General features: G+C 43.7%; 2 protein-coding genes and 1 long non-coding RNA gene across 3 annotated transcripts; 2 read left to right on the forward strand and 1 right to left on the reverse strand.

Annotated features, from left to right (window-relative positions):
- The first annotated feature begins 4,161 nt into the window (after positions 1–4,161).
- IYD (iodotyrosine deiodinase) lies at positions 4,162–33,912 on the forward strand. The gene is made up of 5 exons (XM_005909054.2): positions 4,162–4,394; positions 21,668–21,859; positions 24,845–25,004; positions 30,710–30,866; positions 33,382–33,912. The coding sequence occupies exons 1-5, from the start codon at positions 4,223–4,225 to the stop codon at positions 33,562–33,564; spliced, it is 864 nt and encodes a 287-aa protein (XP_005909116.1). The 5' UTR covers positions 4,162–4,222; the 3' UTR covers positions 33,565–33,912.
- Positions 4,345–36,537, reverse strand: LOC138989235 (uncharacterized). Its single transcript, XR_011465480.1, has 4 exons — positions 36,433–36,537; positions 19,883–19,971; positions 15,603–15,685; positions 4,345–4,466 (listed from the first exon to the last, which is right to left on the reverse strand). It is a non-coding gene; the product is annotated as an uncharacterized lncRNA (long non-coding RNA).
- A 28,055-nt stretch (positions 36,538–64,592) lies between these two features.
- RAET1E (retinoic acid early transcript 1E) lies at positions 64,593–69,181 on the forward strand. Its single transcript, XM_070376856.1, has 6 exons — positions 64,593–64,958; positions 65,804–65,984; positions 66,762–67,025; positions 67,266–67,547; positions 68,388–68,527; positions 68,929–69,181. Exons 1-5 carry the CDS (start codon positions 64,875–64,877, stop codon positions 68,495–68,497), a joined length of 921 nt encoding a protein of 306 aa, XP_070232957.1. The 5' UTR covers positions 64,593–64,874; the 3' UTR covers positions 68,498–68,527; positions 68,929–69,181.
- The last annotated feature ends 2,500 nt before the right edge of the window (positions 69,182–71,681 follow it).

Below are 71,681 nucleotides of genomic sequence, written 5' to 3' on the forward strand. Positions count from 1 at the left end.
ACTGTGGTGTTGGAGAAGACTCTTGAGAGTCCCTTGGATTGCAAGGAGATCCAACCAGTCAATACTAAAGGAAATCAGTCCTGAATATTCATTGGAAGGACTGATGCTGAACCTGAAACTCCAATACTTTGGCCATCTGATGGGAAGAGCTGACTCATTGGAAAAGACCCTGGTACTGTGAAAGATTGAAGGCAGGAGGAGAAGGGGATGACAGAGGATGAGATGGCTGGATGGTATCACTGACTCAATGAACACGAGTTTGAGTAAGCTCCAGGAGTTGGTGATAGACAGGGAAGCCTGGTGTGCCTGTGTCCACGGGATACAAAGAGTTGAACATGACTGAGTGAGTGAATTGAACTGAACTGATGGTGGCTCAGTGGTAAAGAATAGGTCTGCCAAGCAGACCAAACAGGAGATGTGGGTTGGATCCCTGGATCTGGAAGATGCCCTGGAGAAGGAAATGGCAACCCACTCTAGTATTCTTGCCTGAAGAATTCCATGGACACAGGACCCTGAAGGGCTACAGTTCATGGGGTCACAAAAGAGCCAGACATGACTGAGCAACTAAACAACAACAACAAGGGAATATGAGGAGAGAGCCTTTCTTGAGTCCAGTGGTTCTCAGACCTCAACAAGTGTCGGCACCACCACCTGGAGTGCTTCTTGAAAGCGAGTGCTGGTCCCACCTCCAGAGTTTCTGATTCAGTGCATCTGAAGTAGGGCCCGAGAGTTTTTATTTCTAACAAATCTTCTGGGGATGTGGATGATGGGGATCTAGGGCTACACTTTAAGGACCTTGCTTCCACTCATTCATGGTGCTTTAGGCACTGTTGTACAAGCTCTTCATTTTTCCTTCAGGGCAGAGATTTTTTTTTTATTAAAATATTTTTGGTACAATATATACAACATTCAGGGCTTTTCTGGTGGCTCAGATGATAAAGAATCGGCCTGCAATGCGGGAGACCTGGATTCCATCTGGGGTCAGGAAGATCCCCTGGAAGAGGGCATGGCAACCCACTCCAGTCTTCTTGCCTGGAGAATCCCCATGGAAGAGGAGCCTGGTGGGCAACAGTCCATGGGGTCATGCAGAGTCAGACACGACTGAGTGACTAAGCACAGCACAGCACACAACATTAAATGTACCATCTTTGCTTTTTTTCAGTGTACTGTTCAACAGTATAAGTCCATTCTCTCTGTTGTGTAACCATCACCACTATCTACCACAATCCAGAACTCTTTTGGTCTTGCAAAACTGGAATTCTGCACACATTAGATAATAACTCTCCTTTTCCCCTCCCCCAGCCACAGTGAACAATCAGTTTATTTTCTATCTTTATGAATTTGGCTACATTAGATCTCATACATGTGATTTATACAAGGTTTATCTTTTTGTGACTGGATGTTTTTCCACTTAGCAGATGTCTTCAAAATTCATTGATGCTGCACCATGGGTCAGAATTTCCCTCTTTTTTAGGGTTGAATAATATTGTAGTGTCTCTACTATATTGTTTATCCATTCATCTGTCCATGGACACTTGGGTTGCTCCCATCTCTTGGCTATGGTGAAAAATAGTACTGTGAATATAAATGTGCAAATATCTCTTTGAGACCTTGCTTTCAATTCTTGTATGTAGTGGAATGGCTAGAGCAATGGAGTTTCTTATCAAGTGACTCATCCTGTGGATTATATGGGATAATGCAGATAAAGAATCAACATAGTGATCACACACAGAAATATAAACTTCTGCATCACACAGTCCTCTGGTCATTAGATCTATATAAACTAAATATCCTTTGATGGTGTTAAAGTTATTTGTGAGTATGGACTGTGTATAGGTGAGGTCAGTTAGGTTTAAAAGCATTCTGAATTTTTTCCTCTAACTTCACACTTGAACTGAGATAAGATTTTGGTGCAGACATAGGCACACCCTATTGTTTTTGGTTTTTTAGCCATAAGGTTCTTCTTTAAAAAAAAAAAAAACTTTTTATTTTGTGTTGGAGTATAGCTGATTAACAATGTTATAACAATTTCAGGTGGGCAGCAAAGGGACTCAGTGTGTACATGTCCATCCCAAACTTTCTAACTATCCCTTCCCCCACTCCTCTCCATCCTTCCTCCTGGCACCCACAAGTTCATTCTCTAAATCTGTGAGTCTGTTTATCTTTTGGCCACAACACGTGGCATGTGGGATCTTAGTTTCCCAACCAGGGGTTGAACATTTCCCTGGTAGTGGAAGTGCAGAGCTGTAACCAGTGTATCACCAGGGAAGTCCCAAGCACGTCCTATTTTAAGCCTTTAGTGTGAATACTTGATATAACACTTGTTAAATAAGTACTTAATAGAAATGCTTGATGACAGGTTGTTTGTGTGAATCATTAGAAATGGTGTTGCCTCACTCAATGCCGGGAAGTCTCTTTCCTGGAAAGTTCTCTTTCACCTCATTTCACTTACCCTGCAAATACACTTGCAGAATGTTACTAAAGCAGAAGGATTCAAGGACAGGGATAATTAGATTCACCACCAGCACTGGAAGTAAAGACTCGTATGTGTGTCTTGGGAAAATATGTTCTCTAAAGTAAGGATGTTCCCAGTGCGGTTTGCAGACTGACCAATCCATCCACTCTTGATCACCAGTCATGAAGTGAGGCATGAGCACACAGCAGAATGGAAATCCAGGCAAAGCAACCATGTCACTACACAACACACTGCCTAGGTCAGCTGACTTTTTTTTTTTTTTTGCAGTAAGAGTTTCTCAAGGGAGAGTGTATAGATTAGATTCTGGCGCAAGCTCCCTCAATTGCACTGTCCCAGGTCACACTGAGTTTGTTGAGACAGTAGAAGCTATGTCCTCTGTGGGGTCTTTCCTGTCTCAGATGGAATAAGGGACCAGGCATACTTGTCTAGTATAGCACTTATTGCACTGTATTGTAATGGTCTTCTTGTAAATGTAACATTTATTTAGTGTCTATTTTTTAAGTATAAAAATACATGTGCTGTGCCGAGTGCTCAGTTGTGTCTGACTCTTTGCGACCCCATAGACTGTAGCCATCCAGGCTCCGCTGTCCATGGGATTTTTCAGGCAAGGATGATGGCATGGATTACCATTTCCTTCTCCAGAGGATCTTCCTGATCCAGGGATCAAACCTGCATCTGCTGCACTGCAAGCAGACTTGTTACCTGCTGAGCCATTGGGGAAGCCCCCATAAAAATATATAGTATGAGCTAGCGATTCATGGGGTCGAAAAGAGTCGGACACGACTGAGCGACTGAACCATCAAAAAGAACGACATTCTGATCTGTATTAAAACATGGATGAATCTTGAAGACTTTCAGCTAAGTGAAACAAGCCATTCACAAAAAGACAAATACTGTATGAGTCCACTTACAGAAGGCTCCTAGGACAGTCAGAATCATAATGTAGGAAGTGGGTTTGAGGTTACCAGGGCCTGTGGCAAGAGAAAGTAGGGAATTACTGCTTCACGGTTAGAGGGTTCCTGTTTGGGATGATGAAGCAGTTTTTAGAAGAGTGGTGGTGGGTTTACAACACTGTGAATGTACTTAATGTCATTGAACTGGAGCCTTAAAAAGAGCTAGGATAGTAAATTTTATATTATTATATCTTATCACACAAAAAAAGTAGAAATAGTAAAAACTAGTACATGCTGGTTGAAAAGAATTGAAATAATATAGATATATATAAGGCAAAATGTGCACGAGAGGCCTGAGATAGCCAATCCTTTGCCCAGTCTCTAAAACTGCAGGAAAACATCCCAGATTTGGGAACCGCTCAAAACAGGCATGGAGGTTGGTTCGAAGGGGCCAACACTAAGTGACTCCTAGCATCAGGCCAGTCGAGGACACACTGCTCTCAGAGAAAATCTACAGGAGAAAGATGAAATACCACCATGGCTGGCAAGATCTAGTGCTTTAAAGTATATCCTCAAATCCTGGCAATGATTGTCTAAGAATATATTGACTGAGCACACAGTTTAAGAAAGTGCACTCACCCATGCATTGCCAGACCCGCAGCATACCCTGACGCACACAGCTGCGATCTTTGCTCCTTGGCAAAGTCCTCGTGGAGTCAGCAGGTTCACTGTCCCTTCCCCAGCAAACCCCTCCCTCTCTTCACTCATCTCCCAGCATTCCCCACACCTGTCCCTGTTTGTTTAAACCCCAGCCTGGGAAGTATGGACACCCTTCAGGATCAGTCTCACCACCATGTTTCTTCTGACTCCAGTCTTGGTAGCCGTCATCTGCATTTTGATGGTGTGGATCTTTAAAAATGCTGATGGAAGCACTGAGAGAAGGAAGGGGGAGCCTGGGGCTGAGGCTCATCCCTGGGTGGATGAAGACTTGAAAGACAGCACCGATGTCCACCAGGAGGAAGCAGGTAAAGACACTGGCTCTGCTGCTCGGTTCCCACCTTCTGTATTTTTACGATGAGGGCAAGTGGCTGGGGGGACTCATGGAGAGAAATAAGTGCAGGCAGGTCAGTTTCATCATCAACTTCTATCATGCAAACAAATTAGTGTGTGACAGAGACATCATTTATCTTGGGTGTCAGCTTGTCATTTACTGTGACCAAGTAAAAAGCTGGATCATCAGTAAAAAACTGTTGAAGGGCTGGCTTTCCCCAGCTCCTGTCCTGACTGGCTGCTAAAATCTTTCTGCAGGGGGCACATCACAGGCTGGTGCGGCCATGAGTTAAGTAGTCAGGTTTTGATCAAAATTTTGAAATAAAAAAGGGCAGCTGTGTAGGAGCTCACTACTACTCATTATAGCAGCCCTGTGGGTTACAGACAGGAGTGGCTGTGGCCCTCAAAGCCGAGTGTCTGATTCAATAGACAAGGCAATGAATGGACAACTGAAAGAGAGTAAAAAAAGAGACAGGCGGAACTGATTATAAGGTGTTTTGAGAAGGCTCAGGACCTTGGCAAGGCAGTTACAGAAGGCTGAACCAGGCCTGGTGGATTACTAGGATATGAATAGTAAGGGTGAGGAGGTTAAGAGGAACAGAAGGAGCCTGAATACAGAACCGCTAGGAAAGATGCTAAGAAGATGGAAGGACTATGCTGACCAGGGAAGGGGCAAAGATGAAGTTGAGGATGGGTGGGGGCATGGTTGACCTGAGAAAGACAAGGTGATGAAGGAGGCAGGCAGGCAGGGAGAGGTTTTTGGGAGCTCTGAGTGATCTGTGTTTGGGGTGGGTCTGAGGAGGTTCTGTGGGCTGGATTTGACTTGGAAGAGGCTCAGTGACTCTCAGCTGGGGTACTAATGGCCCCAGTTCAGTTCAGTCACTCAGTCGTGTCTGACTCTTTGTGACCCCATGGACTGCAGCAGGCCAGGCCTCCCTGTCCATCACCTACTCCCAGAGTTTACTCAAACTCATGTCCCTTGAGTCGGTGATGCCATCCAACCATCTCATCCTCTGTTGTCCCCTTCTCCTCCTGCCTTCAATCTTTCCCAGCATCTGAGTCTTTTCAAATGAGTCAGTTCTTCGCATCAGGTGGCCAAAGTATTGGCATTTCAGCTTCAACATCAATCCTTCCAATGAATATTCAGGACTGATTTCCTTTAGGATGGACTGGTTGGATCTCCTTGCTGTCCAAGGGACTCTCAAGAGTCTTCTCCAACACCACAGTTCAAAAGCATCAATTCTTTGGTGTACAGCTTTCTTTAAAATCAACTCTGACATCAATACATGACTACTGGAAAAACCAAAGCTTTGACTAGATGGACCTTTGTTGGCAAAGTAAAGTTTCTGCTTTTTAATATGCTGTCTAGGTTGGTCATAACTTTTCTTCCAAGGAGCAAGTATCTTTTCATTTCATGGCTGAAGTTACCATCTGCAGTGATTTTGGAGCCCCCCCCCCCACCAAAAAAAAATAAAGCTCCACCTTCCCTCCAAAAGAGGCCACCTGGAAGTATATGTGTGCATGTGTGTGGAAGGGTGTGTGTGTGTTCTGAGTTGTCCTAACCTTAGGATTTGGGAGTGGGGTACACAGCTGGCACTCCATGCTGGAAGCCATGTATCACTGGCTATGCCATGTACACTGAATATACCACAAAGGGTCCAAGCCCAGGCAGCCTCCTAGCCGGGCTGTCTCTTACTCTCCTCCCTGGATGCCAACTATGCCAGCGGAGAAGCACTTCCATGAATGAGGGGAGATCCACTCTGAAGCTGGGTAAGGATCTGCTCCGGTAACAATGGGCGGGGCAGTGGGGATAGCACAATGCAAGAGAAGAGGTGGATCCAAGGGACAGACAAGGAAGAACAATGGGCTCTGGCAATAAGTTAGATGTTGGGAGAGGAAGAAGAGGGCAACAATTTGCAGACTGGAAGAATCAGAACAACACTGTCATACGCAGGTGAGGGGAGGGGACCCGGTTTAAAAGGGATGCTGTTGAGTGTAGTGCAGGGCATCTAGGGCTTGAATAAACAGTGGCACATTGAAGCAGAAAGATAGGGAGCTTTCTAGGTGAGAGATCCAGGCCACAGACACTGACTGGAGAGTCACCAGCTTAAGGTGATGCTTGGAACTTGGGAAACAAATGAACTCACTAGGTGTATTGCTAAAGAGAAGGCTGAGGAGAGAACCTGGTGGGGAGCACATTCAGATGAGAGGAACTGCCTGGGAGGAATGGACTTGGAAGAACAGGTGTAGGGAATAAGGGCAGGTTAGTAACAAGCCCTTCCAGGTATTTTCTATATCCAAGGTCATTTTTATGTAGGGTGAATCATAACAATACAGGGAGCAGGCACTATTACCATCCCTATATTACAGATAAGGAAGCTGAGCTCAGATCATCTAAATCATCTGTCCAAGCAGCTAGTGGTGGAGCCAGGACCCAGCGGGGGCTGGTTCCTGAGTTCCAGGTCTACAAAGAAGGCTTTTCCAGGCTTTTCCAAAGAATGACCCATAACAGAGAGGGCAGGAGATGGCCCACAGAGTTAAACATTTCCTGAGAGATCAGAAGTAGTGTGTGCATTGAGAAAAGCCCACTGGCTTTGAAGACCCAAGGGTTGAAGGGATACAGAGGGATCGATGTGGCTGGTGGGGAACCAGGGACCTGGGATCAGGGACCTGTGCCCGATGGTTGGGACCAGATACGAGAGCTATGTGGCCCCGTTCTGCTTCTCTGCCTGTTGATTCACTTCTCATTCTCTATTCTTTACAAGGAGGAATAAAGTGAACATGTAGCATCCCCTCCCCAGCAACCATGAGCAAATTTTCCCCGAGTGTAGAGTTCACAGTCTCTTGTTGGGATTTTCCTTGTCTACATAAGAGATACTTACTGAGGTCACACGGGCACACAGGTGGTAGGTAGGGCTAATGTTTAAACTCTGGCACCCAAGTCCCTGCTCTTAACCACTGGGTGGGTGGACACAGTCTAAGAGAGGATACACTGCCAGTACTGCGGCTCCGATGGAGGTATAATTGGAGAGGAGAAAGCTACCATTGCCAAGCAAACACGAGATGGCTTTGATAACAGCCAATAGAGACTAGGGGCAAGCCATTTTGAAAATTAACAGAGACAAAACAGTAAAATAAGTATTGTAGGCCATTCTAGTGTGAGTTGAGGGAAATATGAGCACCGATCCAACCTCTGCCAGCTCTGACTCACAAGATTCCTGTTCCACATTCACAGGTCGGGGAATCAGCCTGTGTGGGGTGGAGGGCGAGGGGAGGAGAGGTGGGGGCAGGACATAGACAGGACATGCTGACTAGATGTCAGACACAGACTTTGTCTGGGGACCAGTCACACATGGTGTCTGATGAGGATTTCCTGTTCCCTCTTTATCTGTGGCAGAGGTCTGAGGAAGAGAAATGACCCATATTTAATCTCAAACAGGAAACTTCAGATTGTTTCCCCAAAATGAACTGAAAATACCGCACAAAAGTCCTCTAGTCAGTCCCAGATTCATGAAAGCTCATGGAACTGGAAATAGGAGAAAAAGACAGGAAACACATTAAGATGTGTCCATTTTAACATTAGTGGGGATTTTCTTTATTTGGCTTTGCCAGCCATCCAAAAGCTAGTATTCTAACTGAATTTTCATTGTCCCAGTCACTGCTAATACAGGCTTTGCCAAAATTTGTATCTAATGTGCTCAACACCTGAGAATAAAAATGTTCCTCAGACTTAGGAACAGATAGATTTTTATGTACCCATATGCAGCTGTTTCAAACCTGTTCATTGGATCAATGACAGCTCATTTCAGTAAAAGCTTAACAAGTCAGCCAATTAGAGATGGATTCATTCCAGTTCCAGCTCCTCTGCATGCCAACTAATCAACAACAGTCTCAACCAAGTAACACTGTTCCTACAGATGATATTAACCCTCTTACATGCCTGGAAGCCAACCAATGCCTGAACTCCATGTTTTCCAACCAAGTGGTGTGCAAGAACTAGCCTGAGGAGATCTTAGAGGTTCTGAAATTTTATGGGCCATTTGTTCACTTGCTAGTAGCTTGAAGTCAGGCCATGATAGGAGTGCTGACTCTATATTATAGCACTGGAAATTGGCCAGGGCTATAATTCAGTGCTCTTTTTCTCCCTACTCTCAGAGGGCTGGTTTGCCAGCACACCACTGACAAAAACGCTATATAAGAGCAGCACTCAAGACCTGCCTAGCTTTCCTCTGCTATAAGAAGCAAGGAATTCAGCTTCATCTTTGCATTTCATCATCTTTTGACACCCATGCATACTTCTGCATGACTAATTTTAAAAGGCTGGTTTACCAGGACTCCTGTAAGACATTATGGTCCTAGGACAAAGGAGAGGTAAGTTTGAATTCAGATGAGAGAAGATTGGGGACAGGAAAGGATTTGATGGAGATGTCATCCTTGGGATCAAATCTGGGTGGGTACTGCTGGGGAGAGTAAAGGTCAGCACAGGACACTGGGGACCCCAGAAGAGGTGGAGGGGCTCAGAAAACAAGTTCTGTCCACTTCACCTGGGATAGCATTGCTCTATTCCAGATCTTTCCAGCTGAACACCCCAGACTCCCCAACCCCCACCCACCCTTGTTGCTAGTGAGTCAGTTTACACTGCAACAAATGGCTGAGAGGCCCACACAGAAAGGAAAGCGATGGCTGAGGAAGTGGGAAGGAAAAGTTCTCTGTGCCAATGTTGAGCCCCAGAGTTGTTCCCATTGTCAACTGCAAGAGCTGTGTCACCCAGAGCCTAATTAACATGGTTGCTCAAGGCTCCTCCAAAATTGCAGGGAGGGAACAAGGATGATACGACACAAATTGGCCTTAGCGGTTTCATAGCCGGAAAACATTTGGCCCGTTTGCCAAGATTTGGAAGTGGAACTGCAAAAACACAAAAGCAGTTCACATAGAGATGCAGCCAGAAAAAATGCCTCCAAGTTAAACATTAAAGGATAGACATGACCTAGAATTACTTGGCCATTAAACCTAATTAGGGAGCAATTTGGCTCCTTGGCATTCAAGCCACGATACAAGGCAAGTTGGTTTTGGTGTCAATAGCAAACTCCATGTGTGATAGCACAGGACTTCTGTTAAACGCAGACCACAGTGGTGTGCATTTATTTTTGAATATGTGGGCTCTACCACTTAAATGAATCTGCCAGAGTGGTTTGGCTGGTCTGGGCTGGTGGCAGAAAAGCCACAGAACAGAGGCTCTTCCCTCTCCTTTGGTAAGCCCACATTCCCTGGAGGGGATGGTTAGGAGTTCAAGAGGAAGGAGAGAGCCGTGCCTTTTGTATCGGTTCACTGCCCTGCAGTCCCTCAGAGCTTCTCTCCATCTGGCTCAGCTGATCCCTTTCCCCAGGTCGAGTGTAGACTTTCTGTCCTGGGAGAGGCTCCAGGAACAGCAGCTCCCCCTGTGCTCTGCTCAGAAAGCCCTTCAGGACAATCCAACCCAGCGGTGGTTGGGGCCGAGTGTCTGCCCCCCTCAGAGACAAGGCTGCCCTGATAAGGCTTGAGAGGCAGCCCCTTCATTCTGCCAGAGTAGGAATGCCTACCCTGGACTTCAGTGGCTGCAGAAACTGCTGAGTCATGCCCCTCTACTGCCTTTAGTTTCTGCAAATGGTGGACGGACCTAAAGTTAAGGAGGCCTTTTATGCATTCTCTCATTTACCACTGACTGACTAAACAGGTTGCTGGACTTTGTGACACATGGGTGGGGAGTAGCATGGTGTCGAAAGTCTTTGCTGATGCATTTGATAAAGTTGACCTGATGACATCTGGGTTTGGTTCAGGGTGGAATGCTGGAAAGCTGGTAGGTGTTAGTGGCCACTCCCCCATCACATCTAGTGCCTTTTGATTTAGTAACTGGGCCATCTCATTAAATGTGTACCATGTGGGCTCCCACTGCCCCTGGCTAGTGAAGTGTAAGAAGTTGCTCATTACTAGCAATGAGCTACCATGATCCCTACTAGTACTGTAGGTGAGTTCTGAGTCTCCCCCAAATCCCCTGTTCTCCCTCTTGCCTTCTTCTCCCCATCCGCAGATATCCAGGAGTGAAATGTGTGGGTGCTCCCAGGGGCAGAGGACTCTGTCCTACCTGAATTCCACCTGGAATGCCCCAGATCCTCAGGGCCAGGCCCTGGATCTTCTTGCTCTCTTCCCTCTGTTTCGATTGTCATTCTTATCTTTATCTGAGGGCTCCCTAAGTGACATCTCACCTCCTGGACATTGACTGCAGTCCCCCCTAATCCTGAGGGGAAACCATCCAAGACCCCAAGTGGATACCTGAAACCACAGATAGTACTGAACCCTACATATCCTAAGCTTTTCCTATACATACATGCTTATGGTAAAGTTTAAATTAGACACAGTAAGAGAATATCTGAATTGCCAGCATCATTACTCATGTGCTTTGAGGTCATTATTAAGTAAAATCAGGGTTACCTGAGGACAACCAATACCTCATCAGTTGACCTGATAACTGTGCTGTGCTTAGTCGCTCAGTAGTGTCCATCTCTTTGCAACTCCACGGACTGGGGTGCACCAGGCTCCTCTCTCAGGGGCCCACCAGGCTCCTCTTTCAGGGGTCCATCAGGCTCCTCTGTCCATGGGGATCCTCCAGGCAAAAATGCTGGAGTGGGTTTCCACACCTTCCTCCAGGGGATCTTCCCAACCTAGGGATCAAACTCAGGTCTCCCGCACTGCAGGTAGATTCTTTACCAATTGAGCCACCAAGCCCTAAAAGGCTACTAAGTGTCTAATTAGGTGGATACGTGGACAAAAGGATGATTCATGTAGGTAGGGGGACGGAGCAGAACAGGCATGAAATTTCATCATCTTGCTCAGAATGGTGCATAATTTAAAACTTCAGTTCAGTTCAGTCGCTCAGTCGTCTCCGACTCTTTGCGACCCCATGGACTACAGCATGCCAGGCTTCCCTGTCCAACACCAACTCCCAGAGATTACTCAAACTCATGTCCATCGAGTTGGTGATGCCATCCAACCATCTCATTCTCTGTCATCCCCTTCTCCTTCCGCCTTCAATCTTTCCCAGCATCAAGGTCTTTTCCAATGAGTCAATTCTTTGCATCAGGTGGCCAAAGTATTGGAGTTTCAGGGTCAGCATCAGTCCTTGCAATGAATATTCAGGACTGATTTCCTTTAGGATGGACTGGGTGGATCTCCTTGCAGTCCAAAGGACTCTCAAGAGTCTTCCCCAACACCACAGTTCAAAAGCATAAATTCTTTGACATTCAGCCTTCTTTATAGTTCAACTCTCACATCCATACATGACTACTGGTATAAATTGCTTATTTCTTGAATTTTCCACTTAATATATTCAGAACACAGTTGACCCTGGGTAACTGAAACCTGCCTCAGAAAGCAAAACCTCTGTACTTGAGGGGCAGGAAGGGAGGAACACTGATTTAGGAGTTAAGAAACCTAAGCTATAGTTCTGGCTCCATGAAGGATTACTGCATGTTTAGGACAAATTAACTATATCCATTCATTCCATCTCCTACTTTTGCTCCACCTTCCCCAGATGGTTCATCTCTCACCCTTCTGTCTCACTTAAGAGACTGTGAAATGTCTTAACAGTTGTGTTCAGTTGATCTACCCTTGGGGTTTTTTGCACAATTCATTTCTATGGCTTTCTTATTAAAACAAAACACACACACAAATCCCTTAATTGTGAAACGTAAGGTAGCGGTTGGTTTAGTCACTAAGTCATGTTGAACTCTTTGCAACCTCATGGACACAGGGTTCGAACCTGCATCTGCTGCATTGCAGGTGGATTCTTTATACTGAGCCACCAGAGAAGTCTGTGATATGTAATATAATGGCTGGGAAAGCGTATAAAACATAGATGAATGGCTTAACAAATAATTTGAAAGCAAAAATCCATATAATTATCACTTAGATCAAGAAGTATAAATTTCCAGTACTCCATAAATCCATATATTCCTAGTCACACCTCTTCATCCCACAGACATAACTACTATTTTTAATTTTATGGGAATTACTTCTGTGCTTTTCTTTATAGATGTATCACCTCAATATGCATTCCTAAACACTTTCATGCATTGGAGAAGGAAATGGCAACCCACTCCAGTGTTCTTGCTTGGAGAATCCCAGGGACAGAGGAGCCTAGTGGGCTGCCGTCTATGGGGTCACACGGAGTCGGACACGACTGAAGCGACTTAGCAGCAGCAGCAGCAGCAAACAGTAGAGTTCTATTGCATATATTCTTTTGACTTTGCTCTTTAGCTTAACATTTTATTTGTAAAATTCATTCAGGTTAGGCATGTGACCGCAGTTCATTCATTTTTGCTGCGGTATAGTATTCTGTTTCATGAGTATATCATTATTTATTTTACTGTTGATGAAGATCTGGGCTATTTCCAGTTCAGGACTATGATCAACTATGCCTCTAATAACATTTTAATACTTATTTCTAGGATACACATGCATGACTGTCTCTGAGGTATGCATGCGATTGCTGAGTTAGAGTGTGATGGGCATGGAAATGTATCATCTGGATCACCCTTCAAGGAAAGACTTGTTGCTCCTTCTGTTGGGAGTGTTGTAAACAAAGAGCCTTCAACTGTCTGCATATTCCAGGGTTTACCTTTGCTTTGCCCAAGATTCTGCCCTTCCCAGGGTGGTTTATATGCAATGACTGATTGGCTTAGGAGTATAAAGGCCCAGTCATTTGGGCCTAGTTGGGGACAACTCTGATGGGCTATTTTTCTTCCAAAGAAGCCCTATTGTTGGCTAAGCCATCATACAAGGCTTACACTGAAATATGATGTCTTCTGTCCAATCGTGTTTCTTCCCTCTCCTTTCCACAAGTTTTGTTCCCAAAGGTACTTCCTGTAAACATCCTACACACTCGTCTCAGTTTGAAGCTGCTTCATGATCTGATAACTCCAATATCTCAAGTCTTTGTAGGTCTATTTCTGATGCCTGCAGTTTCTAGTTATTATTCATGACTTCTTATTTTCTTGAACACACTGTTATTTTTTATTGTACACTGGTTATTCTTTTGGAAAATTACTCATAATTTTTTTTGAGGCCTAAGATATGGTTAGGGCTTCCCAGGTGATATAGTTAGGCTTTCCTCAGTGGTAAAGAATCCACCTGCCAAGCAGGAGACAGTGGTTCTAATCCTGGATCAGGAAGATCCCTTAGAGAAAGAAATGGCAACCCACTTCATGGCCTGCAAAATCCCATGGACAGAGGAGCCTGATGGGCTACAGTTTATGGGGTCCCAAAAGAGTCAGACAAGACTTAGCAACTAGCCACCAACAACAAGATGTTACTTACTCCAGGGAATAGTCACATTTGCACCTATAGGTTGAGCAACTTTGTAACGCTGGGACAACTTTAATATGAGATCAAGTCCTATGGTTCCTTGGATCGCTCACAGGATATTATCCTAGGCTCTAAGACACCAGGGCTGGATTAATTACATTTTAGTCTTACTGTTGGAACATAAACCTTCAAGCCCTGGATGGCCCTGGGGTTTTGACTTTTGTCACCATCTCTTTGTCTGAACTCAGCCTCATGGCTGTTTCTTGGCAACTGGAAAATATTTTCCGGACATTTGATTGCTGGTCTACCTCTACTGGTACTAACCTTCACCTAGATTTTTAACTATGATGTCCTATAGTCACAGATTGGTGGTGGTGGTTTAGTCGCTCAGTGGTGTCCACCTTTTGCAACACCATGGACCATAGCCCGCCAGGCTTCTCTGTCCATGGGATTTCCCAGGCAAGAATACTGGAGTGGGTTGCCATTTCTTTCTCCAGGGGATCTTCCCAACCTAGGGATCGAACCCAAGTCTCCTGCATTGCAGGCGGAATCTTTACCACTGAGCCACCAGGGAAATTACACATTAGCTCATTAATATGTAGAAGAAAATGTTCTAAATTATATTTTACTAAGCATTTTGCCTTTTTTTTACTTTAGAGAGTTGGTTTAAATTATGTAAATAACCATTACTGGAAATGAGAACCCTTTAGTAAATGTCACAACAACCACAATATAATCATAACTCCAACATCAGTTAATCCTTGGCATCAAAATGGATTTGTATCTACTCAAGGAAGAAAGTCACAACTGTTTTCTGTCACACAGCTGAAGGCAGGGGATATAATATGTCTTATCAGGTAAATATTCATTGGATTTTGTGTTGTGAATGAGGAAAATATATGATAACATTATATTCAGTTTTCTAAAGACACAGTTTAGGTAGTACAGTAATAATTCAGGTAAGCCATGCACACACACACAGATAAATTTTATGGTTTAAAACAATCTAAATCTGTTACCTTAATCAAAGTAAGTGCTGAGCATTTTTGGGAATTTGATCATAGTGGATTCTGATTACCTGCTGTTATCTAATTAGGAGTTGCCTTCTACTGGTTATGTGGCTTCTCTGTACCATCCCCATCAGGCTGAAAAATATCAGATCAAGTTTAGGAAAGACTTCAGCCTTTGTATAAAAGAACTATTTACTCATTAGATTCCACTGATATTTTCAGTGTCTATTTCTTTGGGAGCCTTCTTGGTGAAGCCTTGTCTATCTGATTTAAATTTCCCTGAAAAGTCCAACTCACATCAGTTTATTCTGATTTGATGTACTGAAGTCTACTTTCTGTACTCATCTCTTTTTGGCATCTTCTGCCTCCAAGATTCTAGTAGTTGGTGAGGCCCAACAATAACCAGAAGTCCAAGACTAATTCAAGTTAAGCATATGTATACATGTAGAATATATATATATTATATGGTAGAACATGATAGAAGCAGGCAGGTGTAAAGATAAATTTAGTGTAGGTAAGCAGAACAGATTTTTTCCTTACAGATAATCACGATGGTGTGATCACTCACACTCACCTAGAGCCAGACATCCTGGAATGTGAAGTCAAGTGGGCCTTAGGAAGCATCACTATGAACAAAGCTAGTAGAGGTGATGGAATTCCAGTTGAGCTCTTTCAAATCCTAAAAGATGATGCTGTGAAAGTGCTGTACTCAACATGTCAGCAAATTTGGAAAACTCAGCAATGGCCACAGGACTGGAAAAGGTCAGTTTTCATTCCAATCCTTAATAAAGGCAATACCAAAGAATGCTCAAACTACCACACAATTGCACTCACCTCACACGCTGGTAAAGTAATGCTCAAAATTCTCCAAGCCAGGCTTCAGCAATACGTGAACCTCGAACTTCCAGATGTTCAAGCTGGTTTTAGAAAAGGCAGAGGAACCAGAGATCAAATTGCCAACATCCACTGCATCATTGAAAAAGCAAGAGAGTTCCAGAAAAAACATCTATTTCTGATTTATTGACTATGCCAAAGCCTTTGACTGTGTGGATCACAATAAACTGTGGAAAATTCTGAAAGAGATGGGAAGACCAGACCACCTGACCTGCCTCTTGAGAAATTTGTATGCAGGTCAGGAAGCAACAGTTAGAACTGGACATGGAACAACAGACTGGTTCCAAATAGGAAAAGGAGTCCGTCAAGCCTATATATTGTCACCCTGTTTATTTAACTTATATGCAGAGTACATCATGAGAAACGCTGGACTGAAGGAAACACAAGCTGGAATCAAGATTGCTGGGAGAAATATCAATCACCTCAGATATGCAGATGACAGCACCCTTACGGCAGAAAGTGAAGAGGAACTAAAAAGCCTCTTGAGGAGAGTGAAAGAGGAGAGTGAAAAAGTTGGCTTAAAGCTCAACATTCAGAAAACGAAGATCATGGCATCCGGTCCCATCACTTCATGGCAAATAGATGGGGAAACAGTGGAAACAGTGGCTGACTATTTTTCTGGGCTCCAAAATCACTGTAGATGGTAACTGCATCCATGAAATTAAAAGACACTCCTTGGAAGGAAAGTTATGACCAACCTAGACAGCATATTAAAAAGCAGAGACATTACTTTGCCAACAAAAGTCCATCTAGTCAAATCTTTGGTTTTTACAGTAGTCATGTATGGATGTGAGAGTTGGACTGTGAAGAAAGCTGAGTGCCGAAGAATTGATGCTTTTGAACTGTGGTGTTGGAGAACACTCTTGAGAGTCCCTTGGACTGCAAGGAGATCCAACCAGTCCATCCTAAAGGAGATCAGTCCTGGGCGTTCTTTGGAAGGACTGATTCTAAAGCTGAAACTCCAATGCTTTGGCCACCTCATGCGAAGAGTTGACTCATTGGAAAAGACTCTGATGCTGGGAGGGATTGGGGGCAGGAGGAGAAGGGGACGACAGAGGATGAGATGGCTGGATGGCATCACTGACTCGATGGACGTGAGTCTGAGTGAAGTCCGGGAGTTGGTGATGGACAGGGAGGCCTGGCGTGCTGTGATTCATGGGGTCGCAAAGAGTCAGACATGACTGAGCGACTGAACTGAACTGAACTGAATATTTTTGTGTCTTATTTAAGAAATTCTTCTTGTCTACAAAGTCATTAAGATAGTCTCTTACATTCTTTTCTAAAAAGCTTCAAAAATTAGTCTTTCATAATTAAAGCTCTGGTGAGAACAGGCAATATTCATTCAGTTTCAATATCTGATGAAAGAGTTTAAATGTTTCACCATTAACTATGTAGCTGGTTCTGGGGTGTTTTGATTTTGTTTGTTCCCAATAGTTAGACTTATCAGGTTAAGAAAGTTCCTTTCTTCTCCCAATTTACTAAGAGATGAATGCCTAATTATGTATATATATAAAGTATATGAATATATATATATATATACACTCTACATTCAAAGCATTCCTATTTTTTATAATCTTTAATTTTTGAAGACTGTATCTTAGAATTTCTTTCAGTTGGCATCTTCGTAGTTCACATGTGAATCTTTGTAATTCAGACTGAAAATACTGTCTAGTTATGGTGAAAGGAATGAAGAAACACACATGTTCAGAGGTAGAACTGTGATATTTTGGATCTATAACGAACAATTTCAAGAATGTTGGAATGAAGCATCTGGGAATTCAGCAATAAGGTCTTCTGAACTCTTTTGTTTGAAAAGCCTACCAGGAACTTCACAGTGTTATTGACTGGAAAACCTTCTAAAATGAGGTGGTTGGGTCTGCCCTTGGTGAGGCTTCTAGTTCACCAGATATATCTTCCTTTTTATCTTCTACCGTATCTGTGAGTTCGTTTTCTTCGTTTTACCATTTTCAGCTCCACCTATTGAATCCTCCATTGCATCTTCATCTTCTGTGGATTTTCACAGCTCTCTGAACAGGACGGAAGCAGAGGAAACCAGAAAAACATGGTAGAAGCAGGCAGGTGTAAAGATAAATTTAGTGTAGGTAAGCAGAACAGATTTTTTCCTTATGATTAGTATTTTTGTCTCTTGTTTAAGAAATTCTTCTTCTCTACAAAGTCATGAAGATAGTCTCCTACATTCTTTCCTAAAAGCTTCAAAAATTAGTTTTTCATAATTAAAACTCTGGTGAGAATAGGCAATATTAATTCATTTTCAATATCTGATGGAGAGTTTAAATGTTTCACCATTAACTATGTAGTTGGTTCTGGGTGTTTTTCCCCATAGCTAGACTTTATCAGGATAAGAAAGTTCCTTTATACTTCCAATTTACTAAGAGATGAATGCCTAATGTTATCAAACACTTTTTCCGTATTACAATGATTACTAGCTTGTAAATGTAACAAACATGGTTTTGCTAACGTTAACTTGCATTCCTGGGATAATCCCAACTTGATCAAAGTGCACTGTTTTTTACATATTGTTGAATTCTGTTTACTAATATTTTGGTCAGGACTCTTTGCATCTATATTTATGAGGAAGTTGAATCTGTAACCTTTCTTTTAATGTCCTAGTCAGACTTGGTAACAAGGTTGTGGGTGTCATAAAATGAGTTGGGGATGATGTTTCCTATATTTCTATTCTTGGTAAGAGTTTGAGAAAATATAGCAATAATTGCTCTTTGTGATAAAGAACCTGCTTGCCAATGCAGGAAACTAAGAAATGAGGGTTCAGTCCCCTGGAGGGGGGCATGGTAACCCACTCCAGCATTACTCAGGCTTCCCAGCTGGTGCCAGTGGTAAAAAAATCCTGCCTGCCAATGCAGGAGACATAAGAGACAAGGGTTCGATCCCTGGGTTGGAAAGCTCTCCTGGAGGACAGCATGGCAACCCACTCCAGTAGTCTTGTCTGCAGAATCCCATGGACAGAGGCGCCTGGAGAGTTGGACACGACTGAAGGGACTCAGTATGCATGCATGCATGCATGTTCTTTGAGTGTTTGATAGAACTAACTCCCTTATGAAGCCATCTGGGCCTCTTCCTAAAGGAATCTTTTTTTTCCCTCTGGCTGATTTTGAGATTTTATACTTGATTATAAAAGATGTGGGCTTCTTTTCTTTTTTACTGCTGCTGCTGCTGCTGCTGCTAAGTCGCTTCAGTCGTGTCCAGCTCTGTGAGATCCCATAGATGGCAGCCCACCAGGCTCCTCTGTCCCTCGGATTCTCCAGGCAAGAACACTGGAGTGGGTTGCCATTTCCTTCTCTTTTACTACCTGGGATTGACTGGGCCTCTCGAATCTGTAGATATGGCATTTTGCATTTTTTTTTTTAATCAGATGCATGCATCTGTCCATGGGATTCTCCAGGCCAGAACACGAGTGGGTTGCCATGCCCTCCTCCAGAGGATCTTCCACACCCAAGGACTGAACCTGAGTCTCTTGTGTCTCTTGCACTGCAGGTGGCTTTTTTTCTGCTGAGCCACCCTGGAAGCCCTTTTAACAAATAGTCTCCTTCAAATAGGGCCTCTGCCACATCCTCTTTCCCATCTCCTGCTGTGACTATCATCAGACATATAATAGACATTCTCATTCTGCTTTATTTTTCTTGATCTTTTATGTTTTCCATCTTTTGGTCTTTCCTTGTTCTGTTCAAGATATTTCTTCTGAGTTATCTTCAGTTCATTAACTCTTTCTTTAGGTATGTCTAACCTGCTGTTAAACTCATCCACCAAGTTCTTAGTTCTATTGTTTTATTTTTCAGTTCTAATCTCTATCTTAGACTGTTTTCCATGTAACTTTTCATTTTTTCCTGTACCCTACAGATTTATAAATGCTTGTCTTTCTTTTCCCCTCTAAACCTAGCCATCAAAATTTTTCTATCTTTTGAGTCTGACGATTCCATATTTGGAGACTTCAGGTGTCTGATTCTATTTTTAAAAATCTGCTCTGCTATATTTTGCTCAAGGTGTTTTGGTTTTGTGTATGTCTGGTTGTCTTTGATGGGTTGCTGACTATTGCACTTAAAATTATCTGTATGTTGGCATTTGCTTCTGTTGGGTGATGGGGCTATTTTCAGGCAGGACCACATTGTTCCAAGTTCAGGTTTGAGGCATGACTCACAAAAATGCTGTAACCCCTTGGGGGCTGACTTATTTACATTTCTTACTTTTTCTAAGGATGTAGTCTTGGGGTCCATGCTTGTCAGACTTCCCATTGTATATGGGTCTGGGCTTTGATTTCTGTCTCTCTTGATCCCTGAAAACATAAAAATAAACATGTAAATATATAGGGATTGGCAGATACTAAGAGGGCAAATGTAGCTTTTGCACTTATTTACCTTCTCAGGTTCCTAATTTCCCTTAAGTTTTGGCCTGGGGATGTCTTACTATGCTGTTAGCAATTTAATGATTTTATGATAGGTTTTAAGGTAATACTTTTTTTTTTTCAAGATCTTAGTGATTTTAGATGATTCCTAGTGGCTCAGATGGTAAAGAAACTGCCTGCAATGCAGGAGACCCAGGTTTGATCCCTGGGCCAGGAAGATTCCCTGGAGAAGGAAATGGCTACCCACTCCAGTATTCATGCCTGGAGAACTCCATGAACAGATAGCCTGGTGGGCTACAGTTGATAAGGTCACAAAAGGGTTGGACACGGCTGAGGGTCTAACACTTTGGACTTCGCTGGTGGCTCAGACGGTAAAGTGTCTGCCTACAATGTGGGAGACTCGGGTTCAATCCCGGGGTCGGGAAGATCTCTGGGAGAAGGAAATGGCAACCTACGCCAGTATTCTTGCCTGGAAAATCCCATGGATGGAGAAGCCTGGTAGGCTATAGTCCATGGGGTCGCAAAGAGTGGGACATGACTGAGCGACTTCACTTTCACTTTAGTGATTTTCAGCTGGTGGGAGATAGCTTCAATAAGCTAGTTCACTGTTAACAGGAATTTATATTTCTCATCTTTGGGGAAGCAAAAATTTTCTTTTCCTTGATTTGTAACCAGTCTGGGGTTTGAAGGACAGTCAAGATCAGATCAGGATTCTCAGACCCTTTTCATTTTTTTATGATGTTTTTGAGCTCATATCCTTTAGATATTTTTGAGAACTTGATTTCCCTTTCTCTAGTGGTCACCTTGTGACTCTAAAGGAGGAAAAAGAATTTCCCCTCTATTCTTCTAGGTTTTTGGCTGAGACATCTCTTCTTTGTAATATATACAGGTTAACAAGAGAAAAACAAACAGAAATTTAACAATATGTATATTTCTTGTGTACATGGGAGAGACCCAGGAAGACTGAGTAACCCCCTTGAAATGGCTCTAGAAAGACAGTGAAAGTCGCTCAGTCATGTCCAACTCTTTGTGACCCCATGGACTGTAGCCTGCCAGGCTCCTCTGTCTGTGGAATTCTCCAGGCAAGAATACTGAAGAGTCTTGCCCTTCCTTTCTCCAGGTAATCTTCCCGAGCCAGTAATCAAACACAGGTCTCCTACATTGCAGGCAGATTCTTTACCAGCTGAGCTGCCAGGGAAATGGCCCCAGCCACCACCTTAAATATCATTTCCAGATAAAGACAAAAGAAAGGTGTTGGGGGCTCAGCAGAGTCAGTTATGGGAGGTTATCAGAAAAAGCAGAGTAAATAAGGGTAAAGTTGTTACAGAGATTTACAGCCACACCTTCTCTATTGACAAGAGTTTACTGTGATTTAGAATCATCCCTCTCTTCCTGGTGCAGAGAGGAAGATACTTCCAAATGGAGAATTCCTTTATAAATGTAAACGTCCGCTTACCAAAGGGTGACTTCTACTCTGGTTTTCAGAGTTTCTCCTGTGTCTGCTGTTTCCTAAAAATAGTCAATGCAAAAGAATTCTTATGCTAATGAGGCTTATGGGGCCGGGGAGGGGGCATTCCCTTTCAAAACCAAGAGATCATTTAATTTGCTGTCTTGTTCCTATTTGCAGAGGCTGATGAATGGCAAGAGTCAGAGGAAGAGGTGGAACACATCCCATTCTCCCACAGTCGCTACCCAGAGAAGGAAATGGTTAAGAGATCCCAGGAGTTTTATGAACTTCTCAATAAGAGACGGTCTGTTAGATTCATAAGTAACGAGCAAGTCCCAATGGAGGTCATTGACAACGTCATCAAAGCAGCAGGTCTGTATATGCGCAGTGGGTCTTTGGGAATGCCCACGGCAAGTGACAGTAGGAGAGCAATGTTGAAGCTCAAACACAGCAGATAAAGCCTGGAGTGATAGGTTTACCTGCCAAGTCTTGTTAGTGCAAGTTGCTATGCCCAATGCACAGTGAGGCCAAACACACCAACATGTAGGAGTTTGGAGCACAGAAGGGTTTATTGAAGAGCTTTGCAAGGAGAGGGGTGGTTCATTCCCTAAAAGCCCCCTGAGTTCAAAGCATTTTTAAACAGCAGGTGAGGGAGAGCAGTCGCAGGGTGTGTGATCCGCTCAGGTACAAGTCTCTGACTGGCTGATGGTGAGGTCGCAGGGTGGTGTCATAGGAGTTAACTTCATCAGACATTAGGCTCCAGGAAGCCTGGGGCTATGAGCTCATGGGGTCAAATAGTTAACATCTTCCATTTGGTGGGGGGTTTCACATCAGAGAGTAACATGGAAACTTACATTACCATATGTAAAATACATAGCCAATGGGAATTTGCTCTATGCCTCACGGAACTCAAACGGGGGCTCTGTATCAACCTAGAGGGGTGCTATGGGGAGGGAGATGGGAGGGAGGTTCAGGAGGGAGGGGACATATGTATATCTATGGCGGATTCACGCTGATGTTTTGACAGAAAACAACAAAAGTCTGTAAAGCAATTATCCTTCAATTAAAAAATAAACTTAAAAAAATTAAGTGATGTCAGGGAAAAAAAAAAACAACTCTGGAAATGTGCATCAGATACTGTTATCCAGGTACTTCAAGAGGAGCTAAAGCAGAGGATATGGGAAAAGCCCATCCTAGGGTCCTTCTCGGTCACAGTCTTACCCAGATGTTGACTGACTGCTGGGGACATAACGACTTCCATTTTCTACAAACTTTTAACTATTACAGACTTCTTGGGAGCAGATGTGACAACAGTTCAAAACGTCTAAAATTATTCAACATTATAAACTTTTATGAAAAATGAAAATTTCTGAACATATTATTACACCTTGGAAGAGAAAAAACATCCTCTTACTTTCCCCTCCCCTTAAAACATATGCATATGTGCATGAGTGCACACACACACAGACACACACTCATACAGACACACACTCACATTTATATATTTCTCTTCTGGGGACTAAATTTCTTGTATTACACACCATGATGCTCTGTTCCAATGAACTAGCAAACTTCATATGAATTCACAAAGTAAATCGAGGCAAGATAAACCCATTTTTAATGTAAATCTCCTTAGAAGAAGAGAAGAGAATTACAGACAAGGGGAAGGAGATAGAAAGGCCCCTATTTGAGAGCCTCCTCTGATTGGGTTCTTATTCCTATACAAAATCACATTAAAGTTAATTTTCAGAAATTGTTGCATGACTATTATAAATCCATTGCCCGAATTAAAAGGAAGAAAGAATAAAACATTTTATTTCAGTTAAGAACATAAATGAACTAAATTGGTGAGTCCTTTATCTAACTAATAGAGGTTACTAAATATCTTCTGTGTGTATATCTGTATTTAAATACGTGTGCACATGACATTCAGAGACGTTTGGCATAGTTGAAAACATTAGGGGGCAATTTATTTCTTGTGTTCAATGGCACCAATATTTAGTGAACAGACAACATGTACAAAGTGAACTGGAATCTCTCTGTTCAGAAATTTGGGCTTTATGTTTGATTTGACTTGCATTTTACAATTCAGTATGCCCTCTCTACCACAGGGACTGGTGGATGGTGAACTCATGAAGGCTGGCAAGCTTGAGACCCCTTCTATAGAGTTTATGCCATTGAATTACTCACTAGGAAGAAAAAAAAATACTTCTGAAATATCCCACACTGTGGTCTGCTTCTAGAAACAGTGAGCGATTTCTAGGAGAGAGTGGTGACATCCAGACCAGAACCTGGCTCGCTCCTTAGCTGAAATCTTAAGGAGAACTGAAGTTCCTTGAGTCCACGATGCACTGTGAAGCTTTGTCAGGGATAGCGGGACTGATCCAAGTGTGGTCTGAGGTTTCCCAAAGCCTGTGAGAGCTGAAAGACACACTGTTGTGTGTCTGAGCGCCCTGGGCCAAGAAGTTCTCATGTATCCACACAGGACCACAACCCCACACTGCCATCCTCAGAACTGTGATATAGGCACTAAACGATTTATAGTTCAGTTGCCTTTCGGAGAGTGCTCTTTTAAAAATCTGTTAATTGATTTAGTGTCTGTGCTGGGTCTTCGTTGCTGTGTGTGCTTTTCTCTAGTTGCGATGCCCAGCGTTCTTGTTGAGGTGGCTTCTCTTGTGGTGCACAGGCTCCAGGCACAGGGGCTTCGGTACTTGTGGCACATGTGCTCAGTTGTTGCGGTTCCTGGGCTCTCGAGCACGGGCTCAATAGTTGTGGCACATGGGTTTAGTCGCTTCTTCATATGTGGGATCTTCCCGGATCAGGGATCAAACCCATGTCCTCTGCAATGCCAGGAGGATTCTTATCCACTGAGCCACCAGGGAAGCCCTGGAGAGTGCTTTTTACCATTTAAAAATTTTAAATGCTTTTTACCATTTACATTTTTCGAGTTCCAATAACCTTCATGACTTGACACTTTTTCAAGAATACCAAAACAAATATTTACCAAAACAAATAATGGATTTTGGGGGATTTTGACTGACAGAGCTTTCCCTCTGAGTTTCCTTACTGGTCACGGTGCAGTTTTCAAGGGATGTCTTCTCCCACATAATTAGAGAAGCAGTGATAAACTCTCATGGCCCAGGAACTACTGGCCTTGATCTCAATTGGTTCAAAGACCCTGACAGTGAGGTGGAACAAAACAGGATGTCAGCAAAACCCCAGAGGCTACCTCTGGGGACTTTGTGTACTAGGTGATCTAACATTATCTTGAGCAAATATGAGTTATAGGAATTCTTAGCTGACAGTCTCACATTTCCCTGCAGTTTTAATTTCTGATGTTAATTGAATGTGCGACAGGAACAGCCCCAAGTGGGGCCCACACAGAGCCCTGGACATTTGTGGTTGTGAAGGACCCAGACGTGAAGCATAAGATTCGGGAGATCATTGAGGAGGAAGAGGAAATAAACTACCTGAAGAGGATGGGACCTCGATGGGTCACAGACTTGAAGAAATTCAGGTACAAAAGTGGGGAGCATCAGGCATGTTTGGTTTGGCTTCTTAAAATGAGATAACTAAGATTCAATTCCCTGGTTTGTTTTAGGTGTTAAAAAGTTTCATTTTAACTGTGGGAGAAATGATGGAAGTGCAGTCAGGCCTCACGTCTGTGTTGCTTTGAGCACACATGTTGGCTAGGTGTTAGAGACGCCAGCTGGGATCGCATCTCAGTTCATGTCTCAGCTCTGGTTTTTCCAAGTGCAAGACCTTGGGCGTTTGCTTTCAGTCTCTAAATGCATGAGTCTGGGTTCTCCAGAGAAACAGAATCAATGGAGAGAGAGAAACAAAGACAGAGAGAAATAGAAACACAGAGAGAAAGAAATTTATTATATTAATATATATAATAGATAATATTACTATTATAGAGCTTCCCTGGTAGCTCAGCTGGTAAAGAATCCATCTGCAATGCAGGAGACCCTGGTTCCATTCCTGGGTCAGGAAGTTCCCTTGGAGAAGGGATGGGCTACCCACTCCAGTGTTCTTGGGTTTCCCTGGTGGCTCAGCTGGTAAAGAATCCATCTCCAATGTAGGAAACCTAGGTTTGATCCCTGGGTTGGGAAGATCCCCTGGAGGAGGGCATGGGAACCCACTCCAGTATTCTTGCCTAGAGAATCCCCATGGACAGAGGAGCCTGGCAGACTACAGTCCATGAGGTTACAAAGAGTTGGACACGACTGAGAGACTAAGCACATTTTAGCACGTTATTTATTATAATAGACAATTTATTTATTATTTATAATTGGCTCATAATTACTTGAGCCAACTTACTATAACTGGCTTAAGTGATTATGAAGGCTGAGAAATACCAAGACCTGCACTCAGCAAGTGGGAGGCCCAGCAGAGCTGATGCTGCTGTTCCAGTTTGAGTCCAAAGGCCTGGGAATCAGGGGAACTGGTGGTGTATGTTCCAGTCCGAGGCCAAGGACAGGAGAAGACTGATGTCCTCAAAGACAGGCAGAAGGAGAAAATTATCCCTTACTCCACCTGTGTTTTTTCTACTCAGGGCTTCAACAGATTAGACCAGGCCACCCACACTGGGAAGGTTAATTGGCTTTATTCACTCTGCCAATTCACATGTTAATCTCATCCAGAAACATCCTTTTGACACACCCAGAATAATGCTTAACCAACTATCTGGGTTCCTTGTGTCCCAGTCAAGTTGGCACCTTAACTTAACCATCACATTAAGCTTCTATTTTTTTCACCCCAAATAATGTTAAAAACTTGGTATCAGGATTAAATAAGATGGAGGCTAAGAGTAGGGCCTTAGAAGCCAGAGTGCTTGAGTTCAAATATGAGATCTACTATTTATTAACTTCTCAGTGCCTTGGTTTCCTCATCTGCAAAATGGGAATAAGTCTAGTATCTATTTCATTATGAAATTTGGATGTGTTTGTAAGCATGCAGAACGGCGATGACACATAGTAAGTCTGGTAAACAAACAGGCTCTGACCCAAATAATTATTGGCAAACAAAACTTTGAGGATGTGCTTTTCTACTCTCTGGAACATAAGACTGTGAAATCCTCAGGATCTTGAATGAAGTAAATGACATCTTGCTATAATGATCACATCTGAGCAGACTTTAGTTTTAATACATGCTCAATAAAAGTACAAATTTAGTGCAGGTTTAATATCCATTAGGCATTAGTAACTTTGCGGGCTTTCTTAACTCCAGGGTGGATTGGAATTCAGTGTAACTGGCTTTACCATGAGGCTTCAATGTATTAGAGTAGACACATGTAAAGTTTCATTTTTTTTCTAGAACCTGCAACTAACTATGCCTTGTTGAGCCCATTTTCCCTGTTGAGGACCAGTCACCCTACATTATATCTAGGATGAATTCAGTAATTTCTCAGTCATTTTCATAGTTAAAAACACTCCATTTTTTTCAGACTAGGCCTTGTTATTTTATTTTTTAATTGAAAAAAAATTTTTAGTTTGTTTTTTATCTTTCCAGCTGCACTGGGTCTTTGTTGCAGCACATGAGCTTTCTCTAGTTGAGGCACATGGCTTCGCTTGTTGCAGAGAAAGTGAAAGTGAAAGTCGCTCAGTTGTGTCCGACTCTTTGTGATCCCATGGACTATACAATCCATGGCATTCTCCAGACCAGAATACTGGAATGGGTAGCCTTTCCCTTCTCCAGGGGATCTTCCCAACCCAGGGATTGAACCCTGGTCTCCCACATTGCCGACATGTACTTTACCAGCTGAGCCACAGAGGAAGCCCCCCTCAGCCTTGTCATTTAGAACACTGGTCGCAGGGTCCCCTTTACAAACTCCTCACAGGCATTTCGTTTCCCCTCTGAACTCTTCTCAGGTTGAGCATGAGGAGGGGTGGGGTGCCAACTCTAGTCCTTGGCATGTAGAAGGTAGAGGTTCTTATGCCCCAGGCTGTCATTTGTGGCACTTTTGTGGCCACTTCCGGCACCAGCCATCCAACACCCAGTGTGACAGAAGCCTGGGGAAAGGCACTGGGCTGGCCATCTTGTGGCACAAAGTGGGTTTCTCCTCTGGTAGACAAGGCTGGGTGATGAGAAGACGGGCCTCTCAGTCCTGCTCTTTTCATTTCTTTGGCCTCAGAGGATACTTTTTTTTCCCCTGAGATATTATTTAAACCCTATCAAAATGGATGTCTATTGGCATTGTAACTTACGGTTGTGTTCTGGAATAAGTGCAGGGTATTAATAATAAATACATAAATCTTATGGCACATTCATGAGAAAACATAGACAGGTAAAGTCCAGTTGAGCCCATCCCTCTTAGAGAGACGTTTTGCTCTGTGTGTGTAGTACCTACAACACACTGCCAGCCCCATCTCTCCCCAGTGAAGGCAGAATCGGCTGCTCTCTTGACTCTATGCGCAAAGGACTTAATACACACCTTCCATGCATCTGAAATAGCCATTACCACACAGGATTTTGGGCTTCCCTAGTAGCTCAGCTGGTAAAGAATCCGCCTGCAATGCAGGAAACCCTGGTTCGATTCCTGGGTTGGGAAGATCCCCTGGAGAAGGGATAGGCTACCCATTCCAGTATTCTTAGGCTTCCTTGGTGGCTCAGCTGGTAAAGAATCCACCTGCAATGCAGGGAGACCTGGGCTTGATCCCTGGATTGAGAAGATTCCCTGGAGGAGGGCATGGTAACCCACTTCAGCATTTTTGCCTGGAGAATCCTCATGGGCAGAGGAACCTGGTGGACTACAGTCCATGGGGTCACAGAGTCGGACGTGACTGAGTGTCTAAGCACAGCACACAGTACTTTAATTGCTGGCTTACTTTTCTTCTCATTTTCTAGTCCATATTTTAGAAACCTCTGTTGTACACCAAGATACTCATGAGAATCCAATGAGCATTAGAGACTTTCTCTGCAGACAATATGTACACACAGATATGTTTAGAAAAACTCCAGGGCCCAGCCTTGTATCACTTAGCACAGTGCTAATGCATAGTAGGTAACTGAATAAATATTTGCTAAATTGCATTGCAAATGAACACTCACCTCACTCACCTCCTGATATCCAATTTAGGTCAGCTCTGAAACTCAGAGCTGTTATTAAAGCCTCTAATATACAATCTGGTCCAACTTATCTGTTAAGCTTTGTTCTCCTCTGGTGGCATGAGGCCCTCCGCCCCAGGCAGAAGGTGTTACTTGTCCTTTCTTAACAGCCCTCAGCATGTCTCAATCTGTATTAGTTCTAATACAATGTCATAATACATTCCTGTAAAATTGAATAAATCAAAATACTAGCCAACAATGTATGCCCTGACAAATAAGTACAAAAATTGTAAAAAATTACTACCCTGCCTCCGAAACTAGTAAGTTACTTATTCTTCACCTTATATTTTAAAATTGTTTTGAATTATTCACTGTAAAATAAAATATAGTTGTGATAATAACACTAGCTAGCACATGCATGGCACCATGCCCTGGGTACTATTCTAAGCACCTGATCTATTTGGACTGATTTTACCATCACAAAACCTTTTGAGGTGAATACATTTTACACATGAGGAAGATGAGCTGTGAGAAAGAGAGAGGCTTACCTAACATGGCAAAGCTAGTTGACTCCAGAGTGTTCTGGTAAACTATTAACATTCTCCCTCCTTCTAAAGAGGAAAAGAACTGATCATAGTCAAATGTGAGTAAGCTGGCTGAGGTATGGTGAAGTAGCTTTGAACAAGTAATCTACAGAAGTAAGTAGGGTCAAAGAAACCATAGAAAAATATACATGTGAGTTTAGTGTATTTTAAACAAGGAAATATTGTACTTCCTAGGTTAAAAATGAAATGAACAATTACTGTCTCTTGTTTATTAATGACATTATATACCCTAAGGGAAAATTCTAATACATAGCATTGTATGGGGTCTTTCCTTTGAATACCTGTGCTAGAATGAAGCATTTGTCTTTAAAATGTGTGGGCAGGATACAGAGAAGGCGATGGCACCCCACTCCAGTACTCTTGCCTGGAAAATCCCATAGACGGAGGAGCCTGGTGCGCTGCAGTCCATGGGGTGGCTAAAAGTCGGACACGACTGAGCGACTTCACTTTCACTTTTCACTTTCATGCATTGGAGAAGGAAATGGCAACCCACTCCAGCGTTCTTGCCTGGAGAATCCCAGGGATGGCAGAGCCTGGTGGGCTGCCATCTATGGGGTGGCACAGAGTTGGACACGACTGAAGCGACTTAGCAGCAGCAGTAGCATGGGCAGGATAATGAAAGACATGCTCTTAGCTGGAAAACAAAAATGGAAACTCAGCATTTATACCTCCCATGGGTTATGTCCCTCTCCCACAAAGGTTTCCTTCCTTTTCTCCATAACTAGGCTAAGAGCATCACCATCTGGAGACTTGCTTCAACCTCACTGTCACCTTTTCCTTCTCCCTTTGCACTCTTGTATCATATCTGTCAGCTCCAGCCTTCATAGTTCCCCAGATTCTCCTGGGCCATGGCCATCATCTCCTCTCTGGTCTCCCCGGAGAGCTGGTCTTCACCAACCTGGCTCTTTCTGAAGCAGATCTGATCATATTTTGCTTCTGCTCAGAAACATGATAACTTTTCATGCCCCTCTGAACAAAGCCCTGTGCAAAATCTGTATGAAAACTGCCAGCCCTCCAACACATGCTCCACCACGCACAGCATCCCCCAGCCTATCAGACTTCTGAAATACCTGGCCGGCCAAGGATTTTCCTTCTGACTCTGCCCTTCGCTCATCTCTTCACTAGGGTGCCCTCCCCAGTGCCCTTTCTCCACTTGGTCTTCAGCATCCCTCTTCAAGAGAAATTTTGCATACATTCTGACAACTTTCTTATTTAAAATTAGCATTTCATTTTTGAGCTCCTAAGGCATTTGGCTTATTTTTCTTTCATAAAATTTACCAAGTTTTTATTTTGCTAAACGTGACTTACTACCCTCTGGGTTATAAGATCCATCTTTGTGTCTTTTCAGCATTTCGCATGTCTTGCCATATGATGTTTATGAATATCTGTTTATTGACTTTGGCTAAAAAATGATAAATATGACAAAAGAATAATCCTGGTCTTTTTCAATTTAACCATAAAAGATGAGTAAATGTTTTTATTTTTCATGTCAGTAAGGTGGTAAAAGGGGAACAAAAAAAACCATTAAGAGAAAATATTCTTCTAAATATCTTTTTCTCGCCTTTAGGACCAATTGGATTAAAGAGTACTTGGACACTGCCCCTGTTTTGATTCTCATTTTCAAGCAAGTCCACGGATTTTCTGCAAATGGCAAGAAAAAGATTCACTACTACAATGAGATCAGCGTCTCCATCTCTTGTGGCATTCTCCTGGCTGCCCTACAGGTCTGCCGCCCTCCCTCTCTGTCCAGGAGAGAGACGTGATCCATGGGGCCGACTGCGGTTTTATTTGCAAATTTCAGCTGAGTTTCTAGTTCAGGGACTAGTAGAGTTTTATCTAAAGTTGAATTCCTAAGGCAAGTTACTCTGATGTATAAACTACCTCTGGAAAGCTGGGCTGGTGAGGATGATGGTTCAAACAATCCGGAATCCTTCCTGGAAGTTTACTTATAATATCAGTTAAGGGTCAACAAAATGGTCATTGTGTTTGCCTTCTTCTGTAAGGACATGAAACTTTAAGGGTTATGGTGAACACACATGAGGAGCTTTGGAATCTGAAAGTTGCAGGGCCTGGCTTCTCAGCTGTGTTCACTGTTGTCTGAGCCAGTGGGATGATTAAAAAGCCATAAGGGGGACTCTATTACAGAGCTCCTACCCTGAGAAGTTATTTGCATATTGCATTAGAAACATGTCCATGACAAAAAAAAAAAAAAAAGAAATATGTTCATGTGCTTAAAAAAAAATCCATCTATACAGTAGCTACAGTAACACTAAGCATGAAGTAGAGCAGGATTTCACAAGATTCAAGTCATTCATATACCAGGTATTTTCTGAGCTCCTTTTATGTGGCAGATTCCAGGAGGCACCAGGAACAGTTGCATCCCTGTGTGAACTGTATACTCTAGTGGGGACTGTGGTCCTGGGAAGGGGTGGACAGCGATGGTCAACAAGCGAAATAAACAAAGCAAACAGTATTAGAAGAACGAATGAGCCAACCTTCAAGGGATCAAGGGACAGTCAATTGCAAAAACCTATGTTCTTCTTCATTATCTCAAAGGAAAACGTGCTTGCTGAAAACCTGCAAAATAGTCACTGTGGCATAAAAGAGGGAAAAAACATAAAAAATAAAACATTGAAAAAAAAAACCCATAAAAAACACTTTAGATGACTTGAAAAATGGTTACAAAGTAGGTGGCGTTCCATCTCCTTTCTGATTCTGAAACAGATAAGTAAAGGAGGTGCTGTACAAAGGCCACGAAGGTCAAACCGCAGGGCACCGCCGCTAAAGCGGTTTCGCCTTGTGCTGGCTTCAAGCGCGGCGTCTGCACGTTTGACTAGGCAAACTTCTCCACTTTACCGTGGAGTTTGCTGCCCTCTAGCGTTCTTTAAAGGGCTTCCCTGGTGGCTCAGGTGGTAAAGCGTCTGCCTGCAATGCAGGAGACCCGGGATCTCCTTTAGCGTTCTTTAAAGAGTAATTGAGTGTAGGTTTTGTGTGGGTTTTGTGATTTGTAGACTTGTGCGAGAGGAAAGAATCTTCCAGGAGCCCCTGTCTGGACAGATTGCTCAGAGACTGTAGGTGTGCTTGATTCCCAAAGACAATTCCAGAACTTCCTTCTGGCCCAGGCTTACCGTTGACCATCTATCGGGAAAATCAGGGGGAGGATAGAGAGAGCCAACTGGAAAAGTGTCTTGAAACTACACGATTTTTATTGAATGTTTATTATTTAAGGGGACTGGGCAGAGATTGGTGGAATATTTCCTCGACCCCTTAATGTACTTCTTGGCCACTGGGTCCTCCATCACTGGACGTCAAGTATTCTCAGCTGGGGTGATGCTCTGCTTCCACTGGTTGGTTGTATAATCACAGGAAGTGCCTTTTGTTATTCCATTTCTTTGGTATGAGTCAGTTCAGTCACTGCTCAGTCATGTCCTACTCTTTGCGACCCCATGGACTGCAGCACGCCAGGCTTCCCTGTCCATCACCAACTTCCAGAGCTTACTCAAACTCATGTCCATCACGTCGGTGATGCCATCCAATCATCTCATCCTTTGTTGTCCGCTTTTCCTCCCACCTTTAATCTTTCCCAACATTAGGGTCTTTTCAAATGAGTCAGCTCTTCGCATCAGGTGGCCAAAGTATTGAAATTTCAGCTTCAACATCAGTCCTTCCATTGAATATTTAGGACTGATTTCCTTTAGGATGGACTGATTGGATCTCCCTGCAGTCCAAGGGACTCTCAAGAGTCTTCTCCAACACCACAGTTCAAAAGCATCAATTCTTTGGTGCTCAGCTTTCTTTATACTTCAACTCTCACATCCATATATGACTACTGGAAAAAATAGAGCTTTGACTAGACAGATCTTTGTTGGCAAAGTAATGCCTCTGCTTTTTAATACGCTGTCTAGGTATGCTGACTTATAATATGCTGTCTTGGTATGATTAAATACCTCAAATTTCTTTCCATGAAACAACCATTCCCATTTTTTAGCACCAGTGAAAAATAAGACTGGTACTTTCTTCTCTGAGAAGCTTCACACTGTTTGGTTCAGAGATGGGGTCTGGGGAGGTCGAGGAGGGTACGAAAGATTCAAGACACCATTGCCCACGTTGGTAGCTTCTTTTCTGTCCAACTATGGGAGAAACAGTGTTACAGGGACTAGAACGTGCCCATGCTACAAGCAGAGCTGGGGTTTTGCCTGCTGACTTTAAAGTGTATTTTCTTTTTCTCTCCTGTTGTAGAATGCTGGACTGGTGACTGTCACCACCACGCCTCTCAACTGTGGCCCCCGTCTGAGAGTGCTTCTGAACCGCCCCACCAATGAAAAGCTCCTGATGCTGCTCCCTGTGGGGTACCCCAGTGAAGACGCCATGGTGCCCAACCTCACACGGAAAACTCTGGATCAGATCATGGTGACTGTGTAGGAAGGACACAGGCAGGCAGATGCTGGAAGGTGATGCCCTGCTCCCCTCTCCGGTTCCTCTTTCCCTGGGTGTCCCATCTCCCTGGCACTCCACTCTGCAGGGGTGGCCACTCTGTGTGTCAAGAAACTTTTCCACTTTCTCCAGCACTTTGAGTCTGAGAAGGCCTGGTTCCACTAGTGAGATTAGCTGAACATACAGAATAAGGGACGAACAGGTATGTTCCTTTCCATTTCTTATCCACTTTGGAAATGCATTAAATATTTATTAAGAATATGCCCTGGTTTTTATGTTTTTCTAAATTGTTCCAGAAAAATCACGGGGGATTTTTTTTAACTCTTTAAAAATTCATAGAGGAAAGAGTTATCAGAAAATTTAGTGTGCTGCTGCTGCTGCTGTTGCTAAGTCACTTCAGTTGTGTCTGACTCTGTGCGACCCCATAGACGGCAGCCCACCAGGCCCCGCCGTCCCTGGGATTCTTCAGGCAAGAACACTGGAGTGGGTTGCCATTTCCTCCTCCAATGAATGAAAGTGAAAAGTGAAAGTGAAGTCGCTCAGTCGTGTCCGACTCTTAGCGACCCCAGTCCCAAGAATTCAGCTATGTGATGATTTCTGAATTTAAATTTAGACTGATCAAATGGCTTTCCACCCCATGCTTTCTGTAAAAAGGGACCAGAGAGCAATAAGGAAGGGACCTGCTGGTCCTTCAAGGGCCGAGAGCAGCAGGGAAGGGGCCTACTTCCCTTCAGCAGTAGTAAGAAGGAACCAGAGAGCAGTTCAGAAGGGACCTGCTGATCCTTCATGGCTGAGAACAGTAGGGAAATTACCTACTTCCCTTCAGTCCCAGTAAGAAGGGACCAGAGAGTCATAAGGAAGGACCTGCCACTCCTTCTTTTACCAAGAACAGTATGTAAGGGGGCTACTTCCCTTCAGCAGTAGTAAGACGGGACCAGAGAGCAGTGGGAAGGGACCTGCTGGTCCTTCAAGGGCAGGGAGCAGTAGGGAGGGACCTACTTCAGTTCATCAGTAGTACGAAGGGACCAGAAGGGGCTCTGTGGACAGATCATCAAGTACTGAGTTCAGTTGTTCAGTCCTGTCCGACTCTTTGTGACTCCACGAACCATAGCATGCCAGGCCTCCCTGTCCATCACCAACTCCCAGAGTCCACCCAAACCATGTCCAATGTGTCGGTGATGTCATCCAACCATCTCATCCTCTGTCATCCCCTTCTCCTCCTGCCCTCAATCTTTCTCCGCATCAGGGTCTTCTCAAATGATTCAGCTCTTCACATCAGGTGGCCAAAATATTGGAGTTTCAGCTTCAACATCAGTCTTTCCAATGAACACCCAGGGCTGATCTCCTTTAGGATGGACTGGTTGGATCTCCTTGCAGTCCAAGGGACTCTCAAGAGTCTTCTCCAACACCACAGTTCAAAAGCATCAATTCTTCGGCACTCAGCTTTCTTTATAGTCCAACTCTCACATCCATACATGACCACAGGAAAAACCATAGCCTTGACTAGACGGACCTTTGTTGACAAAGTAATGTCTCTGCTTTTGAATATGTTGTCTCATTTGGTCATAACTTTTCTTCCAAGGAGTAAGCGTCTTTTAATTTCATAGCCGCAATCACCATCTGCAGTGATTTTGTAGCCCCCCAAAATAAAGTCAGCCACTGTTCCCACTGTTTCCCCATCTATTTGCCATGAAGTGATGGGACCAAATGCCATGATCTTCATTTTCTGAATGTTGAGCTTTAAGCCAACTTTTTCACTCTCCTCTTTCACTTTCATCAAGAGGCTCTTTAGTTCTTCTTCACTGTCTGCCATAAGGGTGGTGTCATCTGCATATCTGAGGTTATTGATATTTCTCCCGGCAATCTTGATTCCAGCTTGTGCTTCTTCCAGCGCAGTATTTCTCATGATGTACTCTGCATATAAGTTAAATAAGCAGGGTGACAATATACAGCCTTGACAGACTCCTTTTCCTATTTGGAACCAGTCTGTTGTTCCATGTCCAGTTCTAAATGTTGCTTCCTGACCTGCATATAGGTTTCTCAAGAGGCAGGTCAGGTGGTCTGGTATTTCCATCTCTTTCAGAATTTTCCACAGTTTATTGTGATCCACACAAAGGCTTTGGCATAGTCAATAAAGCAGAAATAGATGTTTTTCTGAAACTCTCTCGCTTTTAGGATGATGCAGCGGATGTTGGCAATTTGATCTCTGGTTCCTCTGCCTTTTCTAAAACCAGCTTGAACATCTGGAAGTTCAAGGTTCAGTATTGCTGGAGCCTGGCGCAGGAGAGCAGAGGCTGCAACGGCGCAGAAGGGCAGATCATGGGCTTGTGGTTTTCAGGGCGCGCAGAAGGGCAGATCATGGGCTTGTGGTTTTCAGGGCGGCTCTGGGTCCCTTCCCTGGGCTCCAGGACTCCCACTTCCCAGGGCCGGGCTGAGCCCTGGCGGGCCTCAACAGCATTTCCTGTACGTTCTGGCCCCGTTTTCTCCCAAAGTCCCCGCATTACTGCTTCACCAAGGCACCCCTGTTCTGGCCTGGAGAGCCCGCAAGTAGCCCGGGGAAGCCACCGAGGTGTAAAGGACCCAGGGGAGGGAAAAGAGGAGAGGGCGGCGGCGCCACCCCGCAAGAAGTTTCGCGAAGCCCCACGCACCCAACTTTCCAGCGCCGCCCCCCTCCCCCCCCCCGCCCCCCCGCCCCTCTCACCACCCCCCCCCCCCCTCTCACCACCCCCGCCCCCCGCCCTCTCACCACCCCCCCCCCGCCCCTCTCACCACCCCCGCCCCCGCCCCTCACCACCCCCCCCCCCCCCTCACCACCACTTACCACCCCCGCCCCTGCAAGTTCATCCTGGAACTTACTGCCGGGCGTCCCGCTGAACTAGACAATGAGAAGCAAGTCCAGGAAGCCAAGACGGGTCTCAGGGCCACCCATCTCTCCCTTTGCCACCTGGATCTCGATTTTGCAGGAGTGGCGGATGGCGGGTCAGAGGATCGGATCCTTCTGGGGCGCTGCCAGCGTTGCTCCGCCCGGACGCCCCGCCCCAGGGCCGGGCTGGTGAAGTCATTAACCTTAGGCTTTCCCAGACTGCTAGCTCTCGAGCAGGGTGTTGCCACTTCCTGTCTTCCCACTTGTTGGAGGCCTTTCGTGGTCCGATAGCCAGCATATTCCTAGTTAGGTCATCTTGTCATTTTGGTCTCCCTAATTAGTAGAAATTGATCAGAGGTCGTCAGGGAAGAATTTCTAGCAAGAAGGTCATGGAGGGGAGAGCTCAGGGCTTCGTACTTCCCCATCTTGAGCTTGCCTTGGATGATCACTGACCTTTTCACTGTATTGAGTTTCCTTAGGGTTTTCCATACCATCTTATGAAAACTTAAAGAAACTTTTCAGCCAACCCAGTTAATGTTTCCGGTGCCAGTTCAGGTGGCAAACTTAATTGATAAACGTCGTCTGTGTCCTGACCGTTCCACTGATCTGCCCTTCTCTTATCTCTCTCCCTCTCCTCCAGCTTCCTGAGTCCCATAGACACAACAGTATTGAAATTAGGCCAGTTCATCACTCTGCAAGTTTGCTTCGGTCCCATTTGTTTATTTTTTCCTTCAAAATTTCAGTGCCAATGCATTTTGAAGAAGATTCTGTGTAATTCTACAGGTTGTTTGCCCCTCCTTTTTTTTTTTTTTTTTTTTGTATAATTGTACAACTTTGGAAATTACTGAAGTTATAATGATCCAGTATTATTTGTCATTCAAAAAAAAAAAAAGCCAATTTTCTCTTCTTCCCAGCAACCATCCAAGGGGAATTAAAGTTCCTGAAAGAAGGCTGGTTCAAGATGGCTTCTACTCTGGTAGAAACAGAAAACAAAAAGATGAGGAAAAGCAATAAAGAAATGGGTCCTCATCAAACTTACATACTTTTGCACAGCAAAGGAAACCATAAAATAAAAAAGGCTAACTACAGACTGGGAGAAAAGATTTGCAAATGATGCAGCTGACAAGGGCTTAACTTCCAAAATATACGAAAAACTGTTACAACTCAGTAATAAAAACAGGGAACCCAATCAAAGAATGGGCAGAAGATCTAAATAGACATTTCTCCAAAGAAGGCATGTGGCATTTCATGCAAAGAAGGCCTATTGGCATTTCACATGGCCAATAGGCATGTGAAAAGATGCTCAATATCAATATTTATTATTTTTAATTAATTAATTAAAATTTTTATTTTCTATTGATTGGAGTATATAGTTGATTAAAAATGTGTGTTAGTTTCAGGTGTATAGCAAAGTGATTCAATTAAACATATACATGTATCAATTTTTTTACAAATTCTTTTCCCATTTGTGTTATAGAATATTGAGCAGAGTTCCCTATGCCACACAGTAAGTCCTTGTTGGTGATCTATTTTAAGTATAGTAGTGTGTATATATTAATCCTAAACTCCCAGTTTATCTCTCTCCATCACCTATCACCTCTGGATATATGCCTAGGAGTGGGATTGCTATATCATATGGTAGCTCTGAACCTGCCTGCAATGCAGGAGACCTGGGTTTAATCCCTGGGTCAGGTCCTGACCCTGACAGTAGGAGCCATTTGGCTTTTTAACAAGTAGGATAGGCGTTTTATAAGGAGAGTGAGTAGGGCACAAGAGACCCTGATGCAGTAGCTTAGAGATGTTGGGTTTTAATCCCTGTTGATGTATTTGGGAAATAGGATATTGAGGTTGATTGGGAAACTTTGTTGGATCTTTTAGACAAATATAAATGGGAGTATGGTGGGAGGCGATGGAAGGGTTATCAGTATCCCAGACTATAGGGTTTACAGACGAGGAGGGTAATGGAGGAGGTAAAGAAATAGTAGGTTCGAGAAGCAGTAGCCAGGCCAGGTCAGGAGAAAGATTTGGAACAGTGAGGAAAGCCTTGAATTTGGAGAGTAGATCCCTTCCAAGGATTGGAGTGGGGCATTTTGGGAGTACGAGGAAAGAATGAGAGAAAGGGGTATTTTGAAGTGTGCAAGGCAGAGGCTTGGTAATCTGTGGTATAGGCGCTAAACCGTGAACCCCCATGACAGAGATCTGAAAGACTTTAGTTTTTCTGGAATAAGCAGGCGTGGCAGAACAGGTGGCCTCTGTGTTGATAAGAAAAGAGATGGGCTTCCTTGCCACTGTGAGATACCTGGACTCCATAAAGGTGATGAGAGTTGGGGCCTGGGGCTCTGGGCATCTTCAGTCTTCAGTGGCCAGTCCAAGGAGCCTGGGCAGAGCTGGGTCTGAGGACTCCTGCTAGGGACCGGGAGGAGATGTCCGGATCCCTAGAGAGGGATTAGGGCAGTCCACCTTCCAATGTCCCTTTATGCCACAATTAGGACATGGACCCGGAGGGGGCCTGGGCTTTGGGCATGAGAGTGCCCTTCTTTACCGCACTTGTAACAGGGCCTAGATGATTTCTTTTCTCTGTCAGAGGATTAAGGTTTGGAGCTGTGTAGAGCAGAGGTTAAGAGATGATATTTAGCCTGATCTCTTTGAGCATTTACTAGTTTTGCCTGTTCTTCCCCTTTATTGAAAAATTTTAAAGCCAAATTTAAAAGATCTCATTGAGAGGTTTGAGAGCCTTCCTCTCTGCCTTTTTAAACTTTTTTTTGAATGTCTGGGGACGATTGGGAAATAAAATGGGTATTCAGGACAATAGTACCTTCTTTTGAAGTTGGATCTAATTTTGTTTATTTTTGTAGGGACAGAATTCTAGCTAGGTTAACAGAACAATGCCTTCTGTTAAACTAGCTAGAATTTGTGCTGCATTTTCATCTGGTCTTTGAGTTATTTCTCCGAGTTTATCAAAGTTAACAGCCTTATGTCCTGCTTTTTGCAAGTCACCATGTGATTATGGGCTGTTTACCCCAGATGCCCTGCCTGGTAGGCCCAATCAGGGTTGTCCCTGGGAATGGCAGCTAGGTCTACAGGTTTAGTACCATCAGTTTGATGTATTTCATGGGCATGAGCCTGAGAAGCTTGACAGACTTGTTCTTCCTCTTCTAGGAGGAGGGTAGAAGACAGTCTAGTGTAAATATCATGCCAGGTCAAGTCATAAGACTGGGTGAGGTATTTAAATTATTTTAAATAAAAGTGTCCCTTGAGAGTCCCTTGGACAGCAAGGAGATCTAACCGGTCCATCCTAAAGGAAATCAATCCTGAACATTCATTGGAAGGACTGACGCTGAAGCTGAAACTCCAATACTTTGGCCACCTAAACAGAAGAACTGACTCATTGGAAAAGACCCTGATGCTGGGAAAGATTGAAGGCAGGAGGAGAAGGGGATGCCAGAGGATGAGATGGTTGGATAGCATCACTGACTCGATGGACATGTATCTGAGTAAGCTCCAGGAGTTGGTGATGAAGAGGGAAGCCCAGCGTGCTGCAGTCCGTGGGGTCTCAAAGAGTCAGACATGACTGAGCGACTAAACTGAACTGAAACAAGTGTCAGGGTCAGAGGAAAAAGAGCCAAGACGTTTCTTGATTTGAGATAAATCAGAGAGGGAGACTGAGATGTGTACCCGAACAATGCCTTCTGTACCAGCCACCTCTACTAAGGGAAGGAGGGGAGCAGGAGGGATTCAGGGTCCTGTTTCTTTAAGGCCCTTTGCAGCCAGGTGTGAGGAGGGGATTTAGGGAGGTCAGGATGGGACTTGAGACTCTGGTAGCAGGGATGGATCAAAGCCCCAGAGCCCCTTCCAAACAGGCCTGGAGGGAGGGTGAGAAGTGGTGGCAGCCTGCACCTGAGAGCAAGAGGAGAGGGGGAACCTAAGGTGGAGGTTGGGGAACCAGGTCTGCTACGGTGGGATTAGAGGCGATTGGAGGTGCACTGTGGTCAGAAGGGTCAAAAGAAGAGGAGGAAAAATCCGAACAGGGATCAGGAGATATAGCATTGGGGGGATGTGACCCAGGATGGGCTAAAAGTATTTGAGAAGTAGAACAGGAAGTACAGAGAGAGGGCCAAGGGTGGAAAGCAAAGAAAGCCTGAACATAAGGGATCTCTGACCACTTGCCATTGCGGCGGCTGAAGTTATAGAGGTCCCATAAAGTACTGGAATGGAGAGTTCCATTTTCTGGCCATTGGAACCTAATGTCCAGTCGAGATTGTGGCCAGACAGTGTTGGAGTGATAAGTGAGTCGCGTTGGCCTTATCTCTTCTTGAAAACCCAAAGTTTTTAGGTTTTGGAGAAGGCAGCCTAAAGGGATAGATTTTGTAGGTTGGGACTGAGAATTTCCCATTATAGACAAATAGGGAGGGAGGGCAAACTAGGGCGAGAGAAAAACGAGGAGAAAGGTCTCAGAGAAAAGGCACACCCACTCTCATGGGTGCCGGGGTCCAGCCCCGGCTGATCCAGGGTATTCGAAGGAGAGACGGAGTAGGCGACATATTTATTTAAATATTTATCAAAGATATAAAGAGTAATAGAATGAGGATAGCTCAGTAGGAAAATTCAGTGGAGAAAAGAGGCTGAGTAGCTTGGTTTATGCAGGAGACCAATAAAACTTCAAGACAAGAAGTTTGTACCACTTACGTGGGCCGTAGGCGTCCTTCCGTTCTCCCGAAGGAGAGGAGACACTGAGGCCTCCCTGGTCGGATCTTAGAGGCCCAGGCATAATTAGTAAGCATGGTGGGTTCTGTGCTCCAGATGGAGACTCAGCCAGAATTTGAGAGAGAGAGCGACATGGGGAGACCAAGTTTCGGTGAACAAGGCCCACACTTTATTTTCCAAAGTAGTTTTTATACCTTAAGTTGTGCGTAGAGGATAATGAGGGAAGGGGTGGAGTTATGCAAGGACAGCAGTTCCTGGTCCTAATTGAAGCCAGGCTTTCAAACTTATCATATGCAAAAGTTCAGGTGAATTACATCATCTTCTGGCCAGGAGGCCTGTTAACATTTTAAGAAACTTATTTTTCTCTAAAGGTGATTATTCTAAAGTCAGGCACCAGCCTCCAAAAAATCACTGGACAAAGCTGCATTCCTATAGGACAAAGGTGAGGTGGGCTCAATCAAGAAAAGAATTAACTCAAGGGTCCAAGGTTACAAACATTGAGGCTACTACTTACATTTCTATACACCCATTATATGAATCAATACACTGCCAAGGACACAGTAGGTAAGGGATATGGAGACTTAGCAGCAAACATTGGCCCAACAAGTGAAAAACCCTTCACCAATACAATTTCTGATCAATCTTTTAACTACTCAAAGGAATCTGTGTTTAGACAGTTTAGAACATCTCCTGCCTCTCACATTTGGGAGGCTCTGAACAATCACATGTGGCCGGAAAAACCTATTCAGGCAGGCTAGAGGATTTCCAAAGGAGTTTGTAGGTTGAAACACTGTCACACCCAGGAATTATTAACTGGAGCTGTAAGCTAACTCCTTATTTCAGAGAGACGTAGTGGGGGACAGCCCCCTGTAAAGTCAGAGGTGTAGGTGAAAGCACAAAGCAGAAAGTAGGCAGACTCTGGTTTTGGGGGTAGATGCTCGAGAATTTCCAGGGGGACTCCTGAGGCTGGATCCCACCTTTGTGTATGCTGAGCCTCCTTCCTCGTGACCTTTGCCATGGGCGGAGTGCCTCACCCTGGCTCCCGGCAGTGATAGAATTCTAGTTGAGCTATTCCAGATCCTGAAAGATGATGCTGTGGAAAGTGCTGCACTCAATATGCAATATGCACTCAATATGCACTATGCCAGCTCCCAGCACATGGGCTTCTCAGACAGCCAGACAGCAGCAGGGTCTACCTTGAAATCAGTTCAGTTCAGTCACTCAGTGGTATCCAACTCTTTGCGACCCCATGGACTGCAGCACGCCAGGCTTCCCTGTCCATCGAATCCGTGATGCCATCCAACCACCTCCTCCTCTGTCATCCCCTTCTCCTCCTGCCTTTAATCTTTCCCAGCATCAGGGTATTTTCAAATGAGTCAGTTTTTCGCATCAGGTGGCCAAAGGATTGGAGTTTCAGCTTCAACATCAGTCCTTCCAATGAATATTCAGGACTTATTTCCCTTAGGATGGACTGGTTAGATCTCCTTGCTGTCCAAGGGACTCTTAAGAGTATTCTCCAACACCACACGACAGTTCAAAAGTACCAATTCTTCAGTGCTCAGAATTTTATTTTTTTGAAATGGGCATCCCCTATTTCAAAGTGAGACCAGGGCCCAAGGACCAAGGGGATCCTCTGCCTAGCTCTAGGGCATCAAAAACCAGACCAGAGAAAGAGGATCCCAGAGAGCAGGAATTCACTCACCCCTGTAGCTGATGAAATTAGAGCCTGCGTGTGGATGTCAATCCAGCAAGGCAAGTGGAGAGTCCCATCCTGGGGACTCCCTTCGGTTTCTTAGCAAGGTCCAAGGGAGGGAACCACCAAAGGTGGGCTCAGGAGAGGAGCCCACCTGGCCGCAGTGGGTCTTCCCTCCCATGTTTCAGCACCAGAAATGTAAGGTGAGCACGATGAAAAAGAGAGTGAGCCAGGCATTCAAGCAGAGAAAGATTTATTATAGAAAGAAAGAAAGAGTGAATGGCTATAGAGAGAAACCAGTGCTCTCTTTTATAGCCAACCCTTCTTATACCCTATCGATGGGAAATTGTGCCCTGGAGGAAGGGGGCTTCAGTTTATCTTTAGCCTGCAGCTGGGGTCTTATGGTCACTTAGTCGAAGGGGTCTCACAGTCGGGTGGTCACGTAGTCTTGAGAAACTGGCACCAGCAGGGAAAACAAGATATCGCCTTAAGGAAGGTACAGTCTGCCCCAGGGCAATGTGGCCACTGTGACTTCATCCCTTGTTTGTCAGGGCACCACAGTGGGCCATATTTTAACAATACAGTATGAGCCCCTTGAGAACTGTAGCATGTGCAATGTTTTTCTAAGTTGGATCCCATCACAAAGGCCTATACATACATGTTCACACTTATTATGGGGGGGCCTCCCTTTTTGACCTCCAAGAAGCCTTCCTGCACATGTGCACACAGGGAAGTCTTCCTTAACCTCAGGAGTGGGCACCTTATCTCTGCTTCAGCAGAGCTCAACTTTTGCCACTAACTTTGTCCTTGGAGTGAGAACAAAGCTTGAATTTTATCCCACCTGACAAATACCAGGTGTCCAGCCCAGAGGCCCACTGTTGCCTACCTCACCAGAACCCGGGTCGGTACCACTTCTGGGGACCCACCCCTAACAGAAGCACAGGACCTGGAAAGGCAGGAGGGGCTGCAGCTTCAGGCCTGGCCTCCCATCCCTGTGGCCTTAGGTGAAGCTGAGGCTCCTGCCACTGCCTTGTCTGTGGAGCACGGCTGCACGATGCCTTTTCTCTCTCCTGGAACTGGTCATCGTTCTGCAGAGCTGGGTCCCCTCAGCCAAGGAGGAGGGAACTCTGCCTTGGTGGAGGAAGAAGATGAGTCTTTCTCATCCTTCCCTCAATCTTCTGAGCCAGGTGCTTGGGGCTTTGCCTGTTTCTTTCTTCAGATGTGTGTGTGTGTGTCTGTCTGATTTCCAGGTGTGTTTAGAGGGGCCTGTAGATTAGCCAGGAGGTACCAGGGAAGTTGTCCCCTCCCAGTGTTTGAGAGAGAGCATGGCTCTCTGTCAAAACAGAAATAACAAAAAAACAATTTATAATAAGAATAGAAAAGAGTTCTATTGGAGCCAAACAAACAGCTAGCCCAGTAGCCAGCTTTCAGATTACTCTAAGAACATGCTCCAGAGAAGCAGAGTTTTCTGCAGTCTTATGTCTTGTCAGAACAAAGAACATTAAAGAAGTGAGGCTTATATTTCTCCAATGATTCAAAAAAGAACAGACCAGCATGTACACATCCAGTCAGTACAGCCTTGGCCCCTGGGAAGGGCGTCTTACCATCAAAGAAGGACCAGCATTGGAATCCCAGGAGGAAGGGCATTTAAGTCTTCATTTTTAGCATGGACATTCTTTACTTCTGGTCAGGGTGTCCTTTTCCTTAGTAATTAAAGTAGACGTACAAAGTATGTTTGATAGGCCACAACCAGGCTATCTTAACTAACAAAACTCAAGTGAACTCATGTATAAGCCAGAATGACTTCCCTATATCCCAATATGTGAAAATCTCTTTCATCACTGCTCTGGAATCTTGCCTCTTTGACCCCAAGGTAGATCCCTCCTCGCACTGAGCCTCTCTCTGGATCTTCTGGAAAGCAGACCCTTGGTTTATAACTCCTCCCTCTAGTCTTCCTCTTCACTCTGCCTGTTGCTGTGTCCTACCTTCTTCCCCAGGAGGCTTCTGGCCACCCTGTGCCCTGTGTTCACTTACCACGTTTTCCAGGATGTTCCGCCTCTTCACTATCCGCTGAACGTCCTGTGTGTCCAGACAGACTGTGAGCCTTTGGAGGATACGTGTGTTAGTAGCTCAGGCATGTCTGATTCTTTGCAACCCCACTGACTGTAGCCCACCAGGGATTTTCCAGGTAAGAATACTGACATGGGTTGCCATTTCCTTCTCCAGGGGATCTTCCCAACACAGGGATCCAACTCGTACCTCCTACATTGAAGGCAGATTCCTTATTGCTGAGCCACCTGGGAAGCCCTGGTGGAGGACAGACTCTGTCTTGTACTGTCATAATTTGTCCCATACCCTGCCTCACGCTCTGCGTATAGTAGCTGCTCCCCCAGCGTCTGACCATGGGAATGCACCTGACAACAGAGAACATGCTCTCAGTGATCTGCAGAACTTGCCATTTTTTCTGAACCTCAGAGAGTCAGAGGAGTTAGGGCTGAGGATTTGGGGGCTGAGACCGCTGGGACCCAGAATGGAGGCCCCTCCCACTGGTGGCCCAGCCCTCCAGAGGTTTCCTTGTGGTCCCAGGGTCACTGGGGACATAAAGCATCCTTTTCTCCCCACCCAGTGCTCACCTGAGTGTTCCTCTCTCAGCTCCTCACTCTCTGGACTAACTTTTCACTCTCTGTACTCGTTCCAAAACTGGACAATGCTGGGAGCCAGCGTGAGGAACTCCACCCGTGGCAAAGGTCATGAGGAAGGAGGCTTGGCATACACAAAGGTGGGCTCGAGGCTCAGGAGTCCCCCTGGAAATTCTCAAGCATCTACCCCCAAAACCAGAGTCTGCCTACTTTACTGCTTTGTGCTCTCACCTACACCTCTGACTTTATGGGGGGTTGTCCCCCACGACCTCTCTCTGAAAAAGAGTTAAATTACAGCTCCAGTTAATACAGTTCCTGGGCGTGACAAGTGTGTTTTAGTTCACAACCGTGAGAGGCATGAGATGTTCTAAACTGTCTGAATACAGATTCCTTTGAGCAGTTAAAAGATTGATTAGAAATTGTATTGGTGAAGGGCTTTTCACTTATTGGGCCAATGTTTGCTGCTAAGTTTCCATATCCCTTACCTACTGTGTCCCTGGCAGTGTATTGATTCATATAATTGGTGTATAGGAATGTAAGTAGTAGCTTTAATGTTTGTAACCTGGGACCCTTGAGTTAATTCTTTTTCTTGTTATAGCCCACCACACCTTTGCCCTGTAGGAATGCAACTTTATCTAATGCTTTTGGAGAGTGGTGCCTGACTAATCACCTTTAGAGAAAAATAAGTTTTCTGAAGAAAGGGTCTTAAAATGTTAACAGGCCTCCGGGCCAGAAGATGATGTAAATCACCTAAACTTTTGCGTATGAATAAAGCCTGGCTTCCTGCTGACTCTACCCCTTCCCCCATTATCCCCTATGCACAACTTAAGGTATAAAAACTACTTTGGAAAATAAAGTGGGGGCCTTGTTCACCAAAACTTGGTCTCCCCATGTTGTTCTTTCTCTTACCTTCTGGCTGAATTATTCAGCCTCTTTTCTCCACTGAATTTCCTCACTGAGCTATCCTTATTTAATCACTCTTTATATCCTTAATTAAGGTTTAATTAAGCAATTGTTTCCTGATCCTCGCAGATGCCGTCCCCGCTTCAAATTCCCTGGATCTACCGGGGCTGGACCCTGGCAGGACAGCCCTGCTTAATTTACGTGTTCCTCCTTCTCTTACTTTTCTCCTGATATTCAATAAATAAGATGCATTCAGTTCATAAATCCAGACGGTAGTCCAGTTTTGAGAAGAAGATTTCAAGATGGGATTAACCTACAGGGATTTCATTGAAGAAAACCCCTGTGAGAGAGAAGGAGGAAGTCTGAGGAGGCTGGAGAACCATTCAGATGGATGCAGTTCTGACCCAAAGTGAAGGAGAGAGGGGCGGGAGGCAGGGTGGTGGCATCCCACACTGCCATGTCATCTGGCGAAAGTCCCATAAGGCTCTCGAGGAATCCATGTCCCCCAGGAAGGGGCCTGCCTCAGCCCCCAAGACTATCAGGCTTACTTCTTGGCTGGGAGCAGACATGGGGAGAATGACCTTGACACAAACACAGTGATGACTTCAGAGCTCAGCTTGGGGCTTGCAGTCAAGGAAGCACACTGTAGTTCAAGACCTAAGGTACACCTTCTCAAGCCCAACAAGCAAAAGCCAGACAAAGCACTCAGCTTGAGAAAGAATGAGTTTTTTGTAAATACTGGGATGTTTCCCTGCTGGCTCAGTGGTAAAAATCTGCCTGTCAATGCAGCAGACAGGGGTTAGTTGCCTGATCCAGGAAGGTTCCAATGGCACAGAGCAACTAAGCCTTTGTGCCATGACTATTGCTCTAGAGCCCGGGAACCACAACTCCTGAGACCATGTGGTTCAGCTACTGACGCCCTCGCACCCTAGAGCGGTGCGCCACAGCAAGAGAAGCCACTGCAAGGAGAAGTCTGCGCACCACAACTGGAGAGGAGCCCCGGCTCTCCATGACTAGAGGAAAGCTCTCCGAAACTAGAGAAAAGCCTTCACAGCAACAAAGACCCAGCACAGCCACGACCACATAGATAGATACATAAAATTATTTTCTAAAATATTCGTATTGTAGGGGAGGAAAAATAATTTCTCCTTCACCCCTCTGAGTTCTAGGCTCTAATAAAAGACAGATTAACAGGAGAAAAAGAAACAAAAGTTTCAGTTCAGTTCAGTGGCTTGTGTCTGACTCTTTGCAACCCCATGGACTGCATCATGCCAGGCTTCCCTGTCTATCACCAGCTCCCAGAGTTTATTCAAACTCATGTCCATCGAGTCAGTGATGCCACCCAACCACCTCATCCTCTGTTGTCCCCTTCTCCTGCCTTCAATCTTTCCCAGCATCAGGGTCTTTTCCAATGAGTCAGTTCTTTGCCTTAGGTGGCTAAGTTTATTAACATGTATACCTCATGTATATATGTGAGATACCCAGGGAAAAATGAGTATCTCCTTAGAATTCAGACTTAAATACTACCTTTAATTGTACAGCACAGGGAATACAGTCAATATTTTATAACTATAAGTGGAGAATAACATTTTAACATTGTGAATCACTGCACTGTACACCTGAAACTTATATAATAGATATCTCAATACCACAATACAAAAAAATATTAATAAATAATAAAAAGCAGTTTATATACACACACAAAATATCATATTAATAAGGAAATGAGAGAGGAGAGGGATGTAGGCTTAGGGAGACAAAAGATGTTTAAGAAAGTGAGAAATGGAATATCTTCTGCCATATCAGCAAACGAGGATGCTATAGTCACCAGTGATTGCAGCCTTCCTACAAGAGCTGGTGAGCCCTAAGGGCACTCAGGAAGGAGAACACCTATGATCTAGCGGCCATCAGGCTGCAGCCATTATTTAAGGGGCTAGAAAATTCACATTTCGATATCTGACCAACAGTTATTTGGGGCAAGAGTTAGGCCAAGGGGCCTGACCATCTTGGCTCAACCCCACTCTGGGGATCCCAGAACTTTTTGTATAAAACTAGATAAAATGGACAGGGAACGAAAGAAAAAAAAACTTCCAATGCGCTTCCCCTGTGGCTCAGTGGTAAAGAATCCGCCTGTAATGCAGGTGACATAGGTTAGAACGCTGGGTCAGGATGATCCTCTGGAGAAGGAAATGGCAACCACCCCAGTATTCTTGCCTGGGAAATCCATGGACAGAGGAGCCTGGTGGGCTACAGTCCACAGAGTCACAAAAAGTCGGATGCGACTGAGCTACTGAACAACAACAATGACGATAGAAACTGAAGTTAAAAGGTATACAAGTTAATGGAATTTAGATAAAAGTATGTAAAATTGGTATATTTAAATGGATTTATAGAAAATGTTTAAATTTCTTGTTTAATTATACTATGGGATAGACATGTTTCACTGGAGAATAGTTCTACTGCGTGGTATTATAAGAGATATAGATTGCCACCCAGGAGATAATAACTAAACATACTAACCAATAACGTTACCTGAGCCATACAAGTAAAAAAAAAAAAAAAAAACTGGGAACTAAAATACAAGGACTAATAAAAACAGTGATTTTGCTTTGGGTTTAATTTGTAAACTCAAAACTATCTTTGCTAAATACTTTATATATAAACCTTTGAAGGCATGGTAAATTAAACTCTAAAGTTCTAAAACAGACAATTAGTAAAAGAAATTTCAGTTTTGTTACAGATCTTATCTGACTGGCGTGAAATGGTACCTCATTGTGGTTTTGATTTGCATTTCTCTGATAATGAGTGATGCTGAGCATCAGCAGATGAATGGATAAGAAAGCTGTGGTACATATACACAATGGAGTATTATTCAGCCATTAAAAAGAATACATTTGAATCAGTTCTAATGAGGTGGATGAAACTGGAGCTGATTATACAGAGTGAAGTAAGCCAGAAAGAAAAACACCAATACAGTATACTAACGCATATATATGGAATTTAGAAAGATGGTAACGATAACCCTGTATGCGAGACAGCAAAAGAGACACAGATGTATAGAACAGTCTTTTGGACTCTGTGGGAGAGGGAGGGGGGATGATTTGGGAGAATGGCATTGAAACATGTATAATATCATATAAGAAATGAATCGCCAGTCCAGGTTCAATGCAGGATACAGGAAGCTTGGGGCTGGTGCACTGGGATGACCCAGAGGGATGGTATGGGGAGGGAGGTGGGAGGGGGGTTCAGGATGGGGAACACGTGTACACCCATGGTGGATTCATGTTGATGTATGGCAAAACCAATACAATATTGTAAAGTAAAAATAAAATAAAATAAAATTTAATTTAAAAAAATAAAGATCTTATCACTGATTTTAATATCTTTAGTTGACAGAACTGTTCTTTAGAAAAATATAAAAGCAACTGGCTTTCTCTTAGAAATCTCTTACAAACCAAAATGTAAATACAAGCCACAAGGACTGAGACTGAGCCTAATTAGCTCCATCAGACAAGACCTGAAACCAAGGGGAAAAAGTGGCAGCTTTAAAATTAAAAGCCCTGGGAATGTTCTGTTAACCAAACCTTACAGATAGCAAAGCTTTAGTCATCTGAGCAAACAATGTTAATGTATTTCAGCTGTTCTTTGTAAACTGCTGCTGCTGCTGCTCCTGCTAAGTCACATTAGTCATGCCCGACTCTGTGTGACCCCATAGATAGCGGTCCACCAGGCTCCCATCCCTGGGATTTTCCAGGCAAGCATACTGGAGTGGGTTGCCGTTTCCTTCTCTGGTGCAGGAAAGCGAAAAGTGAAAGTGAAGTCGCTCAGTCGAGTCCGACTCTTCGAGACCCCATGGACTGTAGCCCACCAGGCTCCTCCATCCATGGGATTTCCCAGGCAAGAGTATTGGAGTGGGGTGCCATTGAATTTTATATTTTAATACCCGATTCATGGTTAAGCTTTTAAGTGAAGCTATGAGATCTATGGTTTTGCCTGTATATTTCTGTGTACACTTTGTACATATGAGATATCTCTACTTCTAAGAAGTTTTATCAACATTAAATTTATAAATCAGATCAGATCAGATCAGTCACTCAGTCATGTCCGACTCTTTGCGACCCCATGAATCGCAGCATGCCAGGCCTCCCTGTCCATCACCAACTCCTGGAGTTCACTCAGACTCACGTCCATCGAGTCAGTGATGCCATCCAGCCATCTCATCCTCTGTCATCCCCTTCTCCTCCTGCCCCCAATCCCTCCCAGCATCAGAGTCTTTTCCAATGAGTCAACTCTTCGAAGGAGGTGGCCAAAGTACTGGAGTTTCAGCTTTAGCATCATTCCTTCCAAAGAAATCCCAGGGCTGATCTCCTTTAGAATGGACTGGTTGGATCTCCTTGCAGTCCAAGGGACTCTCAAGAGTCTTCTCCAACACCACAGTTCAAAAGCATCAATTCTTCAGTGCTCAGCCTTCTTCACAGTCCAACTCTCACATCCATACATGACCACTGGAAAAACCATAGCCTTGACTAGACGGACCTTTGTTGGCAAAGTAATGTCTCTGCTTTTGAATATGCTGTCTAGGTCGGTCATAACTTTCCTTCCAAGGAGTAAGCATCCTTTAATTTCATGGCTGCAGTCACCATCTGCAGTGATTTTGGAGCCCAGAAAAATAAAGTCTGACACTGTTTCCACTGTTTCCTCATCTATTTCCCATGAAGTGATGGGACCAGATGCCATGATCTTCGTTTTCTGAATGTTGAGCTTTAAGCCAACTTTTTCACTCTCCTCTTTCACTCTCCTCAAGAGGCTTTTTAGTTCCTCTTCACTTTCTGCCGTAAGGGTGCTGTCATCTGCATATCTGAGGTGATTGATATTTCTCCCAGCAATCTTGATTCCAGCTTGTGTTTCCTTCAGTCCAGCGTTTCTCATGATGTACTCTGCATATAAGTTAAATAAACAGGGTGACAATATATAGGCTTGACGGACTCCTTTTCCTATTTGGAACCAGTCTGTTGTTCCATGTCCAGTTCTAACTGTTGCTTCCTGACCTGCATACAAATTTCTCAAGAGGCAGGTCAGGTGGTCTGGTCTTCCCATCTCTTTCAGAATTTTCCACAGTTTATTGTGATCCACACAGTCAAAGGCTTTGGCATAATCAATAAAGCAGAAATAGATGCTTTTCTGGAACTCTCTTGCTTTTTCCATGATCCAGTGGATGTTGGCAATTTGATCTCTGATTCCTCTGCCTTTTCTAAAACCTGCTTGAACATCAGGAATTTCATGGTTCACATATTGCTGAAGCCTGGCTTGGAGAATTTTGAGCATTACTTTACTAGCGTGTGAGATGAGTGCAATTGTGCGGTAGTTTGAGCATTCTTTGGCATTGCCTTTCTTTGGGATTGGAATGAAGACTGAACCTTTTCCAGTCCTGTGGCCACTGCTGAGTTTTCCAAATTTGCTGGCATATTGAGTGCAGTACTTTCACAGCATCATCTTTCAGGATTTGGAATAGCTCAACTGGAATTCCATCACCTCCACTAGCTTTGCTCGTAGTGATGCTTTCTAAGGCCCACTTGACTTCACATTCCAGGATGTCTGGCTCTAGGTGAGTGATCACACCATCGTGATTATCTGGGTCGTGAAGACCTTTTTGTACAGTTCTTCTGTATTCTTGCCACCTCTTCTTAATATCTTCTGCTTCTGTTAGGTCCATACCATTTGTGTCCTTTATCGAGCCCATCTTTGCATGAAATGTTCCTTTGGTATCTCTGATTTTCTTGAAGAGATCTCTAGTCTTTCCCATTCTGTTGTTTTCTCTATTTCTTTGCATTGATCACTGAAGAAGGCTTTCTTATCTCTTCTTGCTATTCTTTTGGAACTCTGCATTCAGATGTTTATATCTTTCCTTGTCTCCTTTGCTTTTCACTTCTCTTCTTTTCACAGCTATTTGTAAGGCCTCCCCAGACAGCCATTTTGCTTTTTTGCATTTCTTTTCCATGGGAATGGTCTTGATCCCTGTCTCCTGTACAATGTCACAAACCTCATTCCATAGCTCATCAGGCATTCTATCTATCAGATCTAGGCCCTTAAATCTATTTCTCACTTCCACTGTATAATCATAAGGGATTTGATTTAGGTCATACCTGAATGGTCTAGTGGTTTTCCCTACTTTCTTCAATTTAAGTCTGAATTTGGCAATAAGGTGTTCATGGTCTGAGCCACAGTCAGCTCCTGGTCTCGTTTTTGCTGACTGTATAGAGCTTCTCCATCTTTGTCTGCAAAGAATATAATCAATCTGATTTCGGTGTTGACCATCTGTGATGTCCATGTATAGAGTCTTCTCTCGTGTTGTTGGAAGAGGGTGTTTGTTACGACAAGTGCATTTTCTTGGCAAAACTCTATTACCCTGCTTCATTCTGTACTCCAAGGCCAAATTTGCCTGTTACTCCAGGTGTTTCTTGACTTCCTACTTTTGCATTCCAGTCCCCTATAATGAAAAGGACATCTTTTTTGGGTGTTAGTTCTAAAAGGTCTTGTAGGTTATAAATAACTCTTTAATTTTAATAAAAAGCACTTACATTTAAAGACATTGGGTAAAGTAACTTTCAGGTTCACATGAACTGGCAAATATTCAATATTAAGTTGATATCTGGTATTAATGTTTGTTTGTTTATCTAATTAATATAGACATGTTGAGTCATAAAAATTATGTAACTCCTTATTTTACCTAGATTTAATATGTAAGACCTTACTAGATCTGTTACAAGAAAAATAACTTGATATTATGAAATCTGAAAGTAAATGTAAATGAGATAAAAACATTGGGATAAATTCTTTAAAATAATTATATTTTAGAAATGTCTACCTAAAATAATCTTTCTAAATATTTGATAACTGAGTTTGAGCAAGCTCCAGGAATTGGTGATGGACAGAAAAGCCTGGCATTCTGCAGTCCAGGGGGTCGCAAAGAGTCGGACATGACTGAGCAACTGAAATGACTGACTGAAAGTCCTAGAACTGTGTTAATTTGTGATAAAAGTTTATTAAATAAAATATACTGAAACATCAATTACTAAATAAAAAACTAAAGACATTTAGAAATATCAAAAAATGTTGCTATCACATCGAGATGTTCTCTATAAGAGAACAAAAGTTTTAAAATCTTATCACTGGTGTTTATGATAACCAGTCTATAAAATGCTAGTGTAAAAGACAGTTCATTGCTTAATTCTTAGCTTTTACTAAAAACTAAGGTTTTAAGTGTTGAGGATTCTAATTTAAACATGTCAGTAAATAATACAGTAAGGAATAATACAGTAACATTTCAGTATATAGTAAGAAGTAAAATAAATGTTTTCAGTTAAAAAAGATATGAGAAATGAGATTATATTTTATGGAGGAAAAAAATTAGCTGGTTGATCATATTTAGATGGAAAAATGAGAGACAGGATGAATATAGAAAGTGATGAGAGATTATGCAAAGGAAGCCTGAGGAAGAAAAAATTTTATTCATAGTTAGGATGAACAACGCTTAAGTGCTAAGTAAGTTGCTCAGTCGTGTCCTACTCTTTGCAACCCCGTGGACTATAACCTACCAGGATTTTCCATCAATGGGATTTTCTAGGCAAGAATATTGGAGTGGGTTGCCATTTCCTTCTCCAGGAGATCTTCCCAACCCAGGGACTGAACCCAGGTCTCCCGCACTGCAGGCAGATGCTTTACCATCTGAGCCTTGAAGCTAACTAAATGGATTTTGTTAAGTAAGCTAATGCAAGACTGGAATCTGATTTCTCTTTCTGTTAAAAGTGCTCCTGTTTGAAAACAAATTGCATGAGTTTCTGTGCCCTTAGGGGAGCCATATTTATTTTAACTGTTTTTGTGACTTTGGTGAAGTGAACAAGTACTGTTTCAGTGACCTATGATCCTGTTGTATTTTAAAACTTTTTTTTAATATTTCTAACAAACTTCCCAAATAGTAAAATCTAACTAAAGCTCCTTTAGCCTCCAGCTGACTCAGGGATGCTTCAAAAAAACATCTCTGAGACATCTCAGAGAGAATTAAGTTTATTTTTAATTCAAAAACATTGTCAAGTTATTGAAGGTAAACTTTAGGTTGTAATGTATAGATGCTGCTGCTGCTAAGTCGCTTCAGTCGTGTCCAACTCTGTGGGACCCCACAGACGGCAGCCCACCAGGGTCCCCCGTCCCTGGGATTCTCCAGGCAAGAACACTGGAGTGGGCTACCATTTCCTTCTCCAATGCATGAAAGTGAAAAGTGAAAGTGAAGTCGCTTCAGTCATGTCCGACCCTTAGCGACCCCATGGACTGCAGCCTACCAGGCTCCTGCGTCCATGGGATTTTCCAGGCAAGAGTACTGGAGTGGGGTGCCATTGCCTTCTCCAATGTATAGATAAATGTCATTAATATAGATATTCCAAAATTTATCCCTAACATCTGATATGTCCTGATATAATGTTATCAGTCATAATTCTAATTATTATCCTAAAAGGTTATATGTTACAGAAATACCCAAGTTTCCTGCTAATTACATTGTATTCAAAGTTTTAACTATACTATTTTAAATTTGTCCTTCATAGAGTATTATAATTTTATATTGCTTGTACATAATAAAGATTTTCAAAAAGACTCATAAAAAGAACCTATTTAAACAAATGTAAGTTTCTGATAGCCTTTAGCTAATGCCACTAAATTGGGTAATAAATGACACACTCTAATAGAAAACCTGACTAATTCCTGCAGATCAATAAGAATTAAGTACATGAGACTAAATAGATAAATATAATTTATAACTTTTATAAAAGTTTTAAGAAAACTTTTAAAGTTTTAAAAAACTTAAAAGTTTTTTAGAAAACATACTAACTTGAATCTGTCTTCCAGTAAACCTTTTTCTCTGATACTGTCACAAGTTGATATATTAAGCCTTTGTAAATAAAGATGAAACATTTAACTTTTTCTCTCTACCTGATACTGGCAAAATTTGGATTCTCTAGCTGGCTCTTCTATGGATTTGATGGTTTATTACAACTGGATTACAACTAGTGATACTAATCTTTGTTTTAATTTATTTTTCATTTCCAAATTGTTTATGCCTGTGTCTCTACTACACTATGACTCTGTCAATGTTTCTATTAATAGCTACATTACTTATATTCTATTTTATAAGATTGTTGTCTCAGAGTGTATAACCAGGCTTCCAACAAACGTAACTGTGACTTAAAACAATTAATCAAATATTTAGTTCTGTGTGTGATCAATAATTATAAGACTGTGACTCTAGGTATGGGAAAAGAAAAGAAGGGAACTATCTCCTGGATCACAATAGGTTAAAAGACAGAGGACCCAGAAAATCTTTCATTGTCTATCAATGGGTCTAATCCAGAAACTAACACCTAGAGCGATATATCAATGAAAACCTTCACCTGACCTGGGATGAGCCTCCCAGCACCGTGGGACCAAAATTGGTCATGAAATGTCTCCCAAATATCGGTCGAATTTCTGACCAAGAGAAAGGACTGGAAAATGGAATATTTCCTGTTATGTCAATAAACAAGGACATCGCAGTCATCAGTGATTCCAGCCCTCCAGAGTACTCAGGAGGGAAAAGAACACCTGTGTGATATGGCAGGAATCAGGCTGCAGCCACTTGCTACTGGGAGCCCTGAGGAACTCGGAAGGTGAAAACACAGACATTGGCCTCAGAGAGCTGAGATGCATATGAAAGGAATGAATTCAGTTAGCCCAAACTCTTGCATCTTCCCATATATAGGAAAGCACTAAATTCCCTAACTTGAGATATCTGGTTTTCTTTAATTCACAAAAATACTTTTGATGTTCAGACTACCTGCCCTTTGTTGAAAACTTCTCCCCCTGCCTTCTTGGAAGAGTTCTATCAAGGCTACTTGAGATGCTACCTCCGGGATTCATGTCTTAAAAATTTCCACCAAATAAAACACAGCTCTCAACTTTTAGGTTGTGACTATTTTTAAGTCGACAATGGTCAATTGATTTTCAAGTCAAGGGCAAAGAAGAGTGTTTTCAGCAAAAGGTGCTGGGGCAACTGGAGAGTCACATGCAAAAGAATGAGGTTGACCCGCCCCCTTACACCATATACAAAATTAACTCAAATTGGATCATAGACATACATTGAAGAGCTAAAACTATGAAAGTCTTAGAAGAAAAGATGAGTGAATCTTTGCCTTTGCCTTTGACAAAACTCTTCTTAAATACAATACTAGCCACAAATGACAACAGAAAAAAAAAAAGACTTTTTCAAATTTTTTTTTTTTTAAAAATTGCTTTTTAAAGGATACCATGAAGAAAGTGAAAAAATGAGAGAAGATACTCGCAAGTCATGTGTCTGGTAGGGCTTCCAGGTGGCTCATTGGTAAAGAATCCGCCTGCCAACGCAGGAGACACAAGTTTGATCCCGGATCAGGAAGATTCCCTGGAGGAGGACACAGCAACTCACTCCAGTCTTCTTACCTGGCAAACCCCATGGACAGGGGAGCCTGACGGTCTACAGTCCATAGGGTCGCAAAGAGTCAAACACAACCGAGCGACTGAACATAAGAACGAGCACGTATATATCTGGTAAGTGACTGACATCTAGAATAGATAAATAACTCACACTCCATAATGGGTGTGTTCTCTGGACAAGCTCCCAGGGAGGACCCATGGCAGATGATCTAAAAAGTGCTTACGAACCACAATGGATGAAATGACACTCAGTCACATCTTACATCATTCTAGTCTCAAAACAACTTTACCATGCAAAACTAACTTTTTTGTTTTTGTTATAAACAAGTGGACTAGAACATTTCACTAAGGTCATAAACAACTAGTACAACTTCATTTAAGTAAAAAGCAAGTGGATTTGAAATCAGATCAAACCAATATACAACAGACCTTCCCTGTGGGAGGCAGTGTGAAGTGAAGGGTGCTGGGGAAGACTGTCTCCCTCGGACCTTGGAGGTTCAAGATGAACGTGAAACCACTGTGGGGGAGGAGCAGAGAGGGACTGTTCCTAGAGGTGGGGTGGTGCCCTGCGCCCTCTAACTTGTCCGAGACTTGATCACAGACCGCCTAGAAGGGTGGTGGGAGTAATAAAACAGTCGGAGGAATAAACGGCCTGCTGCCATGTATTTTATTTAGCTCATCAATTTAGTTCAGTTCAGTCACTCAGTTGTGTTCGACTCTTTGTGACCCCATGAACCGCAGCACGCCAGGCCTCCCTATCCATCACCAACTCCCGGAGTCCACCCAAGCCATGTCCATTGAGTCGGTGATGCCATCCAGCCATCTCATCCTCTGTTGTCCCCTTCTCCTCCTGCCCTCAATCTTTCCCAGCATCAGGGTCTTTTCAAATGAGTCAGCTCTTCACATCAGGTGGCCAAAGGATTGGAGTTTCAGCTTCAACATCAGTCCTACCAATGAACACTCAGGAGATAGCTAGGATGGATATCTGAGGTGACTGATATTTCTCCCAGCAATCTTGATTCCAGCTTGTGTTTCCTTCCAGTCCAGCGTTTCTCATGATGTACTCTGCATATAAGTTAAATAAACAGGTGACAATATATAGGCTTGACGGACTCCTTTTCCTATTTGGAACCAGTCTGTTGTTCCATGTCCAGTTCTAACTGTTGCTTCCTGACCTGCATACAAATTTCTCAAGAGGCAGGTCAGGTCTGGTCTTCCCATCTCTTTCAGAATTTTCCACAGTTTATTGTGATCCACACAGTCAAAGGCTTTGGCATAATCAATAAAGCAGAAATAGATGCTTTTCTGGAACTCTCTTGCTTTTTCCATGATCCAGTGGATGTTGGCAATTTGATCTCTGATTCCTCTGCCTTTTCTAAAACCTGCTTGAACATCAGGAATTTCATGGTTCACATATTGCTGAAGTCTGGCTTGAGAATTTTGAGCATTACTTTACTAGCGTGTGAGATGAGTGCAATTGTGCGGTAGTTTGAGCATTCTTTGGCATTGCCTTTCTTTGGGATTGGAATGAAGACTGACCTTTTCCAGTCCTGTGGCCACTGCTGAGTTTTCCAAATTTGCTGGCATATTGAGTGCAGTACTTTCACAGCATCATCTTTCAGGATTTGGAATAGCTCAACTGGAATTCCATCACCTCCACTAGCTTTGCTCGTAGTGATGCTTTCTAAGGCCCACTTGACTTCACATTCCAGGATGTCTGGCTCTAGGTGAGTGATCACACCATCGTGATTATCTGGGTCGTGAAGACCTTTTTTGTACAGTTCTTCTGTATTCTTGCCACCTCTTCTTAATATCTTCTGCTTCTGTTAGGTCCATACCATTTGTGTCCTTTATCGAGCCCATCTTTGCATGAAATGTTCCCTTGGTATCTCTAATTTTCTTGAAGAGATCTCTAGTCTTTCCCATTCTGTTGTTTTCCTCTATTTCTTTGCATTGATCACTGAAGAAGGCTTTCTTATCTCTTCTTGCTATTCTTTGGAACTCTGCATTCAGATGTTTATATCTTTCCTTGTCTCCTTTGCTTTTCACTTCTCTTCTTTTCACAGCTATTTGTAAGGCCTCCCCAGACAGCCATTTTGCTTTTTTGCATTTCTTTTCCATGGGAATGGTCTTGATCCCTGTCTCCTGTACAATGTCACAAACCTCATTCCATAGCTCATCAGGCATTCTATCTATCAGATCTAGGCCCGTAATCTTTCAGGTTCATGTGAACTGGCAAATATTCAATATTAAGTTGATATCTGGTATTAATGTTTGTTTGTTTATCTAACTGATATAGATATGTCAAGAGTCATCAAAATTATGTAACTCCTTATTGTATCTAGATTTAATACATAAGACCTTACTAGATCTGTTATAAGAAAAATAACTTGATATTATGAAATCTGAAAGTAAATGTAAATGAGATAAAAACATTGGGATAAACTCTTTAAAATAATTATATTTTAGAAATGTCTACCTAAAATAATCTTTCTAGATGTTTGATAACTGAGTTTGAGCAAGCTCCAGGAGTTGGTGATGGACAGGAAAGCCTAGCATGCTGCTGTCCAGGGGGTCGCAAAGAGTCGGACATGACTGAGCAACTGAAATGACTGACTGACTAAAAGTCCTAGAACTGTGTTAATTTAAGTGATAAAAGTTTATTAAATAAAATATACTGAAACATCAATTACTAAATAAAAAACTAAAGGTATTTAGAAATATCAAAAAATGTTGCTATCACATCGAGATGTACTCTATAAGAGAACAAAAGTTTTAAAATCTTATCACTGGTGTTTATGATAACCAGTCTATAAAATGCTAGTGTAAAAGACAGTTCATTGTTTAATTCTTAGCTTTTACTAAAAACTAAGGTTTTAAGTGTTGAGGATTCTAATTTAAACATGTCAGTAAAGCTATAAGGAATAATACAGTAACATTTCAGTATATAGTAAGAAGTAAAATAAATGTTTTCAGTTAAAAAAGATATGAGAAATGAGATTACATTTTATGGAGGAAAAAAATTCGCTGGTTGATCATATTTAGATGGAAAAATGAGAGACAGGATGAATACAGAAAGTGATGAGAGATTATGCAAAGGAAGCCTGAGGAAGAAAAAAATTTTATTCATAGTTAGGATGAACAACGCTTAAGTGCTAAGTGAAGTCGCTCAGTCGTGTCCTACTCTTTGCGACCGCATGGACTGTAGCCTACCAGGCTTTTCCGTCTATGGGATTTTCCAGGCAAGAATATTGGGGTGGGTTGCCATTTCCTTCTCCAGGAGATCTTTCCAACCCAGGGACTGAACCCAGGTCTCCCGCACGGTAGGCAGATGCTTTGCCATCTGAGCCTTGAAGCTAACTAAACAGATTTTGTTAAGTAAGCTAATGCAAGACTGGAATTTGATTTCTCTTTCTGTTATAAGTGCTCCTGTTTGAAAAAAAATTGCATGAGTTTCTGTGCCCTTAGGTGAGCCATATTTATTTTAACTGTTTTTGTGATTTTGGTGAAGTGAATAAGTACTGTTTTAGTGACCTATGATCCTGTTGTGTTTTAAAACTTTTTTTTTTAATATTTCTAACAAAATTCCCAAATAGTAAAATCTAACTAAGGCTCCTTTAGCCTCCAGCTGACTCAGGGATGCTTCAAAAAAACATCTCTGAGACATCTCAGAGAGAAATACTAAATTAAGTTTATTTTTAATTCAAAAACATTGTCAAGTTATTGAAGGTAAACTTTAGGTTGTAATGTATAGATAAATGTAATTAATATAGATATTCCAAAATTTATCCCTAACATCTGATATGTCCTGATATAATGTTATCAGTCATAATTCTAGTTATTATCCTAAAAGGTTATATGTTATAGAAATATCCAAGTTTCCTGCTAATTATATTGTATTCAAAGTTTTAACTATACTATTTCAAATTTGTCCTTCATAGAGTATTATAATTTTATATTGCTTGTACAAAATAAAGATTTTCAAAAAGACTCATAAAAAGAACCCGTTTAAACAAATGTAAGTTTTTGATAGACTTTAGTAATGCCACTAAATTGGATAATAAATGACACACTCTAATAGAAAACGTGACTAATTCCTGCAGATCAATAGGAATTAAGTACATGAGACTAAATAGATAAATATAATTTATAACTTTGATTTTAGAAAACATACTAACTTGAATCTGTCTTCCAGTAAACCTTTTTCTCTGATACTGTCACAAGTTGATATATCAAGCCTTTGTAAACAAAGATGAAACATTTAACTTTTTATCTCTACCTGATACTGGCAAAATTTGGATTCTCCAGCTGGCTCTCCTATGGATTTGATGGTTTATTACAACTAGTGATACTAATCTTTGTTTTAATTTATTTTTTGTTTCCAAATTGTTTATGCCTGTTTCTCTACTACACTATGACTCTGTCAATGTTTCTATTAATAGCTACATTACTTATATTCTATTTTATAAGATTGTTGTCTCAGAGTGTATAACCAGGCTTCCAACAAATGTAACTGTGACTTAAAACAATTAATCAAATATTTAGTTCTGTGTGTGATCAATAATTATAAGAGTGTGACTCTAGGTATGGGAAAAGAAAAGAAGGGAACTATCTCCTGGATCACAACAGGTTAAAAGACAGAGGACCCAGAAAATCTTTCATTGTCTATCAATGGGTCTAATCCAGAAACTAACACCTAGAGCGATATATCAATGAAAACCTTCACCTGACCTGGGATGAGCCTCCCAGCACCGTGGGACCAAAATTGGTCATGAAGTGTCTCCCAAATATCGGTCGAATTTCTGACCAAGGGAAAGGACTGGAAAATGGAATATTTCCTGTTATGTCAGTAAACAAGGATGTCGCAGTCATCAGTGATTCCAGCCCTCCAGAGTACTCAGGAGGGAAAAGAACACCTGTGTGATATGGCAGTAATCAGGCTGCAGCCACTTACTACTGGGAGCCCTGAGGAACTCGGAAGGTGAAAACACAGACAATTGGCCTCAGAGAGCTGAGATGCATATGAAAGGAATGAATTCAGTGAGCCCAAACTCTTGCATCTTCCCATATATAGGAAAGCACTAAATTCCCTAACTTGAGATATCTGGTTTTCTTTAATTCACAAAAATACTTTTGATGTTCAGACTACCTGCCCTTTGTTGCAAACTTCTGCATCACCTGAGTCCTCCCTGCTGCCTTCTTGGAAGAGTTCTATCAAGACTACTTGAGATGCTACCTCCGGGATTTATGTCTTAAAAATTTCCACCAAATAAAACACAGCTCTCAACTTTTAGGTTGTGACTATTTTTAAGTCGACAATGGTCAACTGATTTTCAAGTCAAGGGCAAAGAAGAGTGTTTTCAGCAAAAGGTGCTGGGGCAACTGGAGAGTCACATGCAAAAGAATGAGGTGGACCCGCCCCCTTACACCATATACAAAATTAACTCAGATTGGATCATAGACATACATTGAAGAGCTAAAACTATGAAAGTCTTAGAAGAAAAGATGAGTGAATCTTTGCCTTTGCATTTGACAAAACTCTTCTTAAATACAATACTAGCCACAAATGACAACAGGAAAAAAAAAGACTTTTTCAAATTTTTTTTTAAAAATTGCTTTTTAAAGGATACCATGAAGAAAGTGAAAAAATGAGAGAAGATATTTGCAAGTCATGTGTCTGGTAGGGCTTCCAGGTGGCTCATTGGTAAAGAATCCGCCTGCCAACGCAGGAGACACAAGTTCGATCCCGGATCAGGAAGATTCCCTGGAGGAGGACACAGCAACTCACTCCAGTCTTCTTGCCTGGCAAACCCCATGGACTGACGGTCCAGGCAAACCCCATGCCTGACGGTCTACAGTCCATAGGGTCGCAAAGAGTCAAACACAACCGAACGAATGAACACAAGAACGAGCACACATATGTCTGGTAAGTGACTGACATCTAGAATAGATAAAGAGCTCACACTCCATAATGGGTGTGTTCTCTGGACAAGCTCCCAGGGAGGACCCATGGCAGATGATCTAAAAAGTGCTTATGAACCACACCGGATGAAATGGCACTCGGTCACATCTTACATCATTCTAGTCTCAAAATAACTTTACCATGAAAAACTAACTTTTTTGTTTTTGTTATAAACAAGTGGACTAGAACATTTCACTTAAGTCATAAACAAGTAGTACAACCTCATTTAAGTCAAAAGCAAGTGGATTTGAAATCAGATCAAACCAGTACACAACAGACATTCCGTGTGGGAGGCAGTGTGAAGTGAGGGGTGCTGGGGAAGACCGTGTCCCTCGGACCCTGGAGGTTCAAGGTGAACGTGGAACCACTGTGGGGGAGGAGCAGAGAGGGACTGTTCCTAGAGGTGGGGTGGTGCCCTGCGCCCTCTAACTTGTCCGAGACTTGATCACAGACTGCCTAGAAGGGTGGTGGGAGTAACGGAACAGTCGGAAGAATAAACGGCCTGCTGCCACGTATTTTATTTAGCTCATCTATTTATTTCAGTTCAGTTCAGTCACTCAGCTGTGTCCGACTCTTTGCGACCCCATGAACCGCAGCACGCCAGGCCTCCCTGTCCATCACCAGTTCCCGGAGTTCACACAAACCATGTCCATTGAGTTGGTGATGCCATCCAACCGTCTCATCTTCTGTCGTCCCCTTCTCCTCCTGCCCTCAATCTTTCCCAGCATCAGGGTCTTTTCAAATGAGTCAGCTCTTTGCATCAGGTGGCCAAAGGATTGGAGTTTCAGCTTCAACATCAGTCCTACCAATAAACACCCAGGACTGAACTCCTTTAGGATGGACTGGTTGGATCTCCTTGCAGTCCAAGGGACTCTCAAGACTCTTCTCCAACATCACAGTTCAAAAGCATCAATTCTTTGGCGCTCAGCTTTCTTTATAGTCTAGCTCTCACATCCATACATGACCACTGGAAAAATCATAGCCTTGACTAGATGGACCTTTGTTGACAAAGTAATGTCTCTGCTTTTTAATATGCTGTCTAGGTTGGTCATAACTTTCCTTCCAAGGAGTAAGCGTCTTTTAATTTCACATCTGCAATCACCATCTGCAGTGATTTTGAAGCCCAGAAAAATAAAGTCTGACACTGTTTCCACTGTTTCCCCATCTAGTTGCCATGAAGTGATGAGACCAGATGCCATGATCTTCGTTTTCTGAATGTTGAGCTTTAACCGAACTTTTTCACTCTCCTCTTTGACTTTCATCAAAAGGCTCTTTAGTTCTTCTTCACTTTCTTCCATAAGGGTGGTGTCATCTGCATATCTAAAGTTATTGATATTTCTCCCGGCAATCTTGATTCCAGCTTGTGCTTCTTCCAGCCCAGTATTTCTCATGATGTACTCTGCATAGAAGTTAAATAAGCAGGGTGACAATATACATACAGCCTTGATGTACTCCTTCTCGTATTTGGAACCAGTCTGTTGTTCCATGTCCAGTTCTAACTGAGCTGCCCTTGTAAGGAATGCCATCCATGAAGGACTGACTTGGGGCAGCTGGTCAGGTGGCCAGGGGAAAATCGCTTTAGGAAACACAAGATGGGATGGTAGAGAAGAGAGGGGCGGAGCCTGAGCGCCTGGAAACTGGCCCGGGAAGGACCGAGAAGTCGCCCGTGGCTCCTTGGCCGGGCCTCGTCCCAGCTCGTGGGTCCCCGAAGTCACCGCGGCGGCGCCCAGACTGACAACCTGAAAGAGCCTCGTCATCACCCCGCAACCCTGGGCACTTCCTTACAGAGACTCACTCACCGGCCGGGCGGGCCTCCAGGGGCGCCGTCCCCCGAGCGCAGCACCTCGGCCCGGGGTCTCTCTTCCGCGCCCGCCCGGGGTCCCCGCTCCAGGGACGCCTTTCCGAACGCCGCCGGCCGAGCTTCCCCCGAGCCGGGGCCACGGGGCGTCGGGCCGAGATTCGAAAGAGCGATTCAAACTGAAAACCCCGAGGAGAGTTTCGGAACTTCTCTTGTGGTTGCGAACTCGACAGTGTCAAATGCGCGAAAGCGACCTTGGCTGGACCTGGCAGGCGAGGACCGCACCCCGCCGATCGCAGGTGCCGGATGCGGAGGAGTGGGCGGTGAGTGCGATCCCAGGACGGGCCCCCTCAAATGTTCTGTCTTCTCTCGCCACCCCGAAGCCACCAGCCTGGAGACCGCGGGGCTGAGCCACCTGCGCGGCTGATGTCGTGCTGGAGACGGGTAGCGCAGGGGAGGGGGCTGGGAAAGGCGGGAGGGGGCCGCTGCTGCTTGACTCGGGAAAATCCGTCAATGTTTTGCGGTGAGCTTGCTCCTCCGGGACCCTAGAAGGACTTTGCCACTTGCCGGTGAGCAAAGGATAATAAATTCCCGGCTGTTCTGGAGCTCGGCTCCAACAGGCCTATTGGATTCTGTTGTACACCCTCCTCCGATATGACAGACCTGGTGGGGTCGGCCGCTGCTGGTTTGATTAACAGAAGGAAATGACAACCCACTCCAGTATTCTTGCCTGGAGAATCCCATGCAGAGAGTAGCCTGGCGGGCTACAGTCCATGGGGTCGCAAAGAGTCGGACACGACTGAGTGACTAACATGTAGTGAATCGTAATCATTACAGAGAAGGTTTGAGAGGTTAGGATGGAAAGTGGATGTAGAAGAAAAGAAGGGATAACTGAGCAGGAGATGGCAGCGGTGGGGTAGGGGTGAGGGAAGAAGTGAGTTCAAAGAAAGATTAGAGCAGGAAGTGGTTCAAGGAATGAGCAGAAGAGCCAACAAAACGTGGGCTTTTCTTGCTCACACCAGAAAAGGGATTTTTTGGAGAGAGGATAGTTATTCAAAGTGAATTTGGCTTTGTGATGTTATGACTATTTTTTTTTAATGAGTAATTACATTTGAAACTTAAGAAATACTTCCTGGGTATAAGTGTTATTTTTCTTGTTTTTCAACAGGGCTTCCTCAGTCTAGGACTGAAGACTTTGGGCAGTGCCAGGAGACAGAGGTATAGACACACCCCAGGCTACCTTTTGCTAGTCACTCTCCTAAAACTGCAGGGAGGAATGTCACTGGCTCACACCACAGATCATCTTTTGCTGATACTGCTGCTGATAGAAGCCGGGAAGACTCTGGGCAGTGAGTGTCCTGGATCTGGGACTCTGGTGGGGTAGGGGGACATGAGAAAATGGGGAGGGAGGGGCCTCCACCCAGGTGGGCACCTGTCCACCTGCTCTTAGGATGGTGAGGGTGTGGTTTAGTTGGACTGGCTGCCCAGGAGGTGACCCTGCCTTCCAGGACCCCACCCAAGGCATGGTGCCTGGGCTTGTGCTCCTGTAGCAGCTTTCCCTCTTCTGGCAAGTCCCACCTCCTACTCCAGTAAAACTTTCCTGATGACTAGGGACCCATAGTGAATGTGGCATGTGTCCTATGGCATCCTTCTCCCCATTCTGTTGAAAGTCTTGTCTGTTCAGACAGATTTTAAGTCTCTAGAAACCAGACACTGTCTTCTGTTTTTGCTGCCTCACAAGCTGGCATGTGCATATTTAGTCACTTAGGTGTGTCCAACTCTTTGCCACCCTACGGACTCTGTAGGCTCCTCTGTCCATTCTCCAGGCAAGAATACTGGAGTGGATTGCCATTTCCTTCTCCAGGGATTGAACCTGGGTCTCCTGCATTGCAGGCAGATTCTTTACTGCCTGAGCCACCATATAGCAGATAAATCTTCCTGCTAATAGTATATGGACAGAAAAGATCCACGGTGGCATCAAAGTGTTTAACTAAAGCTCAGACAGTTAAAGGTGGGGCAGGACTGAGGATACAGCAGAGGAGGGGGTCTGGGATAGAGACCCCTCCCTCTGCAACCAGGCCCTGGAGGAGGAAACTCCCAGCCATACCTGTGGTTTTCTCTCACAGATGCCCACTCTCTGTGCCTTGACCTCACTGTCAAATCTCAGTCCAGACCTGGCCAGCCCTGGTGTCAAGTCCAGGGCTCCGTGGACACAAAGCCTTTCCTCCAGTATGATAGTGCCAGCAACAAGGTCAAACCTTTGGGTTTCCTGGGAAAGGAGGTAAACGACACGAAAGCGTGGACTGAAATAAGCCAAACGCTTGTAGAAGCAGGAAAAGAGCTCAGGATGGTCCTGCCTGTCATCAAACTGGACGAAAATGAGACGAGGGGTAAGTATGGGAAGGGGGTGGGAGCTGGAGACAGCAAGAGAAAGAGTGCATGCAGGGAGGGGATTCCTGTGAAAGGACTGAACAGGATCCAGCCTTAGAGACCCGGTGGACCTGATGGGTAAAATGGGGCAGGTCATGGTCAGAAGATCACGAGCCCCTAGATGTGCAGACACACTTGAGTGACTGGGGAGGATGGACTGTGGAGAGTCCAGAAAGATTCATTGTGTGTGGGGGGCACAGGTCCTCCCACCCTGCAGGTAAAGCTGTGTTGTCAACGTGAAGCCGAGCAATGCTCTGGTGCATCCTTGCACTTCAGCCTCAATGGACGGACAGCTCTTCTCCTTGACACCATGAGCATAACCTGGACAGTCATCGATCCTGGAGCCACAGGCATCAAGGAGGAGTGGGAGAACAACCAGGAACTGGCAGAGTATTTCAGGACCATTTCAACAGGAGACTGCAGTTACTGGCTTAGGGAATTCCTGAAACACTGGGAGAAGATGCAGCTCCCAGAGCCCACAGGTAACTGAGTGGGACGTGGGGGAGGTGGCAGCTCTCTTCAAAGGTCTAGTGCCTTCATGTGTGGATATGAGCACATATGTTAGTGTAATTGAAAATGTGATGATGGATGGAGTGACTGATCTCTTGGTGGGCTTCCTGTCTGGAGAGTCAGTGATGGGCATAGCACAGAACTGGCCAGCATCCTCCTTTCCCAGCCCACCTCCCTCAGCACAGGAGCCCCCTTCCTCATTAACCAAGACCCCAGGCACTGCTCGATGGTCCCCAAATCTATATATGCATTATGTTTCCAGGCTTTCTTTCCCTTTTGTCGTACTGATCCTTTAACCAGCTCAAATGTCACTTAATGAAGCCCTTATCCCTTCCCAGACAGAATTAAGTGCCCCCAATTGTGTCCTCCTCAAAAAGGACTCCTCACAGTAAACATGTCCACCTGAAAGATAATCAGATGGACATTTGCTGTCTCAGTGACTCAGACAGTAAAGAATCTGCCTGCAAGTCAGGAGACCTGGGTTCGATCCCTGGGTTGGGAAGATCCCCTGGAGTAGGAAATGGCAACCCACTCCAGTATTCTTGCCTGGAGAATCCCAGGGACAGAGGAGCCTGGTTGGCTATAGTCCACGAGCTCGCAAAAGAGTCGGACATGACTGAGCGACTAACACAACTCAGGAGAAATATTAGCTCCACGAAGACAGAGCGCAAGCCCATTAATCTTTCCATACCCGGACCTGAAGAGTGGCTTCACATGAGGCAGTAACTATATGGGGAACATGTGCTAAGGACAGCAGGTACTGAGGAAGGTGTATTCTTAGATTTGACAAGGCTTTTGCTTTTTCGTTTTAGAATCACTAATAATGGCCCCAGATATCAGCCAGTCTGCATCCATCCGATTGGTCTCTTGCATTATCCTATTGATCATCACCCAGTTAGTTCTAATTGCTTCATCGTCATGAATATTATGAAGAAATCAGGGACCACAGCAGGTGAGAAGCCAGCTGGCCTCTGGCTCCTAGGCAGGTTTGTTCTGGTCAGGACTTGGGAGAGGTGAGCCATGGGTTTCACCAAGCCCCTGTCCACTGGACCCATCTTTACCAAGATGATGTTCTGTCTCTGTCTTGGGCCCCCACACTTCCCTGTAGTGTTGGGAACCACTCTGTTGCTGGGGTAGAAGAGGCTGGTGTGGGCAGCAGGACAGTGCAGTGGGAGTGGGGATGAAGACAAGTGTCTTCTCCTTTGGGGGCCCCAGGTACAAGATGTAGACGTGGTGGGGTGGGGTGTTGTCCTGAGATCTTACTCAGGCTTTCCCAGACCTTTGATGAAAAAAATCTTTTGTTCTCTGATGGTAGCATTATCTAGCTCAACATTTTCCCCAGTGTTCTAACAGCTATTCCATCATCTGGATGTTTCTCCCTGGACTATGAGAAGGTACAATGTTAAACCAACTCTGGGTGGCAAAAACCGACCCTTGATGACACTCTGGCTATTGATCTAATATACTACCTTCTACTCAGAGTGAGGTTTAACAAGAAGCTAAAGAAGCCCATGCTTGAGAATTCCTTCACTTTCCAGGACTGTTGATGGGCCCTTAAGATGTATTGACTTGGTCATTTTGAGGATTTGCAAAAGTCAAATATTTGCTCACAATCAGTTAAGACTTCAATTCTGTTCTTTCCATCAGACTTGCCTTCATGTGGGGTGGAATTGGGGTGGGGGGCGGGGGTTGGCATTTTTAAAATTCTGTTAAGAAGATAATGCATTAGGGATATACTATGTGATTTAATCGGAGAAGGCAATGGCACCCCACTCCAGTACTCTTGCCTGGAAAATCCATGGATAGAGGAACCTGGTAGGCTGCAGTCCATGGGGTCGCTGAGAGTCGGACACGACTGAGCAACTTCACTTTCACTTTTCTCTTTCATGCATTGGAGAAGGAAATGGCAACCCACTCCAGTGTTCTTGCCTGGAGAATCCCAGGGACGGCGGAGCCTGGTAGGCTGCCATCTATGGGGTCGCACAGAGTTGGACACGACTGAAGCGACTCGGCAGCAGCAGCATTCTTTAAAGGGCTTCCCTGGTGGCTCAGGTGGTAAAGCATCTGCCTGCAATGCAGGAGACCCGGGATCTCCTTTAGCGTTCTTTAAAGTGTAATTGAGTGTAGGTTTTGTGTGGGTTTTGTGATTTGTAGACTTGTGTGAGAGGAAAGAATCTGCCAGGAGCCCCTGTCTGGACAGATTGCTCAGAGACTGTAGGTATGCTTGATTCCCAAAGACAATTCCAGAACTTCCTTCTGGCCCAGGCTTACCGTTGACCGTCTATCAGGAAAATCAGGGGGAGGATAGAGAGAGCCAACTGGAAAAGTGTCTTGAAGCTACATGATTTTTATTGAATGTTCATTATTCAAGGGGACTGGGCAGAGGTTGGTGGAATATTTCCTCGACCTCTTAATGTACTTCTTGGCCACTGGGTCCTCCATCACTGGACGTCAAGTATTCTCAGCTGGGGTGATGCTCTGCTTCCATTGGTTGGTTGTATAATCACAGGAAGTGCCTTCTGTTATTCCATTTCTTTGGTATGAGTCAGTTCAGTCACTCAGTCATGTCCTACTCTTGTGACCCCATGGACTGCAGCACACCAGGCTTCCCTGTCCATCACCAACTTCCAGAGCTTACTCAAACTCATGTCCATCACGTCGGTGATGCCATCCAATCATTTCATCCATTGTCGTCCCTTTCTCCTCCCGCCTTCAATCTTTCCCAACATTAGGGTCTTTTCAAATGAGTCAGCTCTTCGCATCAGGTGGCCAAAGTATTGAAATTTCAGCTTCAACATTAGTCCTTCCAATGAATATTCAGGACTGATTTCCTTTAGGATGGACTGGTTGGATCTCCCTGCAGTCCAAGGGACTCTCAAGAGTCTTCTCCAATACCACAGTTCAAAAGCATCAATTCTTCGGTGCTCAGCTTTCTTTATACTTCAACTCTCACATCCATATATGACTACTGGAAAAAACAGAGCTTTGACTAGACAGATCTTTGTTGGCAAAGTAATGCCTCTGCTTTTTAATATGCTGTCTAGATATGCTGACTTATAATATGCTGTCTTGGTACGATTAGATACCTCAAATTTCTTTCCATGAAACAACCATTCCCATTTTTTAAGCACCAGTGAAAAATAAGACTGGTACTTTCTTCTCTGAGAAGCTTCACACTGTTTGGTTCAGAGATGGGGTCTGGGGAGGTCGAGGAGGGTAGGAAAGATTCAAGACATCATTGCCCACGTTGGTAGCTTCTCTTCTGTCCAACTATGGGAGAAACAGTGTTACAGGGACTAGAACGTGCCCATGCTACAAGCAGAGCTGGGGTTTTGCCTGCTGATTTTAAAGTGTATTTTCTTTTTCTATCCTGTTGTAGAATGCTGGACTGGTGACTGTCACCACCACGCCTCTCAACTGTGGCCCCCGTCTGAGAGTGCTTCTGAACCGCCCCACCAATGAAAAGCTCCTGATGCTGCTCCCTGTGGGGTACCCCAGTGAAGACGCCATGGTGCCCAACCTCACACGGAAAACTCTGGATCAGATCATGGTGACTGTGTAGGAAGGACACAGGCAGGCAGATGCTGGAAGGTGATGCCCTGCTCCCCTCTCCGGTTCCTCTTTCCCTGGGTGTCCCATCTCCCTGGCACTCCACTCTGCAGGGGTGGCCACTCTGTGTGTCGAGAAACCTTTCCACTTTCTCCAGCACTTTGAGTCTGAGAAGGCCTGGTTCCACTAGTGAGATTAGCTGAACATACAGAATAAGAGACCAACAGGTATGTTCCTTTCCATTTCTTATCCACTTTGGAAATGCATTAAATATTTATTAAGAATATGCCCTGGTTTTTATGTTTTTCTAAATTGTTCCAGAAAAATCATGGGGGATTTTTTTTAACTCTTTAAAAATTCATAGAGGAAAGAGTTATCAGAAAATTTAGTGTAGTCCCAAGAATTCAGCTGTGTGATGATTTCTGAATTTAAATTTAGACTGATCAAATGGCTTTCCACCCCACGCTTTCTGGTGGCTTTTAAGCAAGGATTATTTTTAAGAGGAACTCTTTCTGAGATTCATGGAGACTCTGCTAGTCTTCAGTAAGTAACCTTCA

This window comes from Bos mutus, chromosome 9 (genome assembly GCF_027580195.1).
Source record: "Bos mutus isolate GX-2022 chromosome 9, NWIPB_WYAK_1.1, whole genome shotgun sequence".
NCBI lineage: Eukaryota > Metazoa > Chordata > Mammalia > Artiodactyla > Bovidae > Bos > Bos mutus.

Coding starts and splice junctions, on each gene's coding strand:
- IYD (XM_005909054.2), top strand. CDS start 4,223: ATGTTTCTTCTGACTCCAGTCTTGGTAGCCGTCATCTGCATTTTGATG. Junction 4,395..21,667: donor TGTCCACCAGGAGGAAGCAG/GTAAAGACACTG, acceptor TCCTATTTGCAG/AGGCTGATGAATGGCAAGAG. Junction 30,867..33,381: donor TTCTCCTGGCTGCCCTACAG/GTCTGCCGCCCT, acceptor CTCCTGTTGTAG/AATGCTGGACTGGTGACTGT.
- RAET1E (XM_070376856.1), top strand. CDS start 64,875: ATGCGCGAAAGCGACCTTGGCTGGACCTGGCAGGCGAGGACCGCACCC. Junction 67,026..67,265: donor GGACGAAAATGAGACGAGGG/GTAAGTATGGGA, acceptor TGGGGGGCACAG/GTCCTCCCACCCTGCAGGTA. Junction 67,548..68,387: donor GCAGCTCCCAGAGCCCACAG/GTAACTGAGTGG, acceptor TTTTCGTTTTAG/AATCACTAATAATGGCCCCA.